This window comes from Lygodium microphyllum, chromosome 20 (genome assembly GCF_053477565.2).
Source record: "Lygodium microphyllum isolate KBCC chromosome 20, Lygodium_microphyllum_v1.1.10, whole genome shotgun sequence".
Taxonomy (NCBI): Eukaryota; Viridiplantae; Streptophyta; class Polypodiopsida; order Schizaeales; family Lygodiaceae; genus Lygodium; species Lygodium microphyllum.
Window position 1 is genome coordinate 45,541,904 of NC_141154.1, and position 72,089 is coordinate 45,613,992.

At 40.8% G+C, this 72,089-nt stretch overlaps 1 pseudogene; it reads left to right on the plus strand.

Moving 5' to 3' along the window:
• The first annotated feature begins 38,136 nt into the window (after window positions 1-38,136).
• Window positions 38,137-39,318, plus strand: LOC148018876 (putative inactive purple acid phosphatase 29 pseudogene; annotated as a pseudogene).
• Window positions 39,319-72,089: the final 32,771 nt, after the last annotated feature.

Here is a 72,089-nt window from a genome sequence, read left to right on the forward strand (position 1 = left end):
TGTGTGACGATGCACTATGCCTACACGTTATGGGATCTCCCTCTGAGGAGAAGGGAAGGTAAACATTGGACTACATATCAGCTACAAATGCATAATTAAGTCTATCCAATATACATTGATGTATTATAGACACTCATGGCCTGCGAGGTCGTGTGGTGGGGTTGTCTGTTGTGTGCATGAGGTCCGCCGGCTAGTGCCATAGCCAATGCCGGCCCATTTTAGGTCCCATCAATAAGGTGTCAAATCAGCTCTAAACAAATCTCTTTCACTAGATAGACTGAATAGATATGCATCAGTAGGTAGTTTGTCTGCAATGCCTTGCCCATCGGCTTCTCCTGTGGGGATGCGAGACATGTGATTGGCCATATAATGATGCTTTTCTTTACACACGACCACAGAGAATTCAAATTCTAAAAGTATAAGTAACCATCGAGTTATGCATCCTGTGGTGCACGGTTTATTAACAAGGTAGAGCAAGGCTTGATGATCAACAAAGAAGATAAAGGGTGTAGCCAAAAGATAATGCTAAAACTTCCTTACATCAAATACCATGGCTAACCCCTCTCTCTCCATTGTTGAATAATTCATTTCCATATACATGAGTTGTCTGCTAGTAAATCTCATAGGATATTCTAAGTTGTGTTCATTAGATTGGCACAACACCGCTCCTACAGCAAATTTAGAAGCGTCAATGTGAACATGAAAAGTGATTGTCCAATCTAGGGCTCATAGAATTGGTGTAGTGGTTAGAGTCTTTTTCAGTTTCTTATACACATGTTGGCATTCCTTGGTCCATTTGAATATGATCAACAGCTTGTATAGAGGTCTAGCAATCAATGCATAGTTCAACACAAACCACCGATAATACCCTGTATGGCCTAGGAAGCATTGAACTCCCTTGTAATCAGTTGGTGGTGGGAGATTGACAATAACCTTGAATTTCAAGAAGTCAGTGGCAATGCCGTTCTTCGACACCACATGCCCTAGGATGCATCCGTGCTTCACCCAGAACTAGCACTTTATGAGGTTCAACGAGAGATGATATAATCGACACTGTTCAAAGACACCTTGGAGTTTGTCTATGTGCTCCTTCCAAGTGGAGTGAACACACAGATCGTCAATGAAAACCTATAACTCCTTCCTAATCATCTCCTTGAATATAGCACACATGAGCCTCTAGAAGGTAGCTGGTGTGTTAGTCAACCCAAAGGGCATGACTATGTAGGCAAAGACTCCCCACTTAGTGGTAAAGGCAGTCTTGTGCCTATCGTCAAGGTGCACTTGCACCTGGTTGTACCCCGAGAAGCCATCCAGGAAGCTGTAGGCCTCTTTACCAACTACTCTTTCGAGCATGTGCTTGGTATATGGCAATGGATAATTATCTCTCTTCGTAGTAGCATTTACCTCATTGTAGTTGACGCACACTCTGATCTTCCCATTCTTCTTTAGTACGATGACTATGGGTGAGATCCAGTCTGTGTGCTCAATCTCGTAGATGAATCCTGATCTCATTAGCTTATCAATTTCCTCCTTGATAGCGTGGGCATGCTTTGGATTCATGGGATACGGTTACTACTTGACTGGCATTGCGTCGGGTGTCATGGGTATATTGTGAGTCACTACACTCGGATCTACCCCTTTGAGTTCCTCCAGGGACCAAGCAAAGACGTCTATATACTCATGCAAGAAACCAATGAGACTTTCTTACTCTACCTTGGTTAGATCATCGGCTATAAAGACATGTCGAGGTGTCTCCCCCTCCTAGGCTAATTTGACCTCCTTGACCCTGCCGGGTTCTTCTATTTGTTTCCTTGCTTGCCTCTGGCATTTGGCCCCTAGCAAGATCACTACCCTATCATCTTTATTGAACTTGGTGAATCTCCTTGGCAGGTCTTATGGTGTTCTTTGCTCCTTTGCCTGCATGTCCTTAGGCTACTTCCTTCTTCCCTCCTTTAATCTACGACGCTTGAGGTGGATAGGTAAGTCCCCCTTGGTGCATCTAGTCTTGGAAGGTCGAGGTATCTCGGGATCACTATCTGAGCTTACTTCTGACTCAAAATCGAACTCTCCATCTTTGTTAGAAGAGGGAGTCTCTCCTGGTGGTTGTAGCTTTGATGATGTATCCATCTTAAGCAATGGCGTGGCACTTGGTATGGCTAGGCCTGCTTGCTCAAAGTCTATTGCACCTATGTGCTCCAACCAGGTGCAATCGCAACCCATGTGCATGACTCCTCTTTTGATTCTAAAGACATTTCCCTTGCATGGTTTGGAGTTTGCATGTATTTGCTCTATCATCCATCCCTCAGTGTCATACTCTATCACCCATTCCTCAGTGTCAATCTCTCCTTCACTCTCGTAACTAAACAAACATCAATCCTCATGTTTGTCATTAGAGCTATCTTCATCCAATTTCTCATCATTTCCCAAGTCTTGATATGTTTCGTCCTTCTCGTCGGTGTGACTAAGGCTCAATTGTACATCAAGTTTAAGTCATGCACTTTGGTCCATTGCCACTTAGGTCCATTTAAGAGATCCTCGAGAGGTTTAAGGTTTGCTGACGGGTTACCAGCTAACTTCTTGGTGAGGTGTTCCACGATCTCATGGAGCTCTTGTCTGTTGTTCGGTACTTGCAATGAGATCGGGTTGGTTCCTCTCTGTGCGCTCCTAGTCATCATGCGGATTGCCACTAAAGGCTCTTCTCGGGTCTTGCCAACTGCTTTAACATTTTGCTCATATTCCTCATTGTCCGAGAATGGCAGGTCGATTGTAGAAAGGAAATACATCTAGTCTCACTTGTCCTCGGGGCAAGGGATATACTTAGTGTGTGGCCCGTAAAATTTCCTATTCTAGTAGTCACCCTTCAGCATAGAGGAGATAGCTTCTAGGTCAACCATCGTAGTCTTCTAGGTGTCCATCTCTACTCTTAGGGCTTCCATTTGATTGCTAGGAAGATCAAACCATTGCCCCAGTCTTCTATGACTCTCACATTGCACATCCAGGATTAGCCTAGTAGGATATCATAGTCCACTCCCTTTGTGACTATAAAATCAACTGAGAATTGGACTCCTACAATTTTTACTAGCCAATTCTTTAACATTCGAATGGCTTCACTTTTGTTCCACTAGCCAAATTGATGTTAAACTTGGCCGTCTTCTTGACTGGTGGGTTACCCTAGGTCTTGACCACTACCTGGCTCAGCACACTGACTCCTGCTCTCGTCTCTACAATTCCTTTCCTTGTGGTGTCACCTAGCAAGATAACATGCATTTTAGTGCCCTCCCAAAAATTATTGACGAGTAAGGATTTTAGCATTGAGTGCAACGTCAGACTCAGTATCTCCGTTTCTACATTGTGTTCATTCAAGTCAACAGGCACCTTGCCCCATTGGTCCTTCAACCCACTGTTTCAGCTCCTACCATAGCAGTCGATGCTGCCTAAGCAGACTCCTAGGCTTAGCATCATAGGGGTGGTTACCAATGAGGTGAGAAGGTTGCTAGCTACTTAACGCACTCTTGTCTCTACGCTTATTGGCCAATGGCCTTGGCTGATTTGTTGGCCTGTAGCTTTTAGGCTTTTTTTACGCGGCATTGTTTGTGGTGCGCTGGCACATCTCTTGATTTTGGTTGTGGAGGTGGCACCGGTGTGCTTATGCTTGAGAGATCATCAATCTCTTCTTCCAATATGGGCTTGAGGTCTTTTAGGTGTTCCTGGGCTTCTTTCATGCACTCCTTCACCTTTTTGATGGCTTCAAGTTGGTGCTTTGGGTTGGGGTACTCCCCAACCCTCGCACTTCCTTTCTCAGTTGTCCTTGGGACTAACGTTTCTGCTTCTGTATCTATCACTTTCTTTCCCACATGCACCATTGTGGCACTCTCTATTTTCACCATTGGTGAGTGAAAATGAGCAATTGGGGACATGATGTTACATGAAGTCAAGTGGAGTGACACATGCAAACATCATTTTTTTGTCGTTCTAACACTTACCTGTAGCGGGAGTCGGGTTTATAGATGAAAATCCCAAGTGCTACCATGCATGTTCAACATGTGGTTGTGATATTTCAGTTTTGAGACACGCGCTTCACATAGGAAGAGAAGAAAATATGTTCTCATTTTTTATTTTGAGTCCCCAAGTGGAATTTTACATGGCGAGGGGCATGTTTGCCATCTAACAACTAAGGGAAGCAAGGAGCAACTTGGAAAAATAGGGAAAAAAACCAAAAACGTGAGTTTTTTTTTTAAAGAAAAAAAAGAGAAGATAAGTGTTTGACACAACACAACAAGTATGAGAGAGAGAGGGAGAGAGGGAGGAAGAAGAAGAATCTTGCAGACTGAAGAAGGGAGAAATCTGAAGCTCAAAAAAAGAAGAACAAATTGTCAAAAGTTTCCATTTCAAGATGAGATCTTGGATCAAGTGACTCATCATGAATTTTACAATATGTGTGATGGATACTCTGGATATTTTCAAATTAGAATAGGAGAAGAAGATCATAAGAAAACAACGTTCATTACCCCATGGGGATGCTTTTGTTATAGAGTGATGCCTTTTGGTCTGATGAATGCATACGCTAGCTTTTCAAGATGGGTTAGTTGGGTATTTGCCCCTTTCATTGGGAAATCCTTGCAGGTATTTATGGGTGATTTTTGTGTGTATAGCTCAAGGGCATTACACTCTCAAAAACTTGATGAAGTTTTCTATAGACTTGATGAGGATGGCGGTCAGCTAAACCCCGATAAATGTAAAATAGCAAGAACTAGAGTGATACTCTTGGGTCATGAAGTGTCTGATAATGGTATTTCACCTGAGCCTAGTAAAGTTGAGGCTTTACTCCTTATGGATTCTCCAAAAACTGTAAAATAACTGATGAGCTTTGTTCAAAAGTTGAGGTATCTATCAAGGTCATTCCATATGCTGGCTGAATATGTATATCCTTTACAAAAAGCAACTCAAAGGGATTCTTTAGTTTGGACACAAGTTGAAGAGAATGCATTCTCATAGATTAAAGAAAAGATAAGCACTTTTCCAGTTCTTATGCCTCCAAAATGGGATGAACCTTTCTTCATTAGTATCAGTGTTGGGAAAAATGCAATGGGAGCCACTTTAATGCAGAAGGGAAAGGGGATGTCTTATATGAGGCATGTGTTTTATATAAGTAGATCCATTGGAGCGACTGAAAAAACTTGGATGGAAGAAGAATTTTTGGTATGGGGGCTAGTATATGCAATTAAAATATGGAAATCGTACTTCATTCAAAAACCATTTGTAGTACTTACTGGTTCCCAGTTGCTTCCACAGGTTTGCGATCTATTGAAAATGCTCCAAGAGTTACTAAGTGGCTATTGGCTTTGCAAGAATTTGAATTTACATGTTTGAAGGAGGATATTGTAAGAGCTTGCTTGGCTGATATCTTGACTTCTAAAGAACCTGTTGAAAGTGTAGCCATTATAAGACGGAAACTGATTTCGCATCTGCAAATTCATGAGGAGATGAAGGATAAAGATGCTACCTTATTTTTTTATGGCAGTTATAGAAGAGCGTTGAAAAAGGGAGGACTAGGTTTTGCATTATGGATGCTGAAAATCAAGAAGTCTTTTCTGGAAGTCAAGAAAGTAAAGAGATACAAAGTAACAATGAAGCTGAATATGCAAGTTTACATGCTGACCTAAAACAATGTATTCAACTGGGATATAAGAAGATAGTTGCAAAAGGAGATGCTATGTTGGTGGTCAGACAAGTTTAAAATGTTTGGAAAGCCAATAAAGATATTTTGAAGGATTGGCTATTTAAGATAAAAGGCCTCATGAGGCAGCTGCAAAAATTTGAAATGTGGCATATTGGTAGGGAGAACAACCGCTGATGTTGCTCGTTGGTGTAAAAGTTCTCATGCTTGCTAGTCATATGCAAAAAGGGTACTAATTCCAGAACTTGCTAAAGCTATTGTTGCCTATGGACTGTTTGAGAAGTTGGGTTTGGATTTTATTGGATTTTTGCCTTGGACCTTTGCCTGGTACAAAAACAGGAAAGTCTTACATCATTACTCCAGTTGATTATATGACCAAATGGCTTGAAGCTAAGGCTACAAGGAATTGCAAGAAAGAGGATGTAACTCAATTCCTCATGGAGGACATATGCTGCAGATTTGGAATACCACTAGAAATAGTGACAAATCAAGGTCCTGGCTTCAAAAATAAGCTGTTGAGAGAATTAATAGGGAAACTAGACTTGAAACACAGACTTGCTACTCCTTATTACCCTCAGTTCAATCGATTGGTGGAAGCATTCAATGGAACCTTACAAAAGTTTCTCTTTAAGATGGTGGAAGATCATCCTAAAGATTGGGACAATTATCTACATCAAGCTTTGTGGGCTTGTAGAACAATGAAGAAGACAAGTACAATATTCACTCCTTTTCAGTTAGTATATGGTCAAGATGCATTATTACCTATGAATGTCATGTTCCCTACGATGGAGTTTGTAAGAAAGCATCAGTTAGATCAAATAGAATTGGGAATTGATCCAAGTCCTGCTAGTAGAACTTTCCTTTTAGTAAGCTCAAAACCAAAATTACCACCACATGCTCTTTTCCAATATGTTGCAGTAATGAGGGTGGATAATCCTAGATATGAGGGCAAGGAGAGCCTTCACCTAATTGAATAGTTTCTAAAAAAAAGGTTAAAGGCATTGGCTGATAAATACAAAAGGTATGCCATTGTCGTAAGCTTGCATACCCTATAGTTGGATAGGCAACAAGCAATGAATTGTTATGAAAAACAGATTGTGAAGAGAAAGGAATGGTCTAATACATAGCTGAGGAAGAAGAATCTTGCAGAGGGAATGCTGGTTATGAGATATGACAGTATTTTGGACTCCACTTTTCAAACCAAGTTTCGAGTTAGATGGGAAGGACCTTTCATCATCAAGTAGAAGTTTGAAAATGGCACTTATTTGCTACAAGATTTAGATGGTATTGTTCACAACAGTAGAATCAATGGGTTCCATCTAAAGAAATATATCTGCAGAATCCTGTAACTCAAGGGGATGTAAGTAATGTACATACTATACATAAAGTAGGTTACTTCCAATTTATTGTTTGGGGAAGATTCAGTTTTCTAAAATTTAGTGTTGATCAGATGGTTGTAAATGATGGACAACATATTCAAAGTGTGCTTTGACACCTACTAAAGGTCTCTGACAAGTTTGGTGTTAATATGAGCAAGAATGCAAAAGTTATGGTCTCTTGAAGGTTGATGTCTAAAGTGGACTGCATGCAGGAATTTAGGATTGCAGACTGTGCATAGTTGTTTCAGGGCAGCTGATTAGGAATTTGGCTCTAAATTGTTCTAGAGAGTTATAGATTGGAAAGAGAGCTACAACTTTCCTTTTTAAAACTTGGCAATCCAAAATTTGGTTAGAAAGTTATGAGCTATTCTATGAAGTGCTCTATGAAGTAAATTTTCAAGAAAAGGAGTTTATCTTTGTCAGATGTTTTCAAAGCTTTTAATAAAGGTTTGTTCACACTTTGTGTTCAAACTAGGGGGTGGCTAATCATGGTGAGTAAAAATGAGCGACCGGGGACATGATGCTGCGTGAAATCAAGTAGGGTAACATATGCAAATATCATTTTTTTGTCATTCTAACATTTACCCGTAGCGGGAGTTGGGTTTATAGATGGAAATCCCAAGAGCTACCATGCATGTTCGACACATGGTTGTGATATTTCAGTTTTGAGACACGCACATCACACAGAAAGAGAAGAAAATATATTCTCATTTTCAATTTTGAGACCCTGAGTGGAATTTTATGTGGTAAGGGGCACGTTTGCCATCTAACAACTAAGGGGAAGCAAGGAACAACTTGGAAAAATAGGGGAAAAAGCAAAAACGTGAGGATTTTTTTAAAAAAATGATTAAAAAAAGAGAAGAGAAGTGTTCGACACAACACAACAAGCATGTGAGAGAGAGAGAGGGTTAGAGGAAGGGAGAAGAAGAATCTTGCAGGCTGAAGAAGGGAGAAATCTGAAGCTCAGAAAAAGAAGAACAAATTGTGAGAAGAAAGAGTCCGTGAAGCTGAAGTTATCAGAGCTGAGGAGCAGGATGGCAAGGCTGCTGAAGTCAATGGGCTGATGCGAGTTCTCAGTTTTCAGATGATGGTAATAAGAGTCTTCTTTTTGTCTTGTTTTCTTCTACTGCTGCACGGGGCAGAGAGTTTACAGATCAGTTTTGATGTATGGATATGAGTGAAAGACAACACAAGGTTGTTCTTCATCCTATTGAGAGTGATGCATGTTAGTTGTTGAGCGAGGCTTCCCGTCAGCAAAGAAGAATGGAAGTGAAGGGTCTCTATATCTGAAACTGGGTATGTAGCAGGAAATATGTATTATGGTCAGGTGTTGAATGCACGGACTTAAGTTACTAAAAATCTGAAACGATTTGCAGCCAAGAAAATAATGGATCAGAGTTTGTAAAGTTCAAAGCTCCCACAAGTCTTCATCAATGCAAGATTGTGCTTTTGGAACAGAGAAGTTGTGTTTGTTGTATAGAGCATGCAGGAATTTAGGAGTGTTTGTTGTATAGAGCATGCAGGAATTTAGGATTGCAGACTGTGCAAAGTTGTTTCAAGGCAGCGGATCAAGGAGTTTGACTCGGGGTTGTTCTAAAGAATTATAGATTGGAAAGAGAGCTACAACTTTCCTTTTTGAAGCTCGACTAGTTAGAAAGTTATGAACTGTTCTATGTAATGCTCCATGAGGTATTTCTGTGCTCTATGAGGAAATAGTAATGGAATGTCCACAGCAATGAAATGCTTATAGCGGCTGAGTTGGCATGAAAATTGGCTATATAAAGCTTTGAGTGCCTATGTATTTGGTTTGTATTTATGTGTGCTCTGAGGAAAGAAGAACAGAGAGGGTCTACAACTGATTTTGTACTACTTGAAGCAATCACGCTTTATGGGGCAGTTTACTACGTAGGGTTGCCATCCCTAAAAATAGAGTTGTGTGAATTTGAAAGGTCGTGTTGTTAGAGTATCTACCATGGTTGTTTCAATATCAGATTCTCTCTAAAAATTGTAATTTTGAGTTTGAAGGTTTAAACTGCTCAAGTTGTTGAGTTGAAGTCTCAGTGAGGAGTGAGTGATCAAGAATTTTTTATCATGTGTTCAACGGTGCCGTCTCATGTGTTTTGTTGAGGTGAGATCCTCAGTCTTTATCCTGTGGTGTTATCTTGGGGGTTGTTAGAGGCCGACTACCCAATTCACCTACTAGTGTGACCTTTGCGTCCAATTTCTTCCTCCTTCTCCTACGGCTCCTCTTTCCTATCGAGGCTACATCTAAGTTGCTAGGCCCTGGCAATTATATGCCAGCATGCTTTGTCTGTGCATGGGTCATGACATGCAATGGGATAGGCGTGGCCTCCCCATCGAGTGTCTCGACACCAAACAACCCTAATGGGGTTGAGGACTCGTTTGTTGAGTTAGAGGAGGGCTTTCATCTTGGGCAAACAACAAAGAGGTGTGTGGTTCCACATTTAGCACATCCTTGATCAACCTTGTTTTGATTTGCTTGCTCCTCCCGTTCAAGGTAGCGCAAAGAGATATGTCCTAGGTGACCACAAATCTAGCATGTGATTAGTTTTTGGGTCTACCCTCCTAAGCCTCTACATCTTCCACTACCTAACGCCATCATTGGTACTCGTCGGTAGTCCATAAGGACTACATTGCCTTCTTCGTCATACTAGACATAAGGGTGTGTGTAAGGCTCTTTGTCATTCGGCTCTTCCACGTAGTGGATTGAAGCATCACTTGGTGGATGCGTCACGTAGGGTCCAAGTGGTCTAGGTATGCCCGTAGGGTTTATCTCCATCCTAGGAATGGCTAGCTTGCATCATTGGGTGTCGAGAGAGCCAATGGGGCTCCCCTTCTAAAAAAGTTTGGTGGCCTATTCGCTAGGTATGGTTGATTATATGGTTGCAAGTATGGGAATCTCCTCGTCAGTTTGCAATGCATGGCATCATGGCCAAACCTACCACAATTGGCATAAGGTCAAGACCAATGATCCTAACACTCAGTTGGCAAGTGGTTTTTGCCACAATATACACATTGGACATGAGGGCACATCGGTCAACTCATTATTTCCTGTAATCCAACTAGCTCCATCCTCATCTCCGCTAGGTCCTAGCTTGAGTCAGTGCCCTTGCCTTTATCCTAAGTACTTGGGTCTGATCTTTCACTTATTGTTGAAGCTCTCTCGAGATTTCTAGAGGTAGTCTCTCCTCGATTCGAGCTCTTGGAATTTCTCTCCTTGAGCTAGTCGTCTACTCTAATGGCCTCTTCAAAGACCCTCGTCAGCATGTCTCACTATAAGCTCAAGTTGCCGACCAAGGCCTTGTAGAGCTCTCCGCTTCGTATTCTATTTAATGAATACTGTGGACATTGCTCTCTTGGTTGGTTTCTCGCCAATAGGGATTCTCTTAAAGAGACTCCTCATGTGGGTCACGTAATCCCAGATATCCTCCTTATCCCTTTGCTTGACATTCATCAACCGCATTAGCAAGTTGTTGGAGTACCCAAGCTCGAAGAATCTCTTAATGAAGAGACTCTTGAGGTTGTTAAAGTCAGTTCGCTCGACAATGTTTAGACTCATGTACCAAGTCCTACCCTTATCTCCTAAGCACAAACCAAAAGCTTGTGAGTGCAAAGTAAGATCGATGAGCTTGTTGGCCTCGCAGACTTGCTCAAACTACTCTATGAAGCTATATGGGTCATCATTAGGCTTATACTTGTCTGATTTGCGACTATCGGGATTTTAGACTAGCTCTTGGAGCCCTAAGTAACTCCTAATCCTGCAAGAAACGAGTTTGCCATTGCAGTGGCACTTCGCTCGACGGAAGCATTGTCTAACAGTCACTTCATAAGAAGCTCACTCAACATAAGATCTCCCTCTAGCGCTCTTTCCCTCTCGACATCCAAACCCGTCCTATTTTTGCTTACTAGCGCTAGCATCTGCTGAATTTCACGCACTTCCATATTCTACCGCAAGCTTTTGGCTTGTTGTTCTTGATTGTAGGTCACTAGGCTTTGCAAAGCTTTGCGCACTAGTCTCCTCTCCTCTCCTAGGTCTGCTATGACATCCTTGGACGTCATGCCATGGTGGTTGTCTAGGCTTATAGGTCGTAATTGGCGACCAACCCCGCTGGATTTTGGTTGGGAGACCTCCTAGATCGAGCTCCTCATCTCGTTCGTGGTTAGTGCTTGTCTCTCTGTCATATCCACGGTCTCTCTCTCCACCAAGTTGTTGATGAGATTGATTAGATCGGGTAGATCCACTCCTCCAATGGTGATTGTTTCTCCTGGATTCCTTGCTACGTCTTCTGCTTAGTCCTACACTTGGGGTTTCAATCACCCGACTATGTCTCCAGATCTCCTCCTATTGGTGGGTTCGTTCTTGGATTATGTTTGGGTGAGTTCCTTATTATTTACAGACACTCCTCAACTTAACTCCCTCGGTGGATGTGTGCATGTGCTCTCTTCCATGCACTGTGTGAAATTAGGCTCTCGGCTTTTTAGTGCATGTTAAGTGATGAAATTGATGTGGGGTGCGAATGCAAAATGCAGGATGCAACTCGCGCTATCCCCCCTTTTTGTTCACAACCTAATATGGCTCTAGGTGTGTTCCCTGCCTACCCATAGTAATTTTCTAGGGTCTCTATTGCTCCCCTCTGCTCGATCAAGGTAATTCTATGGTCTATGAGTTGGTTCTGGGGTCGATTTGTCAGAGGCTAGTAAATTTTCCCTAGTTCTAATCTACCCTGTTGGGTCCGATTCCCGATCCGCCGACACTAGTGCTCTTGGTCTAAATCGGACTATTCAAGTTAGTTAGTCCAACCGGGTTGACTCTCTAAGTCAGATGGTCCGACTGGTCCGATTAGTCTAACTACGACGGGTGCAACCCCGAATGCTGGCGCGATCGATGCTAGACATCCCTAGGGTTTGTCATGCCTAACCTGCAATCCTCCAAAACTACTAATAAGAACACAAGGAAGACCTGGAACTACCTAAACTGCAAGATCGGGCTCGGAATCACCGAACACGCTAGATTCATCCTGTACTTGCAACTCTCTCTCAAGCTCTCTCAAAATGCAACAGTTTGCAAATGAGCTCTTCCTTGACCTCTTAGGTTATAAACCCTTCCCTAGTCGACCTTTCCAATCATTCTCCTAGTGACATAAATCCTGCCAACACTCTTTTTGACATTTTCCTTCTTATTCCACGTCTTTTAGTCGACCCAACTTGCGCTTTTGCGCTTTTTTTTCTTTCTTCTTGTGGTAAGGTTAACAGAGAGAGTTGATTGTGTCAAATGACACAAGTGTTTGAAGGCACTAGATGAGTGTCAATGGATACTATGTTTGTATCTTCTTGGGTCTTCCAAAAACTTCAAGATCTTCCAAATCCAAATATTCCCCTCCTTGATTTGATTTTGGGAACTTCAGATCAAAGTGGCCTTGGCCTAGTTTAAGTGGCAAGGCAGAGAAGATGAAGAAAAAAATTAGCTTGAACAAAAATAGCTATGGCTGCCCTTTGTTAGGGTTTCTGCACCGGTTGTTCTTCTAACTACAACAACTCGATCTAATAACCATTTGAGCTAATATTTGGTGAGAAGATAGCTCATATCCTAGGCTTTGAACGCCCTATGATAAAAGCCGACATTATGGATTGTATGTACGGCATAGACTGTACGACATAGAGGTAGCGTAGAATAGGAAGCGGACTACTCAGACAACAATGATGAAGCAGAGAGATGATAATGTCAGATATTGACATGATGAATGGTTGCACCCTGACATGGGGGAGATATCTCTAGAAGAAGGCTTCAAGAGTTATGGCTTAGATGAGGAGATCAAGAAGCTCTAACAGAGGTATGTGTTGTTTGGCTATGGCAAACACTCAAGGTCAAGATGAAGATAAAGTTGAAAATGAAGACTTGAGCTGGATGTGAGCTAGGCAGGGATGATCAGAGGTGAGAAGAGACCGGAGAGGTAGTGCCATGCTCAGGTGAGCTTTGATACCATGTGAAAATGCATGGATCTAGAGCATGGCTATGGAGGTTGAAAGAGGAAGAGTGAGCTCATGAGGTAACAGACATCAAGACCAAATGTCACACAAATGAATTAGGTTCCAAGATGGAAGCTTGGACTCATAAACACAATCTTGTGTAGTGGATTGACAATGACACAGACACTTTGCTGGAAGTACAAAAGTACTATGACATTGCATTCAAAAAGAGAGCAAGTACAATGCTTTATAGGAATAGACTAGGCTGCACTTTCCACCATTGTACATATGGGATTCTGCATCCTGAGCCCACACTTCTCCATACAAAGAGGCTAATATGAGTGTGATTTCCAATATCTCAATAGACACTAAACCATTTTGGATTATGCTTTGAAATTGCTAGATCAAGTATCCTATTCATCAGGGTGATGGCGACCTATTCTAGCTTTGTATTCTTCACAATTTAGCACTCATCAAGCTTAAGGACAAATTTCAAGACACTATCATATCCATCTGGAGTCACCTCAAATAATTGAATAGAGTATGACTATAAGATCTCTAAATTGTAAAATATATTGTTATATTTGTTATAAATCATTGCCTCCCTTGTTGCTCCATAGTACGTATCTTCAATACGAGCTCCTGGGAGCTATAGAACTTGATCGTTCACTTGTTTTTGCATTCTTTTGAGTGATGCTAGATTTAGCAATATGATCCATACAGCTTAAATTCCTTCATCTTCCATTAAAGAGATTTGTAAATAGCCATGTATCCCCTACTGAATATATCTACTTTATCCAACAAAGCCCACATATTACTTGAGCTAAGTTGGTTCCCTCTCAGGAAGGCTTCAATCACCTGTTGTGTAGGCTATTGATACTTTGGATCCTTCTAGGTTGCTTTGATATCTTCCAAATTAAGAAGCATTTTAATGTATTCAATTGATGCCTCCATGCTTGAAAACCTTTCTTCATTAGGTTGTAGGATATCTCTATATTCAAAATGAAATGTTATGTTATCATATGTTATATTACAAATACTTTATGAGATAAAGGAAGAAGTAACAAAGAGCTTACTTACTTCAATATGTGTATCCTTTTCTTAATGTCGTCGCTTCCTAACTTCATATCTTGAATATTTTGAAATTTCCTACACTGTTTGTGAACCCCCAATATTATTTCTTTAAGGCTAAATTGTTCTCTTTGTTTCTCCAACTCTAAAATGGTCACCTTGTTTTACAATAGTTTGTGCTTGCATTGCTCTAATGTTAGCCCCAAAGAGGCCTTCTCCTTCTCTAACAAATCTCTTTCTAACTTACATACATTGCTAATGGCATCCAAATGTTGTGTGTATCCTAAGAGGCCATTATAACCATTTCCAATGAAGCTTACTAAGGATGTAATATCCTTGAGCAGAGACATGCAATTATGCAAAGGATCTTTTGAATATAATTTCCCATCAGTTTGTAGATCTATATTCCCCTTTCCTTGTAACCTATGTTGAGAAACACGGATCCTTGAGCAAGGTTTAGCAATGGAGAATGGAAGTCAATGACAAGAAGCATGATGACTAAGACTAGACACACTCACTGTTACTCAAATCAATTAGGTTCCAAGATAAATTAGCTTGGACTCATAAGCACAATCTTGAGTAATCATGGAGAAGATTGAAAGCACAAAGTACAATAGCATTCTCATAGAAAAGTGAACCAAGTACATGTCTTTATAGCTTTCCAGCTTCTCCACTATCCTCACTGTGCATATGGGATTCAGGACATCTCTTCCTAGAGCATACATCATTTGTTATTTATCAACACCCCCCTCAAATGATGAGTCTCTACCCTTGCTGGCTTTTGCCCCCCCTAAATGATGACATGGCCCGGGAGACTATTTCTTTGGCAGCCTAGTCAAGTTAAGGTTTTGAAACTTTACATCTTGGTAGGGTTTTTACATCCACTACATGAAACAAGATCCGCTAAGGGGGATCCACTTTGGGAAATTGTTTGTTGTTAGCAACGAAAAGTATCGTCTTCATCTTCTTTTTGCTTCTTTGTCCCTTTTGTTGATGTATGGTACATGCTTTTTTATTTTTCTCCAGTCTTCTTGTAACACGTCATGTTGGCATGTTGTCTTTCAAGTTCATCAATCTGTGAAGCCCACTCTACCTTTATGGTAATCAGCCTTGCCCTAGTCCAATCCACTCTATTTTGTGAGATAGTTGCATAATTCAATATTTCACCCTTGTCAAAGACTTTGTGATTCCTCTTCTTTTGCTTCGCTTTTTGCAAAGACACATTTTGATGAGCTAAGAGTACATCTTGGCCACTAAGAACTGGTTTTTGCATAGATTTGGAATACGCAGACTCTATGGTCTCATGAGATCTCATCCATTTATCAGCACCTTTATTCAGACCATTCTCAAATGCATTGGTAAACCTACTATTCTTGTCATGCCCTTGTTGGGATGCAAGAGTGGTTTGGCTTCTGTGATCATCTTTTGTATTCCATTGTTCTTCTCAGATATAAGGGTGGCTTGGCTTCCATTATCATTTCTAGAAATTGCAACATCCCTTTCAGATGTTACCCTACTTTTCAAGGTTTTCCCCTGGACTACAACAGAAACCATCCCATCAACGTGTGATCCTGCCATACCCTTCCGCCTCGACATTGATTTCAAACCTTTGTGAAAGATGTCCACATTGCATGCTTGCATAGAGGGTGCAGAGTCTATGTCCTCCGCATGTGAAGCAATCACGGTATTTCTCTAAACGATGACTCAAGCCTTCAAGAAAGGAGCTCGAATTTTGTGCTTGTGCAGACATCAAGTTGGCCAATGTGGCAAAATCCGGCTGTCTATGTGGTCCATGACTAGTCTCACCATCTTGAGGATCAGGAATAGAATTACTCTGATCCCGTCATAGCTTACCATTGTGATTGGATGGAAGACTACACCTGCACATTGAGGGGCGGTATGTCCTGTTGCAAGGATATCCATGCCGGCCTATCATGATGCAGAGATGACCATGGATGCTAATAATGAGGCATTCTCCATTAACAATTCTTTCAATATTTACATATTGGCAGGCTGATCTCTGCTTGAAGTAGACAATAGAGCAGCTTGGCCTAACTTGGAGTGCTTGTAAGGGTGGTTTACAATCTGTGTAGAAGGCCATCGAAGGTATGTCTTTACTCTGAAGAGGTCCAAGTCCGAGTCGAGAGTGAGCCCGTGAGAGCATACCTGCCACCTACTCCAAGACTGTTCGATCAGGTAGGTTGTTCTGTTGTAGCCCTTTTTAGCAACGCTCGTTTAGTGAGAATGATGGAAAGAGTACCCCCCATGGCACAGCAAGCATGGCCCATCGGCAATGAATGAGCTCTGACTCCTTGTATCTTTCGTAATTCTCTGGTAGTTCAGCCAATCCCAAAATCTTCAGGAGAAGAGCCGTCTAGCTATGGCGGACATGGTTGTCCGAGCATCCACTCTATATACATGGAGAGCTTAGAGCCATTGGAGGCGTAGAGCAGGCGAGCTCCATTACTATTGCTGCATCCAGAAAAGAAAGACAACTTGCTGGACACTACCACAGGCAGAGAGGAAAATATAGGTGAGTAAAAGACAATCAGAACCCAAAGCAAAGGAGAAAGGAAGAGAGTGTGTGTGTAGCTAAACCAAGCTCACCAGGGCTCTGGAGGATACCATGTTGAGAAACACGGATCCTTGAGCAAGGTTTAGCTATGCAAGATATGGAAGTCAATGATAAGAAGCAAGATGACTGAGACTAGACACACTCACTGTTACTCAAGTGAATTAGGTTCCAAGATAGGTTAGCTTGGACTCATAAACACAATCTTGAGTAATCATGGACAAGACTGAAAGCACAAAGTACAATAGCATTCTCATAGAAAAGTGAACCAAGTACATGTCTTTATAGCTTTCCAACTTCTCCACTATCCTCACTATGCATGTGGGATTCAAGACATCTCTTCCTAGAGCATACATCATTTGTTATTTCTCAACAACCTATATAGTTCTTTGGATGTAGAAGACATGAGATAGGGTTTGTTTTTCTCACTCAATGGCTCATACTCATAATCAAGCTTAACATGGAGGTGATAGGCCTCTCTCATGTATCTCTTTGATGATGATTTGAGCACCGTAATCTCCATTTGTGATGTTGATTCCACCTCAGTCATCTCCATTTGTGATATTGATTCAGCCCAGCTATCCTTATTGATTCCGCCCTAGGCAACTCCACTTGTGATGTTGATTCAGTCCCAAGCATCCCTGTTTATGATGTTTGTGAAGTTGCTTCCAAAAAATGAGAGAGAATACATGGAATGTTTCAAAAGGTAATAGCCAGGCACGACCCAAGGCTTCACATTGTCTTTGATTCATCTTTTGAGATAAAAAGAGACTAAGTTGTTAATCCCAATCAATCTAGATACAAGCTGTCAAGTTCTGAGCATCATGCACTTAATTCCAAGAATTCATTTGTAGACTCTTAATTATGGCTAATTGCTAACTTAAAGGCTATGGGGGACTAATTTGTGTATTTTTTATTTAAAAAAGATAAAGTTTCAAATTTCTTGATTTTTTATCATTTTTAATGATTTTTGAATTACACCTCTCTATGCTGAGGTGGAATTGCTTACAAGGCCCAAACTTGAGTCCAAATCCCTCCTAATGTTGAGTCTATCAACATCAATGTCCTTACCATTGAGGCAACTTGCAAGATCTAGCTCCCTAAGGAATTCACTAGGGTCCTCTCTTTCAAGGCCATGAAACTCAACACAATCAAATATAGACATTTGAGCTATTTTAGGGTGATCACTCAGGCCCAAACCCTAAAAGGATCCTTAGTGGGGGCACCAAAAACGGAGGTGGATTTTCTATCAAGGGTACTAACACCCAACAAGCCACCAAAAGGAAAAGAAAAGAAAAGTATCACAATGTCCCAAGACAACTGTACCACTAAAAACCAACTCTCTTGGATAGACCATGAATGAGTACAACCCCAGCTCAACAAAGTGTCCATCCTCAAAGTGATTTTCTTTCACACAAGCTCCTAATTTTGAGCTCTTCAACATTTACCATTTCTTTTAAATTGGAGAGGTACTCTTAGGTCCTCATTCCCAAAATTCGGCCAATACAACATTAATATAAACTTAGATCAAGTATATCCTAGCACTCTCTAGTAGGTGTAGTCAACCCTCGAGGGGTATTGTCATTTAAGCTTATGTTTAGCCTTCTCTCTTTGGGTCACTATTTGAGGTTAAGCTCAATGCTCTTAACGCTAGACCTAGCTCTCTTCCCTCTTACTTTTGGCAGCTTTGTAAGCTTGGATATTCAGGATAATACCCCCTAAGATTAATTCACTTTGAGGTAGAATAAACTTATAGGTTTACTTCATTATGTCTCATTGTTTTATTGACACATATTTATCGAGCCTTTTTGTTCCATTACATTCCTTATCATAACACAAAGTCAAAGTACTAACCACATCTCTAGCTATCCTAACTTTCCTTCCAAAACTTTTTAGAAATGAATGTGACTTTATACCTCAGATGCTTGACTTTAGTCTTGTCAAGGACACAGTCATTAACTGAACGAGGCCCTAGAATCCTTAAACAAAGATCTAAGAGAAAACACTCGTAAGTTTATATGTTATAGAAATTCACATCCATCGTTATATGACACCCCTTGCTTTAAGGACCTCATGTGTTCAACTATGAAATTTTTAGTAGTGCAAAACTAGGAGGCCTTAAAGTTTTCAAACACCAAAATAGAGTAAATTTGCCTTACATACTCGTACTACTCGATACACATCCTTAATTAATGCTCGAGGGTTATGAAACTAGTATGCCATCGCACAGCTTGTTTGTTTTGCTGCCTCCATGATAATGCACTTTTGAGTTGGACTTCGCCCTTCAACATTTTGTGAGGCCTTGTCAAATAAAGACAACCTTTCCTAGTAACAAATATGGTGATATATGCCGCCCCCCGTGTTTACAGATGTACCAGCGACATACATACCCTACAATTATCATTCACAACCCCCTCTGCATACTTGATCAACCAGAAGGCGTTACAGAAGATGGCGCATGTCTTCTCTTGAATATCACTCTTCTTGCGATCTCCTCTTCACTAGCTCTCCTTAGGTCAGATGAAGTGGAAAGGCAACGATGAGAGTCTCATAACGAGGACTGCTTCAACAACGTCTTTCTCCTAACGAGGACACAGTACTTCGCATGGAGCTTGCAGCTTCATTATTAGCCTCCCATCCTCCTGTAGTACAATCCCCATAGTGCTAGCCAGCAGCTGCTACTTATATTTCAACACCTTGGCCGCCGACCAAGCCCTTCACTATTTCATCAGAACAGGCCACCCCTGAAGAAGCTTGGCGCACTATTTCAGCCACCCGAAGCTGCTACTCTTCTCGTCATCCTACAAATATCCATTTAGCCTTTGGGCTTGCTATGTTAGCTACCCTCCAATCACTATCGTCCGGCTTGGATCAGCATTAAAAAAGATAAAATGAGGAGGACACTGGTGCAGAACTGGTGCCCATGTAGTCATCACTCAAGTAGGCTTCAAGAAACAAACTGCGTAAGCTAGTGCCAAGCACTAGAGAGAGAGTTGCAGATTGGAGCTCCACGTATGCCCCTCTTGGGCTTCATCTCGGCCTGAGAAATGAGATGCAGTCTCCTAATTGATAATTGCATATGACTCTCAGGATAATTAGCTCTCTTACCCCAAAAGTACCCCCGCGGCCGCACCTCCGCCCCTGAGGTTGCATCCTTGATTAGTGTATCTTCCTCTTTTTCTTTCAAAAATAGGATGCCCTCGAAGATTACTCAAGATGTTGAGCCACATGTAGTTGGAAGGGAGATGATAACTCCTGAACCATTCACTCCCCTCAGTCTGATGCAGCTGGTGGGCCCCTTGTTCTTGTCCCAAGAGACCCACTGTCTTCCTCTTTCCTTTTCCACTACCACCTTCTTACTTCTCCTTCATATGATGACGAAATGGTTGCCACATAAGGCTTTAGAGATAAGGCCTTTGTAAGCCCTACTCACCCACTTCACAAAGCAATCACAAGCATTCTTATAATAACTACACATAATTTATACACATATACTAGATGCGAGACATGTACCAATGTTCTTCTACACATAATAATAAACAACTTCTGCCTAATATGTATGCATTCAAATACATCACTTAATTACTCGAGAGCAGATACACCATGCACCCAACATTCTACATGTAATAATAAACAACTTCTACCTAATATGTATGTGTTCAAATACATCACTCAATTACTCGGGAGCGGATACCCCATGCACCTAAGTTTACAATCAATCCAAGCACATCTTCTATGCTATCTAGGCACTTGTCACATGTAATAGGCCCAAATAAAAACATAAAATGAAAATATTACTCTAGATACACCTCCAACATTATGGGCCGTATTCACTTAGATATCCCTAAAGTATAAAACTAGATTGCACTTTTCTCATCCTCTCCCCTCAAGATGATGAATGGATCTACACTCAACCCCACCATTCTCACAACTCTCTTTGAAGGAGAATGAAGCCCATTCCCTTTCTCTAGTGCCCACTAGATCAACTACCTCTCACAACCCTTGTATCCCTACAAAACATGCTCATGCCATTGATGTACTTTGTGTACAAGCATTCATGCTCCACTAAAACAATGCACTTTCGAAGGATATGCCATACACATCGACACACAATGTACACAAAGGAATGGATGAATGCATATGTGGCTTTATGCCTAGCCTAATCTAGTGCTATGTGCTTCATGCATTATGCATACAACAAGGTTCATTTAGTTAACTTATACTCCTTTATCTCTCTTCATCACTCCTTATACAAAGAAGAATTACACTTTGCCCCCACTCTTACTAACACTAATGATGCTAGAGTCAAGGAAATTGAAGAACCCCTTGCACTATTGATGGAGACCTACACAACCCTCATACACTCTCTTCCATCTCAGTCACTATCCCTAGGTTCCTATATTGAGTGACCCAATTCCCTTTTGTGTAGTGCCATAAAGTGCATGCACAGTGACAGTGCTCACTTAGGTGCTCGTGCATCTAATTTTACTCGACATAGCTCTAGTGGGGCTCATGTCATGTAGTGGTTCATAATGGTGTAGATTAGTGTGTACTCCTCCCCTGGCATGGTAGCATCTAAAAGGAAGGGGTTTAAGAAGCCCCAATTCAATGCCAAGAAGACACTTTGAAATCCCCTTGACTAAGTGCATAGTTCAATAATAGCAAATCAAACCTTCATATATACTTGTTGTTGGGCTTCTCTTCAAATTTATCTTCTCAATCCTACACATTATTAGCTCAAAAAACATATAGGTTATGGCATCTCCTCCTCTACAAAATGTAGCAAAACTACTATGCACCTCATATCTCTAGCTATTACATTATTATGAGTTAGAGAAAAGCAACCATTTTATACATAATTTCCACGCTAGGAGAAAAAATCTCTCATCTTTTTCCCCCACATTGGTTTTGGAAAAATTTATCTTCCAAAAGTTAGGTTGTTTTTCTTTCTTTCTTCCTAAAGTTTAATAACACTTCAAACTACTTAAATGACTTAGTGCAACTAGTATGTAGCTACAAGAGAAACATGATTAACCTCTCCACTTCTCTTATATTTACATTCTTTGATAACAACTTTCTTTGCAATCCCCTCATGGGTCAAATGGAAAATAATGCTCCTTAAAAGCTATGTACAACTTAATCCTACTTAGTATACATAGATACTAATGCAATTTCCCTCCTAGTTGGGTAAATAACATGCTACACATCCTAAGATGAAATAAGGGGTTATTAATATAATCTCCTTTCTAGTCTAGTTCTTGGATAGTCAAAATTTTCAACCTCAAATACTTTACTTCTTTAAAATGAGCAACCTTCTTACTTAATGAGCACTTAATGTTTGTATTTATCTCCATTAGGATACTAGGTTCACTCATGCTCAAAATTACTTGTTCTTCTCCTACTAAAGGAGTGCTTAGAATTTTCATTTCATTTACTAATGGGAAATCAAATGTTTCTCCCAACTCTCTAGTATACTCTTCTTTAAGCCTCTCAAGAGCTCTAACCACTCTTATTAGCATACTCTCATCCACATCATCTTGGGGAGCATCAAAGCCCCAATCTTCATGTCCTCAAACTCACCTTTTACTAATGAAATAGGTGCTCTATGCTTTGCATTACTCAAAGAGTTAGCAAATCCCAAGATACTCCTAGAGCCAAAATATTGATTATCTACATCAGAATCATTGGCATTTTACCACACATCATCTTCAAAAACAATTAGAGACACAAGGCAAGACTTATTCTCATTAGTCTTCAATTGATCACAAACCCCATCTACAGAAAAATCTTGAGTCTCTTTCGGGCAACCAACCTCATGTAAAGCAAACTCAACACTAAGGGTATTCCATTGATCCAAGTCCAAAGGTCTATGATGGCCTACCCTTATGACCTCACAACATGCCTCTACACTAGGCATCTCAAACTCATTCCCTTCTCCATATGCTATATCCCCCATGAAAAGTCATCCTCGATGCATGAAGTCTCTAACAAACTCAACCCAACGACTCTTATTCACTAGGTCCCACATTAACTTCACTAATTTGATTGGAACCACTCAAAGGCTGCATCTCAAGTTCAAATGCATTCTCAACTTCAAAAGGCAACCTCAACTCTATAGCTAACTCCCCCTCACCTAAAATTATATCATCATATTCCACCTCTTCTACTGAACTCACTGATGCTTGCATGCTTTTGGTTTGATCCTCTTGATCTACTAGAGATACAATTGCTTCTAAAACTCCTGTTTGTCCTCTCTCGCCCATACAGGAGAAATTATGTATCCCTTGTATCCAACAGAAGTATCCCTTCTGCCCTGCAGAAGTAACTGGTCCAAATCTCATGGCACCACAAACTCAATCCTTTATCTAGAATAGGATCTCCCAACATGCCCAAACGTTGGGGGCCACAGAGGTCTTCAACTCCATTCTAGACCTAGCAAGGGGTGTCCAGAGCTCCAACTGACCCGCAAGCTATCTAAGAGCAAAACATCATTCTTGTGGTTGGCCTTTTCAACCCTCGACCTTCGGCCCATGAATTGAGCAGTGCCCTCTTTGGGTTAATCCGCGGTGCAATCATGGAGGTGATCCACCCGTGCAAAATATTTCATCCCTAATATCATTTTCCAAGAAAACATTCATTTATTCCCATGGTGACTTGTCATCACAGACCCTTGCCATGCATTTACCATAAATCACAAGCACTTGGAATAATCATCCAAATAACAAACCAACAACCAGTTGAATGTAAAAGCATTTTGGATGTTGTTCGATCAACTAACAAAAAAAACAAATTGTATTCTTTCCAAACAATGCAAGAATAGACGATATAACATTTCTATTACATATTTGCTCTTTTTCTTGGGATCTAAGAGTGATACTATGCAAAATGTTTCTTAACACTTCCTTCCTTCGGCTAAGGCACATGTTAAAAGTTCAAATACTATTCATGATGTAAGTTCTATAGGTCACTTACATTGATCGATAACCCAACCCTGAATTGGATTATATATGTATAATCTTTTAATGTCGTTATTTTGACAACTCTACCATTCATAACCCTTGACTAATTCTTCCTTGTAATTTCTCTACTAGCAAATAAGCCATATGCAACTAGGTGCAATTAACTGTCCTTGATATATGCACTTCGCAAGCTCCATCTTGCGAATATGTGAGATGAAATCATCTGTACTTGTGCATCATAGTATGGGCTTAACGTATCTCATACGAGAATCAAGGCAAGCATCTATCAATTTGAAAATACATTACTTATAACCGAAAACGTAGTTGGATTGACAGTGATGCCTTCATCCGAAGCTTTGTTGCTGGTTGTAGGATTGCCATTCGCACTTGACATTCTTTGCTTGGGGGCCATCGTCCGCAAGTAGACTCAAGGGATTAAGAAGGTGGAATGGATTCAAGATGGGAGAGCGTAAGAGAAGATGGTTAAGTCAAGGATCGAGATAGAGGAAATTGTTCAGTCTCTCGGGGTGACTCCTCTCTCTCTCTCTCTCTCTCTCTCTCTCTCTCTCTCTCTCTCTCTCTCTCTCTCTCTCTCTCTCTCTCTCTCTCTCTCTCTCTCTCTCTCTCTCTCTCTCTCTCTCTCACAATCTCTTGGAGGGTATCCTTCTCTCTACCTCTCTCTCGCAGCCTCTCGGGGTCCCCTTATTCTTCCTTGTGCTTCCCCATGCCTCATATTTATAGTGAATTAGAGAAGAGGGCTTGTGACTGAGAAGGGGAGCTCTTTGTGGAGGGCGATCTTGGAAAGATCAGTGATTTGATGCTCAGATCATAAATCTAACAGTTCCATTGGCTTCGAAAGGGGGGGTAAAACCCCAAGACACTTGGTTAGAAAGCTCTTAGTTCACTCTTTCTTCTTTTCTCTGTTCGAAGTGTTGTTTTCTGTCTATGGACTGCGATCGCGGTGCACGCAATTTCGCCAGTCACTTTTCTTTATTCTTTTTTTTATAAAATCTCCAAACTAACTAAAATATCACTTGCCTTTTCTTTTAAATAACATCTAGTCCTAGAAATCTCCATATCTTTTTTTAGGATAATATCTAAAATATCAAAAATATACTAATTTTTCTCAAAATCTAATATTTTTGGGCCATCCAAACTATACACATTAATACTAATGATTAATATAGCTCATAAGTCTCATTCACGTTGTAACTTACATGAAGGGTGGCTACGGTCCTTGTCAATCAGAGAAAAATATCGGATTTACGACTCTCAATTTTTCTAAACAAAATATTTTTAATTAAATAAAAAGTATTAGTTATTAATGTTAGTTAGTTTTTACCTTAGTTAGTCTTTAGTTAGTAATCTTACTAACTTATTAATTAACTAACTAACTTTCAAACTTACCAACTAACTTTTATTGTGTGGAAATATTACATCCTCCTCCCCTTAGAGAAATCGAGATATCCTCATTCCGAGAGAAACCGGGCTATCATTTTGGAACTTGTGGATTATGGGCCCACCACGCTTCCGCTGCTGCGCTACTCTGATCACTCACAGGCATGCGATCTTTTGAAACAACAACATATTGTATTTGATATATCAAAGTCTTGATTACAATAGAAAATTTATTGTAGTTACATCTCATGGATATCTTCTAGGTTTTTCCTAAGCACCTAGTATATTCTAGATCACTGGAGATTGTACAACTCCATTTCTTGTAAGCTCAAGTTCTCTTCGAGTTCTGTTGGGATAATTGATGTAGTTATGTGCAATGTTGTGGCACTCAAAGCATCGGTGTTTAGGGTGCTTTGGACATTCCCTTTTGAAATGGCCTAACTCCCTGCAATAGAAACATCGCAGAACTTTACCACTTGTGGTCACAAGATTATTGGTTGTTCTTGGTAGGATTTTCTTCTTTAGACCAAAGTGTCCTAGGATTCTTTTAGCAGATTGGAGTGGTCCTTTATCTTGGAAACTATATTCCTAGATTGTCCTCTTCTTAGTTCAGGACTGAGCTCCATGAACAATTGGCTTTGCTTGTAATATTAAAGTATACTTCCGAGCTTCGATATTCTAGTAAGACCCAATCCATATTAGTTGAGAAGAAACGACTTAAGAGAAATTCATTGCGCGTTATAACTGTCATTCCTTGCTAGAGTATCTCTAATCATTTGCAAGTTCTAGGCTCAAAATAGATGCAACTCATATTACTCAGGTTAACTGCAATTCCAAGAGTAAAGTTTATTCCAATACAAGTTGTATTTCATGTCAACAAAATTTCTAGAATTTCTAGTCATCCTAAAGAGGTGTTGCCGGTTCTAGGTCTTCATCTTCATCTGATTCCTCTATATATCCATAGACTGCACTTGTGTAGCTTCGTTTTCTTGGAGGCTCAATGTCTTCTAGACTTAGATCAGGGCAGTCTTCTTGGATATGTCCTAGCTCATTACAATGGAAGCATTGACAGTAGGGACATCTTCTACAAATGTGCCCTATGTCTCCACACGTGTGGCATCTCTTACCCAGATCTTGGGAGTCATCTTTGCTACAATTTTCCAATTTAAGTTCTTGGATGATCGGATTCGCTGAGAGTAATGCATCTTGCAAGTCCATTGGACGCATTACTTCAAGACGATGGTTCAGAGGAGTGTTTAGGCCATGGCAAAACTTGGATACTTGCTGCACAATATCCATAGGTGGTGCATATTTTAGTAGGGTTACAAACTTTGAGTAGTAAGCTTCCAAGGTTAATTTTCAGCTGCTTGAGCTTGAAAAATTCATTCATCCTCAAAGTTTGGTAGGTTGGCGGAAGGTATTGTCCGCATACAACATCTTTTAGCTGAGCCCATGTGACAGTGGCTTCGAAAATACCTTGATCCTTGCACCATTGCTTCCATCATAACCGAGCGTGGCCAACTAGCTTAAGTTTGGCTATCATTGCTTGATTGGTAGAAGCAGTTTTCGAAGCAGAGAAATAATCATCCATCGTCTCAATCCTTATCTCCACCTCAGCTGCGACATCTATTCCTTCTCCATCAAACTCGAGTGCCTTAAATTGCTTGAGAATGAATTTCTTCTCTTGCATGTCAGCATTTGTGGGTGCAAGAGGTGCCTAACAATCAAGTCATACCATTTAGGTTATTCAATTTAGGATATGTCTATGAACTATACATTAATCAATCACACGTCATTACGAAGTTTGGCTCTAATACCAACTGTAAGGTGCCCACCCATCGGCTATCCGAGCACGCCTCGTATTCCAATCATCACTGCCCGGTATTCCCATGGAATGTTCCAAGTTTTATCGCCTAGGGTTTCTGAATCCGCCTCACAACCGAACATTCACGGCCGAACCCACTAGGATTGACTTGAAATTTGGGCTCCTAGTGGCCAAGGTTTCCTAACAGCATTCTAGCGTCAGATCCTAGACATCCTACTTTACGCAAAGATACCCAAGCCGAAGCAGATCCATGCCACACTTGGTTCAAAGAGAATGGGAAACGAGAGGGATGCGCCGCTCAACCTCTCTGCCTGTAGGGCATAGTCCCATTCCGATCCCCTAAAACGGCATGAATCGGGTTCTAACCTAACAATACCTAAAGGTTGAATGGTGATAAAATCTTGTGAGAAGCCTCCCAATTTTCTGGGAACACCTTGCCATAGGATAGACCCGTTGGGGGTTCCGCCCACCCGCTTCCCTCAGTAGCTTTAGTTTTCTAATTAGGTCCTATCACATTTATGTGTGACATTTAAAGTCAACTTCATTAATTAAGCTTTTTCCGGAATAGGATTCATTTGCATAACTTATAGCACAAACACCAAAACATAGCAAAGCAATCTATTGCCAAACAAGTTCAAACAAGTTCCTTAACTTATCTTCAAGTTAATCTTTGTCTCCCGCCCATACAGGAGAAATTATGTATCCCTTCTGTCCAACAGAAGTATCCCTTCTGCCCTGTAGAAGTAACTAGTCCAAATCTCATGGCATCACAAACTCAATCCTTTATCTAGAATAGGATCTCCCAACATGCCCAGACGTTGGGGGCCATGGAGGTCTTCAACTCCATTCTAGACCTAGCAAGGGGCGTCCAGAGCTCCAACTGACCCGCAAGCTGTCTAGGAGCGAAACATCGTTCCCGTGGTTGGCCTTTTCACTACTCAACCTTCGGCCCATGAATCGAGCAGTGCCCTCTTTGGGTTAATCCGCGGTGCGATCATGGAGGTGATCCACCCGTGCAAAATATCCTTCCTTAATTAAATCCTTTAAGAATCAAGCACAAACAAGGCATTCAGCCCTAATATCATTTTCCAAGAAAAATTTCATTTATTCCCATGGTGACTTGTCATCACAGACCCTTGCTATGCATTTACCATAAATCACAAGCACTTGGAATAATCATCCAAATAACAAACCAACAACCATTTGAATGTAAAAGCATTTTGGATGTTATTCGATCAACCAACAAAAAAAAACCAATTGTATTCTTTCCAAACAATGCAAGAATAGACGATATAACATTTCCATTGCATATTTGCTCTTTCCCTTAGGATCTAAGAGCGATACTATGCAAAATGTTTCTTAACACTTCCTTCTTTCGGCTAAGGCACATGTTAAGGGTTCAAACACTATTCATGACGTAAGTTCTATAGGTCACTTACATTGATTGATAACCCAACCCTGAGTTGGATTATAGTTATCCAACGGATCTCAAAACATATTAGTTTTAATCCTTATGATTAATTTCTTGTACTAGCTCTTAGTCAAGTCATGAGGCAAACAGGAAATTATTCTCATATATCAAAACATGTTATAGGCATAACGTGTAAATACTTGATAAGATAAGTGTGAGATGGTCTCAAGTAATTAGACTCCAATAGGCCTTGCCTTGAGCTGGAATCTAGTTCTTCTTAATATTTGGGCTCTTAAGCTAAGAACTTTTGAAGTATCTAAACTTTAAACTAGTACTCTCTATTCATGATTCTTAATGTCATATTCTTTTAGCAATTATGCTATTTATAACCCTTGACTATGCTTTAACCTAGCACTTGTATGCACAATCTTTTAATGTCGTTATTTTGACGACTATACCATTCATAACCCTTGGCTAATTCTTCCTTGTAATTGCTCTACTAGCAAATAAGCCATATGCAACTAGGTGCAATTAACTGTCCTTGATATATGCACTTCACAAGTTCCATCTTACGAATATGTGAGATGAAATGATCTGTACTCGTGCATCATACTATGGGCTTAGCGTATCTCATATGAGAATCAATGAAAGCATCTATCAATTTGAAAATACATTGCTTATGACCAGAACCGCAGTTGGATTGATAGTGATGCCTTCGCCCAAAGCTTTGTTGCTGGTTGTAGAATTGCCATCCGCACTTGACATTCTTCGCTTGGAGGCCATCGTTCACAAGTAGGTCAAGGGATTAAGAAGGTGGAATGGATTCAATATGGGAGAGCGTAAGAGAATATGGTTAAGTCGAGGATCGAGATAGAGGGAATTGTTCAGCCTCTCGGGGTGACTCTTCTCTCTCTCTCTCTCTCTCTCTCTCTCTCTCTCTCTCTCTCTCTCTCTCTCTCTCTCTCTCTCTCTCTCTCTCTCTCTCTCTCTCTCTCTCTCTCTCTCTCTCTCTCTCTCTCTCTCTCTCTCTCTCTCTCTCTCTCTCTCGCTCTCTCGAGCTCTCTCACAATCTCTTAGAGGGTATCCTTCTCTCTACCTCTCTCTCGTAGCCTCTTGGGGTCTCCTTATGCTCCCTTGTGCTTCCCCATGCCTTATATTTATAGTGAATTAGAGAAGAGAGCTTGTGGCTGAGAAGGGAGCTCTTTATGGAGGGGGATCTTGGAAAGATCAGTGATCTGATGCTCAGATCATAAATCTGATGGTTCCATTGGCTTAGAAAGGGGGATAAAACTCCAAGACGCTTGATTAGAAAGCTCTTAGTTCACTCCTTCTTTTCTCTGTTCGAAGTGTTGTTTTATGTCTATGGACTGCGATCGAGACGCCCACGATTTTTGCCAGTCACTTTTTTTTATTTTTCTTTTTATAAAATCTCCAAACTAATTAAAACATCACTTGCCTTTTCTTTTAAATAACATCGAGTTCTAGAAATCTCCATATCTTTTTTTAGGATAATATCTAAAATATCTAAAATATACTCGTTCACGTTGTAACTTACGTGAAGGGTGGCTACAGTCCTTGTCAATCCGAGAAAAATATCGGATTTACGGCTCTCAATTTTTCTAAACAAAATATTTTTAATTAAACAAAAAGTATTAATTATTAATGTTTGTTAGTTTTTACCTTAGTTAGTCTTTAGTTAGTAACCTTACTAACTTATTAATTGACTAACTAACTTTTATTGTGTGGAAATATTACAATAAGCTCATGTTTGGAGACTTTTTGCACACTCAAATGGTCAAGTTCACTTAACTCAAAGTGCATAAAAGGATCCTCAAATATATTGTCTAAGCCTAGGGTTTCTTCTAGGTTGGAAATATTGTAATTATTTAGATTTTCAACTAAGCTACGTTCTTTGAGGTTTATGGTCTTTTCCTAACCAAGGTTATCTAACTTTCAATCGATATTGGTCTTAGCATTGTAAGTCTCTAATTCCCCAATCCCTTGTCTTGTCTCTTCTAAGACATATTCATCTACTTGGGAATCTAGTCTCAAGTGTTTTTCAAAACTCTTAGTTACACCATTTGATCTTTCTAAATTATAATCTTCATGCACTATTTTGGATCCTAAAGTTCTAAAGGGTTTCCAAGGATCTCTCTCTCTCTCTCTCTCTCTCTCTCTCTCTCTCTCTCTCTCTCTCTCTCTCTCTCTCTCTCTCTCTCTCTCTCTCTCTCTCTCTCTCTCTCTCTCTCTCTCTCTCTCTCTCTCTCAATCCAACACACCCAACCATGTGGTTGTGCAATGTACTAAAAGTTGATGAAATATATTTTATCCACACTTTGTATATGCAACATTCACTCATTTTATTCCATCCTCTTTAACATTCATGCAATTTTAAAGGCTTAAGTAAAGAAGAAGGAGCAAGGATTCAAGCAAATAAGCAACTGGTAAGGAACTCTTCCATTCTCTCTCACTTCTTTAGATAGTGCTAGATGGACCACAAGCGTAGAGCAAAAATCTCATATTGTAGTGAGATTTGGTGTGCAAGAAAACTAGTATATATTTTGCAAAAATACCCTTTAGGACTCACCCTAGTATGGTTTTGTCCACCTGAGGCCATTTCAAGCCCCATTTTAGCTCTGCAAGATTGCAGATAGCATATTTAGGATATATTGTAATTTTGGCTATATTGGATATTCTCTAGTGCATAGATTATAGATTTGAAATTTTTAAGTTCTAAGGTGTTTATTAAGAAGCAAACACAAGGTGTATCTATAAAAAAGTTATATATTATATGTATTATTGAGCAATCAATGAAAAAGGCTGTCTTGTTTATTTGCAGTGAATATTTTATGAAAGATCATAGAAGACTTACTTGTTGTCTAGTACTTAATTTTATCATAATGGCTAAGAATAGTGGAAATCCTATCATCGAGAAGCTAGACAATAATAATTACCCATCATGGAAGTTCTGTGTGATGAACTTCCTTATGAAAAAGGCCTCTATGAGTTGGTTTCAAGTAAAGAAATAGAAACAAAGCTAAGTAATGTAAGTATAGAAGAATTAAAGGTATGGAAAGAATGGAGTGTAAAAGACAAAAAGGTAATGCATTAGTTTTTTGTAGCCATTGTGCATATCAGAAATGTAAAAACTTCACATATAGCTTGGACAACCTTTGAGAATATATTTTCAATAAATACAAAGGCATGAAAGATTCAACTCAAGTAAGAGTTGAATACCTTGAAGGAAGAGAAGATGTTTGTGAATGAGTATGCTTTAAAGATAATAAGCATTGCAAATACCATAGTAGCTATTTGATGCAATGCCTGATGATGATCATTTGGTTTCTTCTACTTTGGGTGGCCTTAATAATGAGAAGGTTTGGAAATATTTTGTTACTTTTGTGTATGTACATAAGCCGTTTCTAGATTGTAATGAGTTTGTCTCTCTCATGATCACTATAGAGATCAACATGCTAGGTGAATCATCTAAAAGAAGTGGTAAACATGTCTAAGAATTTTACTCATGTTTAGAAAGGAGACATGGTAGATCCTCTTCAAGAGGCCATGGTATGGATCTTACTAGTGGTAACAAGCAAAATAGTTTAAATCAGCAATTTGGTGATATGTAGATTTCAGGAGACTATGGTAATTCTAAAGATAGGGGGATATCTAGAGGAAGAGGTGGATGGAAAAATAGAGATTCTAATAATTCTAGCATTTTCTACCTTTATCGTGAAAAAATAGGTCATACTATAGCCCATTGTTTTGATACGAAGGATAATGCTCGCATTAGCAAGTTGTAACATGGAAATTATACATCGTCTTCAAGACACAATGATGAAAACTATGAGCATTTGTTTATTTTAGAGCATATGATGAATGATACTATAGAAAAGGGGACATGTGATGATGCTTGATTCATGTGCATCTAATCATATGATCATCCATGTTGAATGGTTTGGAGAGATACATAATTTACAAAGACTAGGTTATTAGAGATTAGTCATGTCATCCAATTTCACATATTAGAAAAGTTCATTTATCATTGCATAATGTCAAGTAAAATGTTTGTCATATGTTTTACATGTGCGATCCATCGGAAAGAACAAAGAATTTGATATATGTTGGTCAAATGGTAGAGCAAGGGTAGCACATTGCATTTAATGTGAAGGGTTATTTTGTTCAAGACTTCAATAATAAGTACAAGGTGGTTGCAAAAGGAGATAGAGTTGGCTATATGTTTACTTTAGATGTTGGAATTTTTGCTCTAAATGTTGCTATATATGCTAAACACAAGGGTATAGTTGTAGACAGTGAAGTATAAAACAAATGCATTGGACATGCAAACTTAAAAAGCTGAAATTAATGCAATCAAAATGGTTGATTACGGATTTTTCTTACATTCAAAGTTGCAACCATATCAGTTTGGAAAGCGGAAAAGGGAACAATTTTTGCATGAGAGATGTAAGCAAGAATATATTGATGTGGTACAGATGTTTGAAGGGTAGCCCAGAATATATCTCTTAATGGCAGTAAGTATTTTGTTACTTTTATTTATGATTGATCTAGGAAACTCTTGGTATATTTCATGAAGGAAAAAGAGTAAAGTATTTTAGCACTTCAAAAATTATAAGGCTATTATTGAAATAGAAATAGGCTCGAAAGTTATGCTTAAAGTCAAACGGAGGGGTAGAATACCTCCCTAATGAGTTCAGTGACTTTTTAAGGTCTCATGGGATAAAGCAACGATCTACATGCAATTATATCCCACAAGAAAATGGCATTGTAAAAATAAAAAACAAACATATTATGGAATTTTTATGAGCATTAATGGTGGTTGAAAAGAATATATCCATGTATTTTTTGTCTAAGGTTGTTCATACTATTGTCTACATTATGAATAGGTCTCCCACAGCTATAGTTCATGATATGACTCCTGAATAATATTTTACATGTAGGAAACTTGATGTATCACATTTGAAAGTGCTTGGTTTTATTGCATATGTTTATATCCTTGATAAGTTGAGGAAGAAATTGGAGCTAAAGGCTGAAAAATGTATTTTCATTGGATACTATACTAAGAAGAAAGGGTATCATTGTATAACCCTATTATTAGTGAGTTTTGGGTGAGTAGAAATGTTATTTTTTATGAGATAAGGATGATGTTGGTGATAATAATAGTCATATGCAAACAAAAAAGCAAGAATCATAGACTTTTAGCAGACCAAAGACATCATTTGGTAGCAGATCTATATTTAGTCTCTTTGAAGTAGGAGACTAATGAGTAGTCCCATCTTCAAGTGCATCTACTAGTATATCAAGTAATGACAAAGAGAAGAAGGTGTCAAATGGTAATAATACATATACTAGTCATGTGATTCTTAATGGAGACCCTAGTAGTTCAGAGATTTTGGATAATAAGCATGGTATTTCTTTAGTCATGACACCATGTGTACAGAGAGCACATGGTAATGTGAAGGCTTCATTAAGTGATCCAATGATATGCATATCTAACAAGATGAGATATCATATTAGAAGATTTGGTTTTGAGGATTATGCAACTCACCATTATGCTTAGAGGGTAAACATAGTTCAAGCTATTGACCCCCTTGTTTTAAGGAGGTTATTGGTCATGCTCATTGTTGGGATGCAGCAATGGATGAGGAGATAGCTGCATTAGCAGCTAACATGACTTGAAATCTTGTATCATTGAGACCAAAGGCAAGAAAGCTATTAGTTGTAAGTAGTTTTATAAAATAAAGCTTAATGCAAATCGCTCTATTAGCAAGTAAAAGGCTAGGCTAGATAGAAAAGACTATACACTAATATATAGCATAGATTATGAAGAGATATTGAGTCCAATTTTTAGGATTGCAACTATCAGATGTGTGACTACTTTATAGTAGCCAAATTTTGGAGTTTGCAACAAATAGATGTGAAGAATGCCTATTTGAATGGTGATTTACAAGAAGAGATGTGTATGGAGCAACCAAAAAGTTATGAGGATTTAAAGCACCCCACATATGTAAGTTAAAAAAAGCACTCTATGTGGGGATTGAAACAAGCACCTAGAGTATGGTATTTTTGGGATTGAAAATGGGCTAGACACTGGCTCTAAGGCTCTAGCTAGGCCTTTATGCTCAACCAAAATACCTCATGGCCTCACGGCAAAGAGCGTTTAGAGGCTACTTGCACTAATCTAACTTAAACATGTGTTTGTACTATTTATAGTCCAATGGATCCCTTCCCAACTCCTCACAAGGAGTACCCAAACATAATGGTGCCTAGTACCCCATAGCACATGCACAAAGAGCACCTCTCAAATGACTGTTGTGGCTCCACTACGGCTCTCCTCCCAAGGAGTCCACCTTATAGAACATGTAAGATACCACGTGAGTTCAAAAGAAAGGGTATATTTATTAGGTTGAGTTACAACTTTCTAAAAATAGAAGGGGTTTATAAATGTGCTCAATGTAAATTCACATTATGGGTCTTTTTATTTTTTTTAAATTTAGAGGAACAATTGGGAGGGGAGGAGGGGATGTGTCCCAGAGATTTAGAGAATCAACCTTGGTATGAAAAGTTTATAGATGAAGGCTATGGGCATTAATGATTTATTATCATTTGACTTTATGGACGCCTTTGACCAGCTCCCTCATTTGACTTTATGGACGAGCATGCCTTTGACCGGCTCCCTCATCTCAACCTCTACTTATGCACCACCCTCATCTTTGGTTATATCGAGGTGAGAATCTATAGTGTGCATTCCACCTCTAGCACTAGATGAAGAGAATCATTTCTAAGCTAACAACTATACATTGGTTACCCTCCTCAAAGCCTATGCCAAAGCCAAGTCGTTTATTGCCACACTAGAGGGGGAATTCACCATTTTTGCTTCCTTCATTTCTTCCCTCTCGTTCTCTCCTCCCCCATCCTTGCAGCACTACCTCTATGTTCTTCTTCAACCCTCCAATTTCACTCTTCTAATTTAACTCTGGCTAACCACACAAATATGTGCTTCTTGCGCTTGCCAAGGAGGCATTGCTATCTTATGCTCTAGTACACAAGTTTTCTCAAGCTCTCTCGACTACTAAGATCATCTTCGGTTTTGGCTCACGTCTTGGGAGTTTCTAGGTTGTTCTCATCACAAGCATGGAGGCGGAAGATATGAAAGCTCACAATCTTCAAGACAATCCAAGAAGCACAAAATGAAGACTCCTCTGAAGCTTGAAACCCTTGCGAGGGTCGTTGCAAGGTAGGGCCTACATTTACAATGTTAATAATGTGTTGTTCAAGCATTTCCCTCTCTTTTTATTTTTATTTTTTCTTTGAGCAGAGGAGAAATACCATTCAGAAGCCATCAGAGCATGGCTCTCTTAGCAGTTAGGGCTTTCTGACAGTTAGGTGAAGATGTGATTTTGCCATTGAAGATTGAAGGCAAGCACACCTTAGTGTTAAAAGGACAATTGGTGTCTATAGTTTCTTGTGTAATAGAACACATTCTTTGTGAGGAAGCACTCAATTATTTTCAGTAGATGCAATTGGATAAGGTGTCTCTTAGAGCAACTACATATTCTTAGGGTTTAAAAGCTTGTGCCAACTTGGGAGTGATAGAAAAAGGCCACATGTTTTGTGTGGAGATACTCAAAACAAGGATGGAGAAAGTAATTCTCGTTGATAACACATTGGTAGACATGTATTCTAAATGTTACTCACTTACGGAAGCACATTGGGTTTTTGACCTCTGTGTGTGTATTGTGTATTGTGTTGTGTCACAAACCCACATGTTGGATCTACTAGATAGAAATGAGCATGTCAACATGCTCTCTCTTATGCTCACCACTCTCCCATAGCCTCTCATACCATGAAAGATTTCTCATTGTGTTGATATTGCAAGCCTAGCCTAATCATGAATCTAATTTGTAGTTAAGTAGGGCTCTTAAATCAATCAAAGAAGATAGATGTGGTCAAAACTCATTGAGTTGTCCTTGAAGATGAGCGGATGAGCTCCAAAGCTTCCCACTGATTCTGATAGTTGTCCCTTCTCATACTCAATGCTCCTCAATCCCCATGGGCTCTATGCACAAAAGATAGGACTCCATTGCTAGTTCCTCTAAGCTGAGAACTCTCTCTCTCTCTCTCTCTCTCTCTCTCTCTCTCTCTCTCTCTCTCTCTCTCTCTCTCTCTCTCTCTCTCTCTCTCTCTCTCTCTCTCTCTCTCTCTCTCTCTCTCTCTCTCTCTCTCTCTCTCTCTCTCTCTCTCTCTCTCTCTCTCTCTCTCTCTCTCTCTCTCTCTCTCCATATACATGAATTATATAATAGTAAAAAGCAAAGACGAATAAGCGAACAACTAAGAAGAGAAAAAGCTATCCTTCTTATTTCAATAAGCTCAGAAGACAAATGTCATCACTTCTCACATATTATAAAAGCATAGAGATGCAAAAAGAAGCTAGGAGGGGAGAATTTGCAACCATTGGAATAATTTCTTTGATTGATTTTCCACCTTAAATATAGATTGGGTTTTTCTTTCCAAACATGTGGGCAAGGCCACTTTCTCTTGGGTATCCCAGCTAGACATTCTACTATAATACAATCGTATGATAATTGACATGTTTAACATGTCTAGATTTAATTAAATTGACATGCACATTGTGGCACCTTAGCTTGTGAACAAATTTAATTTACAACTTATGTGGGAGCGAGGTCACACTCTGAAATGATATTACAATGAATGTCCACTGAGGATCCATGATATTCAATTTAATCATCTTGAATTAACTTGGAGCACCTAATGCCTTCATGCTATTTTTAGCTTGATGTGCTTTGAAGTGCCTTTTCAATTTTGGCTTCAATTTTTATCACTTGGATGTGGTCAATGTACTTCCAATCACCTCCTTATCACGTTTTGAGCTTTGCTTTTTTTGTGCTTTTTACTAGTGGTTGCTTTTTAGACCTAAGAGTTTCTTTTAGCTGCTTTTTCACTTCTATAATGTCCCTAGGCACTTTTGGACTTCATATGCACCTTGCCTTTTTAACCTTTCTCTTCTTTTCAAGTGAGTCCAATACTCCAATTTGATCATGTATTGCCCCTCAAAAAAGTATTAAATGTCCCCCTCTTTCTCAATCTATGTTTACTTGACATTGAATGTAATATGAGTAGGTCTCTCTCATGAAATGATTTACTACACCCTACATTAGGAGATCCATGCCTTTCCTTGACTAATTCAAGTTGAATAGATTAACACTTGAAAATTATGGGAGTATTTGGACTTGGCTCTCCAAGATGTGTTAGGGACTTGACCTCGTTTAGGCATACTTGGGCATGCCTAAGTGGCCTTGGGCTACCCATCAGCATTAGTACCTAGTAACATTTGGGTTAACAACTACATTGAGAGTTCAAATGATGGACATGTTCATCATTGTGGGGTAAGCTCTAAGGGGGTGTAGCCTTCCATGGTGGGGTTGCCCCTTCTAGAGTCTATGTGAGCTCAAATTTGCCTATGAAACAAGGTTTGAGCTCCTCACCCATTGAACAGGAGACTAAGGAGTATTGTTTCATTCGGATTGTACCAAGGTCCCTAAAGGTGTAAGCTTTTGTTGAAAAAGGAAGGTCCGTTGTCATGTAGGCTGTGTGAAATTATCTTGAACTATGTTGAAGAAGTTGGTTTTGAGCATTCAGCCAGAACCTCTTGGGTGCTGAAATAGCAAGCCAGTGTGAAAGGCACGCGCCTGCCCTGCACGACACTGTCCTACACGTAGACGAGCCTTCAACATTGTTGCCTTACCTGCCCCCAACCTGTGTACCTTCAATCGCCCGTGCATGGCACTTTTACTACCTGCCATTCCCTGCCTGATCCATGCGCCCTAAAAGTTCTGTGGGCTTAAGGCCTTTGCCTCACCCACCTGCTCTTTTACCCTACTTGTCACCTGTGACTTCGTCAACGTACATGATTTGCACAGAGCTGGGCAGACATTCAGAGAGAGAGAGAGAGAGAGAGAGAGCAGGTTTACCCTGTGCATGTGGCCATTACAAGAGCTCTCGTAGAAGGTGGAACAAGGCAGCAAAGAGAATGCTCAACTGGGTCTCCCTTCTTCACAGTGTAGCCATGCCCTTCTCACTCATGCGAACAACCTGTGGCTACTACCAGAATTCCCTAGGCTGCAGTTCTTGGAAACCATGACCTGGAAGGGATTCTTAACAGGAGACCATTGATGGAGCAAATTGCTCAAATGTGATACAGCTTGACACAATTAGTTAATCGGAGCTCTTTTGTTGTGGATGGTCAGTCTTGCAATAGCAACTTAAGCTCAATTGATGGATTTGGAAATTACCACCTTGAAATTGATGGTGTTGTTGGATCACAAATGGAGAACAAAAGTGTACTTAACCTGTACTTTTTGGATAGTGGAGATTTTTCCACTATTCTTAGCATAGATGGATATGGTTGGATCATGCCCTCTCAATAAGTGTGGTTCTCTCAAACCTCAACAAGATTGGAGGTAGTACCAACCGTTTGTGACTATGCCTGCATGCTTTTATGAGAGAGAGAGAGAGAGAGAGAGAGAGAGAGAGAGAGATCATATACAGGTTGATGAAAAGATTGTTCACATGTTGCATAGAAGAGGTCACCAGTACCTCAGAATAACTCAACTCCAGGATTGGTATACCTCCGCATTCCACTCCCAGAATTTAGTTTGTTTGATGCATCCAACATGACTGGTGTCAAAGGGCATAAGCTCACCCTCTTATCAATTCTAGTTTCTTCACAACCATGGTGGAAGCTACAAATATCAAAGCTGCATTTGTTGGCCATGATCACATCCATGATTTCTATGGGGATTTGATGGGAGTGAAGTTGTGTTATGTAGGCGGTTTCGGGTATCATGCATCTGGGTTGGAAGGCTAGTCAAGGTGAGCTAGAGTGGTTGTAGCATATTTGTAGAAGGATGGAAATAGAGGTTGGGTTGGTGTCAGCAAGATATGCACTTGGAAGCGGTTGGATGATAACCTTGTTGCATATATCTACACCTTAAAGTAAAGAGGGGTTTTGAAATACATGATGAAAGCACTAGAAGAGGATTGGAAAGAAAGCTTTATATGAATATTGCATCGGTAGATTTGTATATGAAATGTGGCTATCTTGGTGAAGCACGCAAGGTATTCGACCAACTACCATTTTGAGATGCAGTTACATGGAATGCTCTTATTGCTGGATATGCTCAACAAAACCTGGATGATGAAATGTTGAACTATTTAAAGGAGATGCAGCTTGAAGGGGTGTCTGCACATATTGTCACTTTTGCAGTCTACTTGAAAGCTTATAGCATGAGAAGAGCATTGGAATTAGGCCAGGTGACACATGCTGAGATCAAGAAATTTGGTTTAGAAAGAGGGTAGCATTTTGGCAGTATGTATGGGAATTGTGGCTCAATTGTTGAAGGATTCATTTTTGACAACTTGAATGTTCAAGATGTGGTATCTTGGAATGAAATGATTAATGCATATGGGAAGAACCATGAGGTTAACATGGCTATGGAATGCTTTGAGAAGATGCAACAGCAGGATGTGAAGCCAAATTCTATTACATTCACTTGTCTCCTTACTGCATGCAGTCATGCCAGCTTGGTCTATAAGGGATAGGAGTATTTCAAGGCAATGACAGAACAATATTGAATCAAACCAAATGCAGATGATGTTGCTTGCATGTTTGAAAGCTTGCACAACCAGAGAAGCCTTCGAAATAGGCAAAAGATTACATGTCTGGATCAGAGAACTAGGGTTAGAAACAGACCTTCATGTGGGCTGTATACTAGTAGATGTATATTGTAAATGTGGTTTGGTTGCAGCAAGTGAGAAAGTGTTTAATGTGCTTCTAGGTCGAGACATACATGTGTGAACACATTGCTTGCACGTTATGCTAAATGTGGGCTTGTTAAGGAAACATAAATTTTTCTGCAACAAATGCAGCTTGAAGGTCTGACCCCAGATCCTATCTCATATTCTTGTAGTTTGAAAGTTTGTGGAAACTTAGAAACCTTGGGTATAGGAAGGACAATGCATCATGAAATAGCCAAAATGGCATTAGAAATAGAGCTTTTTGTGGGTAACGCTCTTGTGTATATGTACGACAAATGCAAACTAATTGCAGAAGCCCAACAAGTGTTTGATAAGTTGCCAATTCAAAATGTCATCTCTTGTATTACACTCCTTACTTGCTATGCTCAACATGGATGTGATGAGAATATACTCCAGTGTTTCAGAGAAATGCAACTAGAAGGTGTGCATATGGATGTAGTTATATTTGTCACATGCTTGAAAGTCTATGGCAATATAGGGAATCTCGAAGTAGGTGTGGAAATAGCTGCAGAAATAACCAAAATGGGACTGGAAAGAGAACAATATTTAGGAACTACACTAGTGGATATGTTTTAGAAATGCTCTTCACTTGCAGAAGATCGTTGCACATTTGATAAGCTGCCTACCAGAAAATGCAATCTCATGGACTACACTGATTTTAGGATATGGTGATCAGGATGAACATGGCCTTGATCAGGAAGTGCTCAACTGCTTTGAAAAGATGTGTTTTGAAGGTGTATCTGCAGATGCTGTCACGCTCATTCTCTGTTTGAAAGCTTGTGGAAACATTGGAGCATTAAAAAAAGGGTGAGAGTTACGTGATCATGCTAAAAAGTCAGGTTCAGAAAAAGACCCTTGTGTGGGGAACATGTTGATAGACATGGCAGATGTGGGTCTGTTGTGCTGAAGGACAGGAAGTCTTTGATGAGCTGGATGGACCAGACATTATAGCTTGGAACACAATGATCAAGACATATGGCGAAAACCATGAAGATTATATGGCTATATAGTGTTTTGAGGGAATGCAAAAGCAGGGTGTAACACCAAATTCTATCACCTTTACTTGTCTTCTTGCTACATGCAGCCAAGGTAGTCTGATTCACAAGGGCCAATAGTATTTCAAGAAGTTTGGAAGAGATTTGTATGTGACCAACAAACTTGTGGACATGTGTTGCAAATGCTAGTCCCTTACAAAAGCACACCTGGTGTTTGACGATTTACCAATTCAAAATGTGGTCATATGGAATGCAATGCTTGCTGTGTATTTAGAACATGGGCCTTGTGAAGAAGAATTGAGATGTTACAAAATGATGCAGCTGTGCTGCAAAGCATACCTATAGATGCCATGGCTCATTACCTTTGTTATGTACTTGAATGCTTGTGGCAGTTTGGGGGCATTAAGAGCAGGCTAGGAAAAACATACTAAGGTTTGGAACTCAGGCTTAGGAAATGATCCTATGATAGGATATGTGTTGGTGGACATGTATGAGAGGTGTGGTTCTGTAGCAAAAGGAGAGAGTTTCCAACAACATGCTAACATGGGATGTTGTATCACGGACTGCTTTGATAAAGGTATTGTTAATCCTAGTTCAAGACGGAGAATAAGAAGTCCAAAGAAGTCCAAGGAAACTCCAAATGCAGACACAAAGGAAGAAGCAGGAAGGGAAACAGCCAAAAGCGCAAGGGCTACCTCAAAAGCTAAGTCAAAAGCAAAAGTGCATTTTTAATTGCAAGGCACCCCCTAAAACTTTTGTAAAAGAGTGTCAGGCTTCCTCCTGTGCAAATTGTAAAGAGTAGATGGGCGTAGATAAAGAGAAAGGACAATTAGAAGGGAATGGAAAATAGGATCTTGCCACAATGGCCAATCATGTAAAAAAGGGGGATGGGTGTCCAAAGGGATAAGGGTTTTGTATATAAACTCAAAAAGTAAATGAGAAGCTTATTTTTTTTGTGTGTGGCTAAAGTGGACTCTTCTTCTTCCCTTCTTTTCTCTTGCTTGCTTGCTTGTGTGTGCTTGAGAGAGGGAGTGTGAGAGTTTGAGAGAGTAAGTGAGGGTAAGGGATCTTGGAGAAGAAGCTCTCCATCATCTCATCTTTTCTTCTTTTCTTTTCTTCTCTTCTCTTCTCTTCTCTCGTCTCTGCGGTTGCGGAGGATGGAGCTTGGAGGTGGAGGATTGAGGATGCTTAAGCTCATCATGAATCATGGAGCTACCAGCTTGCTTGAGGAAGGAGGCTACTCATTCGAGCATCAAGGTAAGCTCACTACACCCCAGTAGGATCGAAGGTGTGTCGGCTAGGTAAGAGAGAGCCATTTGTGCTCGCTTGAAACAATAAGCGGTCCATGGGTCTTGGCAGTTGAGCGTGAGCTCTCTCTACATTTTAGTTCCGTTGCTGGGACAACGGATTCAAGCTTGAGCACTTCCGTGGCTCAAATCAAGTAGCGAAGTAAGGGTTTTATTCTCGAACCGGAGCTTAAGATAGGTAGGAAATTTTGGGGCTTTAATCTTCATAACAAGTATTTTAGTTTTTTTATGATTAGGCAAGTAGGATGAATCATTTTAGTATTTGGGTTTTGATTTTTGTTGCATTTAAAGTAGGATAGGATTGAGAAATCAAAGCAAAAAGCTTTAGGGTGGTTGCTGTAAAATAGGCTCAAATACAGCACAAAATGAGAAAAAATGGGAAAAAAAAGCGCTTAGGTGTGTTAATGTCGCAAGGGGAGTGATCGAGAAGGTCGAAAGCCTTAGTTGGGCAAGGGTTTAAAACCCAGGAGGACAAGAGAGAGCTCATTTGCAACAGTAGCATTGAGAAAGAGAGAGAGAGAGCTTAGAGAGACCAAACCCTTGCGGCGGATTGATCGATTTGTTTCAGAGGTTTTCGAGTACGTCAGGTACATGCAAATCTTGATCTTTGTCCATTGAACTATTCTGGAAGTATCCATGACCTAGGATACTAGAAATTGATTGATTCAAATAAAAATCGTCGCCCCTGCCAACACACGCCGTCGCACTCGGCCTGTTCAAGTTCCAAGCTTGGACGGCCACTATGGACCGAGCCCCAAAACCGGTCCTCAGCCCGCTTACATTTGGCTCACCCGGCCTAACTAGACTCGGTCACCTGAAATTCGGTCCATCCGATTCAGCTTCATCTCACTCGGCCCTCGGCCAGGCCCTCAGCCATTCTTTCCGATCGATTTGGCCTGACTACCACTCCGACCACCATATTCGGTCCATCCGAATTGGATAATCGGGCACACAACCCACCTTGCCACATGGTATTTGAATGGCGGCCTTACGTTTGGCCCTTGAACACTCGGCCCTCAAATTTGGCCCGGATATCATTCGGCCTTAGGCCACTCGGACAAGCCGACTTTGATACTCGGACCCTGTAATTTGCACTAGCTGGGCCGAACCTAAAATTTGTAAGATTTGACATCTGCAAACCCCGATTGACTTGAACTATAGCCATACGAACCCTCGAGAGTGATACAAAGGAATAGAATACCTTTTTGGCGCAAGAAACGAGAGAACCAGCAAATCACAGGCCTAGAAGCAATACCATCCAACATACTAGATGTGCATCGCGCTAAGAGCGCCAAACTGAACCATAGACCCTGAGTTTGACCTTGAGTGAGCAGAAAGACATAGCACAAACCCTAGAGACCAATGATAGCGGCCAACGACTGAGCCTAAAGCCCTATTAGGCAAGATTAGACAAGAGTGCGAGATCTACATCGATCGTTCTGCATTGCACCCCACACTGTTTTCTACAATTAAAAGTGCACCTGAAGAAAAGCTGAAAGCCTGATTTCGCACAGTGCACAGAAAAGAGCACCACACACACTGAGTGAACTTAAGTTGAGGATTGTTTGTAAGTAAGAAAGAACTCAGTCAGACTTAATAAACTAAACGAACCCACCAGTAGGAGAAGACCCTGAAACTTAGACGGTCGAGAACCCCAAGTGGTAGGACCAAGAGGAAGACGCGACACAGGAGCTAGAAGAATCGAAGGTTCGATATCATTGCAGGCGTGAATGTACCCAATTTAATCAACCTTATCGACACCCTAGTGGAACAAGAGATCGCAAATATGGCAGAGCCCAACACAAACTAAAGACGCAATGAAGAGCTCGATCCAGGGGATTTTCCGAATGAAATTCAACAAATGGTAAACAAATACAATTTGCAAACCCGGATAGACCACCATGGTAAACCATTCGAGGATATCATAGCGGACCTTTAAGAGAACAAGAAACTAGCGCAGGAAGCTTTGCAAGGCATGGTGGCATACAATCAGGAACAACAGGCTAGAAGCTTGCAACAAAATGTAGAAATGCGGGAGATCTAGTGACTCTTAGCCTTAGCAAACAGAAATCGAATAGGACTTGACGCAGAGATCCCTAATGATCAATACATCAAAGTACATCTCCAAAGCATGTCCTGGATGGCTAAGCATACTGTGCACACACTCTTGGATGGTTCCATTCATCCGCTCACCCAAACCATTCTGGGGTGGAGTATAGGGAGCGGTTAACTAATGCTTAATACCCCTCTCGTCACATAGTTGCTCAAAGGCACGTGACATATATTCTTCCCCAATGCCAGTCCTAAGGCATTTCAGTCTATGTCTAGTCTAGTTCTCAACCAATGCAAGCCATCTCTAAAATACATCCAAGACATTTGACTTAAGCTTAATGGAATAAGCCCAAACTTTACGCGAAAAATTGTCAATAAACATCAGAAAATACTTTCCACCACCAATAGACTGATAGGGCATGGATCCATAGAGATCCAAATGTGCCAATGCCAAGGGCTCACTCATACGTGTCCTACCAAACTTCTTATGTGTATTCCTACTATGTCTGCCATAAAGACAATGCTCACATGAATCAAAACATGCATAGTCAAGGGATGGTAAGTACTGCAAACCATAAAGATTTTCATTCCCTTCAAAGACATATGGCCCAAATGGGCATGCCAAAGAGATACATGTGGGATGGAACCCATTGACAAAACATGATCAACATAGGATCCATCAACTACAAGAGGATAGAGACTGCCAGCCTTGGCACTTCTAACAAGCACAACTCTGCCACGTGTGATCTTCCAGTAGGCTGAATCCCAAAAAGAGATATGAAACCTAGCATCATCAAGCTGCCCTGCAAACATAGGACTATGCGTAAGCGCATGTACATGACGTACATCCTATAACAAAAAAGTATTGCCATTAGATAACTGCAATCGTATATCCCAATGCCAACAATAGCAAGTGACCTGTCATCACCCAAGCGAACTAAATCAAAGACAGTGCGGTAGGAATGGAACCACTCACAACATGGTGTAACATGAAATGAAGCACCATAATCCAAAATCCAACACTACGCATACATAGAGTGAACCTCGATCAACGGCATAGCATCACAAGAACTAACTACAAGTATGTACTTCCCATCAGAGTCATTAGTCTGCATGACATTTATCTCCTCGATTTTCATACTAGATTTCGCAGGCATAATGCTGCGATCAAAGGACTTTTCCTGTACTTTTTCTTTCCTCTTCTCATTGCGCAACTCATGACACTATGGGCATATATGACTATTATTGTCGCAATGATGACATGTCACATTAACATTTCTCCCACGAGACTTGCTACGTGACTTACCATACAACTTAGACCTAGACTTCTATGAGTCTCTGCCACGTCCATATCCACGGTCATTCTTTCCATTACCATCTTTGCCTCTAACAGTCAAAGCATGCAACACACGAGAGAGATCCAAGTTCTTACGGTTGATCTCTTCATGCAAAAAAGCACTCTCTACATCATGCAAGTTTAAAATAGTAGCATGAGCAAATAAGGTAGTGCGGAATACATCCCATGACTTACTCAGAGTCCCAAGCAAAAACAATGGAGTAACCTCATCATTGAACGTAATGCCCTACAAAGTCAAGTTCTTGAGGATAGCATAGAATTGGCTCAAATTAGCAAACATCGTCATATTCTCCTTCATGCGCAAGTCCATAAGTTGCTTCAGCTAATTCATTTGACTTGCTGGACTTTTCTTGTCATAGAGGTTCTTGATCTTATCCCAAAGCTACCAAGCACTCTACGCTTCCTTAACCACATTGTAATGCACCTATCTAGTGAGAGACAAGATGAGGGTGGACTTGCATAACTCATCAAGCTCCATCCATTTGTCATCAATCATAGTTTCAGGCTCCTCTCCACGTAACCTTAGTGGTTTTATCTGTGATTTTTGCACCAATACCTGCCAAACTTGGCTCTTCCAATAGACATAATTCGTACCATCAAGCTTAATGATGTTGAAGATAACACTATCAGTGAAAGAAGATGCCATACTGTAGTCCAAAAGGGTGCAGAGAGTTCAAAACTACTCACTGTAAACTGTTGTAAACAGCCAAAATACCACTAAAACCAAGGTAAAATGACCACGAAACTGAGAGCTAATAATGTTGTCCACTAAGTACCATCAAAAGTACATAAAATTAGGATGATTCAACATGAAAATTCCATATCGGTCCATACATAAATGCTTGCTGTAATAAATTACAGCTAGGTACAATAAGAGAAAATTGTAGGAAAAATGAATGCACCGAGTCAACCACTAACTGTCAAAGCATAACCAGCATCAAGCGGGCATAAATCAACATGTGACAGTCATATGGACATCCAATAAATACACAAGCATATCAAACGAATACGTGAGTAAGCTGGCACATCCCCCGTGTAATAAGGCAAAGTATACACAATACTGGCAAGACCTGACACAAATAGGTGTATGATCAAGAAGTGCAAAGCCCAAATCAGCCCAAGTACATTTGTGAGGACCAGGCATATCAACCATGCAACATCCAAGTGAAGATCCCAGTCTCAAGTATCCGAATACTCAAGTAGCATAAACCCAAGTGCTCTATGTCTGTCAAGCATATCAAGATGCTCCCACTGGCACAAAATCCGTAAATGTCAAGAAAGAAAGCTTAAACAAAGCATGTAAGAGTGTACCAGTGACAAGTGTCCAAGATCAAGCATTAGTGAGACATCGTGAGCATATAGGCTCCGTAGCATCCATACATAGTATCCATAGATATCAAGTACATAAAAAATGTAACTTTGGCAAGCCAAGAAATAGCCAAAGTAAGCTCCGAGCAATCAAATGTCAAGCCAAATCAAGGCTCAATAGCATCCAACTCTAGACAATGTAATGGGCATGTAGTAGTGGCATAGGCCAAGCATGTCACGACCGGCCAGACATAAGTGAAGTACATGCCATAAGTACATCAAAGAAGGAGATCCAAATGCTATGCAAAGTGAGCTCAAGCTCAACCAATGATCCAAAGCAATATCAAGCTCACAGTTGATCCCTGATGATCAATATATCAAAGTACATCTCCAAAGCATGTCCCGATTCCAAGAGGCATAAGCAAACATGAAGTAATAGGATTCAGCCCACTGTTGTACAACAATGATTTATTGTTCTAAATTGAGATTTTTCAACGCAAAAATCAGTCCAAGATTATGGCAATACATATGTCTTGCATCCCCCAACAATCGGTCATCAATAGGCATCAAACCGCTTAACTAGGAAGCTCCAAACAAGCATAGGTATCAAATGCTAGTGTAGCATTGACATTTAATGTTTGTAAGGTGTTGTAAACTGGTTCAAAACAGTGCTATAGGACCTCAGATTAGTGTTCAAGGCTCGAGAGCCTTCAAATCATGACAAGCATCATTGCCAAGGGGTGCCACATTGAGTAGAGGTATGCCATGGTCATCAGCAAGTAGAAGAGGAGCTATCCAGGGGCTGCAGGAAACAGGTGCAAATTCACGCTAATTTGCTGATGGCTTTTTCTACTCCTGTTGAGACTATACTAGGTGGAAGAGGGCTCAACCTTGAGCCAATGAAGTTCCAGTTCAAGCCTAGGGTAGCCTACAAAGGCTTCAGGCATGATATAGTGGGAACAAGCTCCAATGGTGGGAGCTATGGCTGCCCCTGATCTTGCAAACCATGCTATACCTGTGAATAGCAATGAAACCCTGAACCAAGTGAATGAATACCTTTGTTGGAATGCCCTAAGGATTCCCAAGGGGGCCGGTGTCGTAGCGCATAGTGTTGAAGGTCACCACAGGGGTTTGGCAAGAGAAGAATGTATGGGGGTTCAAGAGCTTAGACTCCAGAGATGGTAGAGATAAGAGAAGGGTTGAAGATTTCAAGCCAAATTCTTGAAGATAAGAGACAGCACGGTGAAGGTAGATTCAAGGAGAGGAGTAGACGGAAGAGAAGGGATTCGAAGAAATTGAAGACGTAGAAGAATACTCAAAACAACAATTAGAAAATGTAAAATAATACTAACAGAGATGAAGCTTGTCAGTTTCTTTCAGCATTATGAGAAGATATAACTCTAATAGACAAAAACGTATATAAAATAATACATTCCTCTCTGTGCTGCTCAGATCGCCAATCTGATGCTTCCATTGGCTCCAAAAAGGGGGTAAACTACTAGTACACCTGGCCAAAATTCCGCCAGATCACTCCTTCATCTCCCTCTTTAGAGTGTTGTTCACTGCCTAAAAACAGCGATCGTGCATCGCGCGATTTCGTCAATCTCTTTTTTTACATAAAATCCTCTCAAATTGACAAAAAGCTACATGCTTTCTTTTACATGTCATCCTAATCTAGAAGTTATCTATAGTTTTATGGATTTTTACAAGATATAATATCTAGAATATCAAAAATTTGCCAAAAACTTGTCAAAAAAAAATCTAATATTTTGGACCATGGACACTAACACTAATGCCTAAAGTGGCATTGGCTCTCTAAATCTAAAAGGAAGCCACACTCTATATTTTTTTACATGGTGTGCGCGTAGTGGCACGACATCCACCCCCTCCTAACTTGCACATCCTCTAGCATGTGCCAAAGTCTTACGGATTTGCAGTGTCAAAAGAAGTATCTTCTGCCATGCCAATGTCTTTATCTTCTGCCTCTTCTTATTCCTCTATGTCTTTATGCTCTTGAATTATATTCAAGTCTTCTAACTCATATGTTGAACTTTCTCTTCATTTGAAGAGCTTCATTCTTTTTCCACACGGGCATCTTTATGCTGGTCCCATCCAATTTAACCAATGAATATGTAGCATTGTGATGAATGACCTTTACCACATATGGGCCAAACCAATACTTTACCATCTTCCTAGAAGCATTGTATTGATTGTCTAAGCTGTTGTTATAGACAAGCAACCAATCATTTTTCTTGAATTGCACTTGGCCGAAGTCAATGTCACTTATCAAATCTTCTTTTGTTCTTTAGTCTTACTGTCTTTAGCTTCTCAATAGCTACTTGAATATCTTCACGCCTTCTTTCTAGTTGCCATATGCGCAAGTCAACAACTCTTCTCTATTGATGCCTTCCTCCCAAGGTAGGAGACTCCATGTGAGAATAGATTCTTCAATTGGCATAATTGGTTGTTGTCCATACATAAGTTCAACTGGCATATAGCCAATCATTGTACTGTGAGTAGTCTCGATCAGCCCATAATGCAAAAGGTAGCATTTTAGGCCATTCTTTGATCTTTCCTCTACAAGACTTTGCTAGAGCTTTGAGAATAGGTTGATGACCTCTCTCACTCTTTCCATTGCCTTCAGGATTGTAGAATGATGTCAAAGCCAACTTGATACCCAATTGAGCAAAGAAGTTGTGTGCCTCATTAGCATCCAATTCTCCTCTATCTGCAGTTACTTTACCCACACAACCATATCTGCAAAACACATCTTCAAGAAAAAAATGACAAACAGCTTGAGTGGTCTTGGTTGTTAAGGCTTTTCCTTCAAATTGATTGGTTAGATCCTCTCTTGCAAGCACTAAATACTGCATATTCCATATTCCTGTAGGCATGGTTACAAGATCAATAATCCATCTATAATGTATAGACAAGGGATAAGTAGGTTGTAACCCATCTCGATGCTTGACCATAGAATACATTTGACACACATAACAGGTTTCAACAAAATGTGCTATGTCCCAATATATGTTTTGCCACCAATATTTTTCTTTGACTTTACTAAAGGTTCCCCATATGCCTCTATGGCCAGCCCATAGGCTTTCATGAAATTCCTTCATTACTTGTTGTTGCAATATTTTATTACCTAAAACTCAAACAAACGCTCCTTTCTTCTTCTTTGCATGCTTCCATAGATGTCCTTCTTTAAGAAAAAAGCCATAAGCTTTCCTCTTGATATGCTTGAACTCCTCATCAGTCCAAGTCTCCTTCTTCTTCATTGTGCTCAAATATTGGCCGATCTTCAGCCAATCTTCTTCATAATCTTCTTCAAGAAAATGAACTATAACTTGAGCAATGCAATGAACATGCTGGCTTCTAGTTGACCACCATGTTGTTTTCAACTTTGGACTAGTATATGCAGTAACTGAAAAGGTATTTTCAGTAGCCATGGAATGAAATTCAACAGGTATAGATTCTTCAACTTCATCTTCTTCTATCAGCTCTTCTTCATTGTCATATCTTGCACGTGATAGCATGTCAGCACAACTGGATTCACCTTTCTTGTTACCTTCAAGATTATCTTGGCTAGCAGTCCATCCTATCCCAATGGGACTTGTATCCACATTAAGGATGATGGGTTGACCATTTGAATAATCAACCCTTTTGAGAGTGGAGGCTGAAATTAACAGCTTCTTTAATTTACACATAGTGAGAGTATGCTAATTACCCCAAGAGAATCTTTGGCCTTTTCTTAAATTGATAAAGATTTTCGACTACATGAGCAAAATGTGGTATCCATATGAGATAGAATACGCATGCACCAAGAAATCTTCTTACTTCTGAAACATTTGTACATTTTTCTTGAATTCTGCTGATGACATCTTTCTTGATTGGCGAAGGTTTGCGTCCATAGGGGCCACATAGATGACCGACCACTAGGACTTCTTCTACTCCAAAAATCGACTTAGCTCCAGAAAGGGTAAGATGTACCTCTTCTAGCCTTGTTAAAATCCTATCATAATCATGAATATGGTTAACTACAAATGTCCTATCACAATGAAAGAGTAAGTTGTGCATAGCATTCATCATATGGGCTACGGAGTTTGTTGCACCTTGTGGTAGAGTGTACATGCAGACCAATCCAAGAGGTGTCTTCATTGTGGTAATGTCTCGACTTTCTAATGAAAGCCATGTGGGAGCTCACGCTCAAGCGCCAAGACCCACGGACCGCTTATTGCTTCAAGTGTTCCAAGCCGAGCACTATTGGCTACCTCTCACATAGCCGACACGCTACCTATCCATGCGTGTAGTGAGCTTACCTCCATGCCGATTGAGTTACCTCCTCTCCCGCGCACTCCGATAGCTCCAAGATCCAAGTGCAAGCTCCATCCTCAAGCTCCACGCTCCAAGCTCCATTGCCGCAAGTAAGACAAGAGAAGAGAAGAAGCGAGGAGAAGATGGAGAGCTTCTCCTCCCTGGTCCCTCACCCTCACACACTCACTCCCTCACATTCCCACACTCCCTCTCTCAAGCACAAGCTCAAGCAAGCAAGAACAGGAAAAAGAAGAAGAAGAGGAGAACCACTTTTGTCCACACACAAGAATGAGCTTCTCATTCACTTTTCAACTTTATATACAAAACCCTAAATCCATTTTGGGCGGTCATCCCCTTATCCCCTTTTTTACATGGCCGGCCATGGCCTAGGCCCTTTTTCCCATTATCCTCTTATCTTTCTAGCTTCCTTTCCACCGCCCGTCTACCTTTACAAATTGCACGGGTGAGAGCCCGGCACTCTTAAAATAAATCATGGAGTGCCCTGTGCTTTTTTTACAAAAGTATTGACTTGCGCTTTTTCTCTGCGCCTTTCTCCTTGATTTAAGACTTTTCTACACTTCTTGTGTTTCCAGATTCTTCTTGGTGCACCTTCATCTTCTGTTTCACTTTTTCCTTGGCCTTGTCTTCTGCTTTAGATTTTTCGACGTTTCCACCTTATTTGTTTGAGGGCTTATTCGTTTGAGGATTAACATTATCCCCCTCCTAGACGAGTGCCAGTCCCATGGCACTCACCGTCGTAAGTAGCGGGATTTGGCATACACCGAAGACGTGGGTGAAAGGGACATCTGTGGTTTGTCATGGAGGAGTTTTGGTGGTGGTGCGGATGAAGGTCGTTGGGGGTACGTTGTTGGTGATAGGGCTGGGAGTTGCACTCATGGGTTGGCACAGGTATTGATGTTCTGAGGATTTTGCAATCAACGATTCTTGGTGGGCTTGCATGATGATAAAGGATAAGAATTCAAGTTGAGTGTTGATGAAGGGCGAACGACACTTTCGTGGGAGTCTTCAATACCTGCAATTGAAAACCTCTCATATGTGGTCTCTCCCTTGGGATAGTGCTACTCGAGTACTACTCTTCTTTATCATGCATAAGATATAGTTCAATTAGTTTGGGAGACAAGTCGAACTCTAAGCAAGCTGAGAGTATTGTTCTGCACTTGAGGACCCAAACTGTCTTTATATTTTGGTGCATATATTATGTGAGTGCTCGTACATACTTAGATATTACGTAGTTAGAAGAATGCGGGCTAGTTCCCCGTAACAATGTGTGAATGAAGCAAAGTTGTCCATGTTGAGGATAAGTACACATGAAGGTGTATAAGACATCCTTTGCATTGTGACAGCACAATGTAGCATAATTGAACACATTGACACCGAACTTTCGATAGCTGGTAGCTACTGGGCTTGCTCAATGAGTACGGTGTACTTTTCATGGCCATTTATGCGGTGCTTACCACGATCGATTGCAATGGTACTACCGCGGATGCAAAAAGGAATCGTGCAATTGGGTCAAGGTAACAAGTCTAACCATAGGCGAGACAAGCTCCCTAGGTATGTCCTACCCTTGATGTGCCCTGAACAATTGTGGGGGACGTGTAGAGGGCTAGGGGACTAGGCACGGAGCCAGCTGACCAAGGTCACTGGGCGTACCTAATTTAAGGACCCCTAGGTGTCGTGCTGTGATTGTGAGTGCTTTTTCTTTCCTTTTCTTTTCTTTTTTTTTATTTTTCTTATTTCCTTTTCATTTCCACACTTTTTTTTAAAAGAATAACATGAGTACAACCATTGCAATACGTTGAGGCCACAACCTTTCAATTGGATCGGGAAATGTTGAGATTCAAAGGCTGTGAAACTGGATATTACATCAATGATTGTGTCCCAACCTCATTGCTAGAGGAACAGTTGTTGAGATGGGGAGATACACTGGAGATTTGCGAAACCTCTTTGTAATGTGTGATATTGGTACAATTGAGGTAAGAGCTACCGTGAGTGCTAGGTGTAGAGTTTGACCCAAAAAGAGAAAGTGGCCCCACTGATCATGCTTCATCATGGCTCCTTGACACTTCGTGAGAGTATATGCAAGTCACATGCATCAATTATAAGAACAGATGCAACACAAAAAGATATTATTTTATCAAAATCCTATGGTGCTAACTACGATGCATATCCTCGGTGCTTGTTAAAGATGTGACATATATTAGTAGTAGGTAAGGGAGGTTTATACAGTTGGGGAGCATGTCCCTTTAACCACTTAAGGACAAAAATTCATGACAAAATGGCATTTGGCAAGCAGCTTATACACATAGGGCCTATTCTATTTGTATGAAGCGTGGTGAATTTGGGTGATCAGACAACTGGGGCTATGCCAGTGGTGGGCTCCTATTAGGCTGGGTGGGGAAGATATCGATGGTGTAGTCCCTGGCCGCAGCTATTTCAAGAATGCCTCTTTTCGGTGCGTACCTCTCTAGAGTAGGCATGTAGCGTTCTGGTGGGGGTGCTAGTGCCTTATGCTCTCCTCCTATGGAGGAGAGCTTCCTTGCATGCCAGCTGCATTGTGTACTCCATTACGGCTATTGTGGGAAAATCTGCAAAATGTGAACCAAGTTTAGGCTTTGAGGCAGGATAGAATTATTTGCATGAAAGGGATTAAACAGTGGATCATCAAGTGCATATAAGGAGGAGTGCGGTGAGGTGAGGCATGCAGTGTTTGTCGTAGAGGGATAGCCCCCATGATTATATTCATCATGCTTCGACTATGGGGCGTATTCCAACTATAGCATATCTTGGCTTATGCTAAGTTGCGTGGACTGGTTGTCATGGAGTGGAGCAGGGCTCGTCCCCAGAAGGATAGACCGAAAAGGGGAAAGGTATATAGAAGGGGACGGCACCCCATCTACACCGTCAGAGATGTTGGTCAGGGCTTCCTATGGTGGTAATGAGGGTTGCATGCCCTCCACTTGGAGGTGGGAATGGTCACACGACTTCTAGACGTGTGGTGAGAGGAGGACCTGAGGAGCTCTAGTCTGTCAAAACCAACTCTTCTCCCTGCGCTTGACTATCATTGCTTGTGTGTGTTGATATTATCTATACATGGTCACAAAACTCATTGTTTATTTATGTACGTATTTACGAATCCATGTCACTTCGTGAGGATAAAAACCAATTGTAGAACTCAGGATTGTATTGGAGTGTGGCACAGGCATCCAGTACTCGTGGCAGCTTACTCAATAACGATAGATATTTTGCAACATCGAGTAGCATGGTACCTTGTCCAAGTCTACTAGCAACATATAACTCCTCCTCAATGAGAACCTTATCAGCTAGAGAGTTCTCTCGGCTAGTTCTAGCTAAGTCCGTACCTTGAATGGTAGTCAGCACTCGAAAGGAAGTTGGCGCCACATAGGTTGGGTCTCTTAGAGACTGTCATAATCTGGGCTCCTATTTTGGCCATTGTAATGTGATTTTCAAACCAACATTTTTCAAATTGACTTCGACTCTCTAATTGTTGCTTTAGTTGCTCTATCTCTAAGAGATTTGGTTGGCAGAGCACATCATTGAATGTCACAGTTAAGCATAGTTTGTCAGCTTCCTCGTTAGAGATGAGTCGCATGCGTTCATGCAGGAGCCTATCATAGTGTTTGTCAAGATGTTCTTGCTCTTCCCAGGATAGGAAAAATAGCAAGTATTCCCCAATCTGCTTCTTGGGGAATGCACCCATGTTCGCAAGGACATAGATACGTGCGAATACTTTGAGTTTAGCATCCAACTCAGTTAAGCATTCTGTGATACTTCTATGTTCAATGAGGGCTTGCTCAGTTACTATCTCATGCAAGGTTCTAGGAGTTTTCCTAGGCTTTAGCATAGCTGGGGGCTCAGGCCTAGATGAGCAAGATTTTTCAACGCTAGGATTGCTTATGCTCTTGGGGTTTCCATGTTTCTCTTACGGCCTAGTTGCTATTGTGTCATGGTTCTCCTTGGATGTGACCGGTATAGTCTTTCACCCAGTTGTGACAGTGTTGGATCCACTTTTGATTGGTAAATGCAAGTTCTGTTGTCAGTGGATTGAGTGTTGCAAGCAATCGTTGATGGTAATGGTTGCTTTGATTTTTCAGAGCACATGGATGTATCTAAGGTTTCACCAATGTTAGGAGATATGGCAGTGGGTTCATTCGTGGGTGGACTCGATGCTTTATTTCTTAACTCTTCGACACTCTTGATCTCAATCTTCTTGGGGTCTACAACCGCTTGCAACTGCCGTTGTTATTTTTGTTGTTTTCTCTTCTCTTTCTTAGGAAATCGAGGTGTATCCCTGGAAGACTCGAGACCTTGAACTAGGTTCGTCATTGATGTGCTTGGTTAGGCCTCAGCATTGTCTTTCTCTAGTGTGTCCTCATGGGACATCATTGCGGCCTGCTGAACAGCCCTACTAGGTTGTGAGGGTACAACTACCTCTCTTTTTGGAGAGTCTAGCTCTTCAACTAATTCCCCTCAGTTTAGCTCCTCAAGCCTAGGCTTTAGGTGCTTTGAAAGTGCTGGAGTTGTCAAGGATGTTGGTTGCGACACCTCCTCCAGAGGTGAATGGCTAAGGACACGTTCCGCAAGGAGCATTGTCACGGCCAAGGGCTATGACTGCTGTGATCCATGATTGGAAGTAGTAGCAGCTAGTTCAGTGGACTGGCTACTATTGTTGGATTGCGGTGTCAAGTCCTTAGGCCAATCTGAAGTGGTCGTGTCTTTTGTTGCCCTTTGAGCATTCACTTGTGTAGATCGAGCTTCAATTGATCTAGTCACATTAGTTTGTGCAGGCATATCCTTGGGCCGAGAGCTATGGGTGGTGTCATGTCCCACCTCTTGGACATCTGGAAGCTTAGATGGAGATAAAGGTTGGGATTGAGCAGCTGCACTTGACATTTGCTGTTGTGCTTCCTATGTAGGGAAAGAGAGTGTAGGAGATCTGGGACTCTTAGGTGGACTTGGCACTGGCTGAAAGATTTGCTCACATCTGTTAGACAATTGTGCCATTTGTTTTGTTGAGCAATCAGCCTTCTTATGAGTAGCGTTGTGCCTGTGGTGCTCATGATCCTCTTGGAAAGTCAAAAGCTCCTTGAGCACTAGTGGTCTTTGTGCACGCTCAATGGTTACATCTGACATCTGCTTATTAAGCATGCTAGGTTGTTCCTTTCTAATACTCATGTTTGGTTTGTTGCCCTGAAACCTAGATTTTCTCTTAGATTTCCTCCTATGCTTCTTTGCTTTTGATGCAATCTGGCCTTCAACTGATAGAGGTGGTTTAGCAGGGGGTTTTGGTACCCAAATCCATCAATTACCTACATAATACCCTTGAGCACATAGCGACGCTTTGGATATCCATCGGGGTGTTGTGCTAGCTCTCCATCGGTGACTTCATTTATAAGGTGGCTTGGGATTCTTTCGTGGTCTTCTATGATGTTTGTAAGTCCAAAGCCTACCCTTGGCATTGTCTCCTAACCTTCTTGTTTCAAGCCTGGCCTCACTCACTGGTTCTCTCTATTCAACATACGCTTATAGCAACTCTTTTAACAAGTCCTTGCTCTCATCACTAGGCTTGCTTGGCATGTTGGAATGTTCCTTGTCTTTCCCTCGAGGTTTGATGAGGTCACCCTTACTAAAGCTTGTGATTATCCTCACACTCGGTAGCGCCAAGTGTATCCTCTGTGCGACATAGTTGACCTCACACTTGGTTGCCCTTTTGAAGGGTTGTCCAAGGAGGGTTTCCTTTCCACAACTAGCATTATTTGGAGGAACATGAAATAGGACAATCAAGCTTTCAGTTTCAATAGTTACAAGGATTTTGCACTTTCCTATGAGTGTTTGTGGATGTCCCTCGTAAGGACTAAGAGTTGCATTAGTCGCTGTGAGCTTTGGTTGGCCTAGTAGGGTCCATGCTTCATAGGTCAAGATATTAAAATCTGCCCCTTCATCGATGAGAGCATTGACAATATGCTCTCTTTTTGCAGTGAGTTTGACCCTAAGATAAGCATGCGGTACTATTCTTCATCTTTTACGTCTTGGCTTATAAATTTAAGCCTTCTGACAAATGCCCTTGATTCCCCAACTACATGACCAGATGTGGATTCTCCACTAATGTCTTGGATCGTCTGTGCAGTGCTATTCAAGGTGCATCTATCGTCAGGACTGTCATATCTAGTCATCCTCGCAGTTGTAGCTTGATGTTGTTGATTTCCGCTTTGACTAGATGCAATCCGAATGCAACACGTGTTTTTGCGGTATGTCCTTTTTGCCCTTGTTAGCTAGATTGGCCCATTGAGGTTCTAGGGTCTCTGATTGTCTTTGTTTGGGAATGGGCTTTTGGTTGCTTCTTTGCAAGTGAGAATCCATGCTTGTGTAGAGTCATTACTACACTAGGATCTAATTTAGAGGACCTGTTACAATGCATGCTTTCTCTCCAATCTACTTGGGGGAGGTGTAGCTTTGCGGGGGTCCGCCGGGGGACGGGGGGGAGGGGCAGTACCCCCCGGCCCGTAGGACCGTTATAGTAAAGGCCATGCGCGATTTGAAGGACTGTTTATAGCCAAGTTTTGAACTACTTGCTCTAGATTCAGCCCAGTGATAGATCTATGATGTGGTTTTGACTCTATATGGTCTCTTGGTCAATTTCAGGGTCTACAGGTTAAAATTTGAAAAAATCCAAATTCGGCCTAGCAAGTCCAAATTGCAGGGGCCGAATGTCCGATTCAGCCTGTCTGAATGGCCGAGGGGGGCCGAATGAGAAAGGGCCGAATGTAACTGGTCCGAATGCTAACTTCAGCCGGTTCGAGTGTGGCTGTTTGAGGGCCGAGTGGGCCGAGGGCTGAGTGGCCGAGTCAGGTGGGCCAAGTATGAAGTGGTCCGAGTGCTTCACTGGGATGGGCCGAGTGAAAGGCATCCGAGTGTAGTTGGCCGAGGGCCGAATACTAAAGGATCGAACGGCCGAGTCAGGTGGACCGAGGGCCGAATAGTAAAGGATCGAACGGCCGAGTCAGGTGGTCCGAGGGCCAATTCTGGGACTCGGCCCAAAATTGTCGTCACTCGGACAGGCTGAGCGCGACGCATTTTTTTGCCAGACTTCCAAGAATTCGTCGCGCCAAGCGATCAAGGCCATCCTATCTGTTGAGCACCTCCAGATTCAAGCTACTTATATAGGGGGATAATGTGTGGAATTACCTGTGTTGGGCAAATAACTCCTAGATGACAAGATTGAAGCAGGTCCACGCAATGAAGCTCTCTCTCTCTTTAGCTCTCCTGAAATCCTGCAATGCAAAATGTGGCCTTTCTTGCCACTCCTGCCCCTTATCACCCTGCCTAGGCCTATACTCACCTTAGTCTTGCTTCCCTTACTAATATTTAACCCAAATTTTCATTTTTTGTCCTTCTTTACCGTGTTTTAGCCTGTTATACAGCAACAAAAAACCCTACTGTGTGCTCCAATGTTTTGCTCCTATCCTTCCTAAATGCAAGAAAAAATCATAAGGGAAATACCTACACTACTCCATCATGCTTTCCCAAGTCCAAAAGCCAAAAACCTACTTGTTAAGGAGATCGAATACCTCTTCAAACTCCATCGCTTCCTACCTACCTACCTTAAGCACCGGTTCGGGGAAAACCCTACTTCAATGCTCGATTCAAAACGCGCAAGCGCTCAATGCTTGAATCCGTTGGTCCCGGCAATGGAACCAAAATGTGGAAGCTCACGCTCAATCACCAAGACCCACGGACCGCTTATTGCTTCAAGTGTTCCAAGACAAGCACTAATGGCTACCTCTTACATAGTCGACACGCTACCTATCCATGAGTGTAGTGAGCTTACCTCCATGCCGATTGAGTTACCTCCTCTCCTGTGCACTCTGATAGCTCCACGATCCAAGTGCAAGCTTCAAGCAAGCTCTACGCTCCAAGCTCCATTACCGCGAGTAAGACAAGAGAAGAGAAGAAGCAAGGAGAAGATGGAGAGCTTCTCCTCCTCGGTCCCCCACCCTCACACACTCACTCCCTCACACTCCCACACTCCCTCTCTCAAGCATAATCTCAAGTAAGCAAGAACAAGAAGAAGAAGAAGAAGAAGAAGAAGAAGAGGAGAACCACTTTAGGCCACACACAAGAATGAGCTTCTCATTCACTTTTCAACTTTATATACAAAACCCTAAATCCCTTTTGGGCGGTCATCCCCTTATCCCCGTTTTTACATGGCCGGCCGTAGCCTAGGCCCTTTTTCCCATTGTCCTCCTATCTTCCTAGCTTTCTTTCCACCGCTACCTTTACAAATTGCATGGGTGAGAGCTCGGCACTCTTAAAATAAATTATGGAGCGCCCTGCGCCTTTTTTACAAGAGTATTGACTTGCGCTTTTTCTCGTACGCCTTTCTTCTTGATTTAGGACTTTTCTACACTTCTTGTGTTTTCTGATTCTTCTTGGCACGCCTTCATCTTTTGTTTCACTTTTGCCTTGGCCCTGTCTTCTGCTTTAGATTTTCTGGCTTTTCCACCTTATTCATTTGATGGCTTATTTGTTTGAGGGTTAACAAGCTGAAATTGATCACATCCTAAATATAGGTCACACATAGAATAAACTACTCTACCTGCAAAAGCTTCAGCAAATTTGTCAACAATTGGACTCGAACCAACATTTTGGATTGTGACACGATTAGCACACTGTAGATCTTGAATGAATCATAAAGATCCATTTTTCTTGAGCATGATAAACCATCGGTTTGAATAAGGTGCTAAAGAAGGTTCTAAAATCTTCATTCTGATCTTCTCATTTAGAAGTTCCAATAATTTGGGCGAATGTGCCCTTGGAATAGGAATAGGCTTGAGGTTCCAAGGCACATGTGGGACCGTAAAAATGACCATAGAAGCCACAATATTTGGATCCACACAATCTATTTCACTTGGCTGAAATGCAAAAGCTTTTCCATGTTTCATTAGCATTTTTATAAAAAGTTTTTTCCAGTCGGCAAAAGAAAAGAATTTTCACCTATTTTGAGCTCTTTTATACTTTCAGATGTGAACTTCTGACCAATGTTGGAAGGATCACAAAGACTTGGCTAATTTGTTGCCCTATCAGCTAGTCCTTCACTTTTAGGAGGCAGTGGGGCTGCCACAGGCTCGACTTTCTTATCCACCTTCTTGTATTTTGTCTCCACTTGTGCTTGAGCCTTGTTGAGTAAACCAATGTCTTCCTACTCAACTAATTCTTGAATTGTTTGATAAAAATCCAATGTACATACTTCTATGGATTGATTTTCAACCTGGTTTTCTGTATGAGCAACTGCATATATTTCAGCCAATGTGTTAGTAGTAATCAGTCCAAAAAAATGCTCGAAATATCTTCATTTTCAACCATCATGTCATAAGTTTTCAGCTCCCTTTTTACATGACATAAGTATTTTCTTTCAGCTTTAGTCATGGCTGGAAGAGACTTATAACAACCCATACTATTGGTTGTACATACATACGGATTTGCTAGAGACACAGTTTCTGTAGCATAAGGAGATTCAATCTTTTTACATGACTCACTGCCATAGCCTCCTTTTATAGCAGTGCAGCCCGAAAACCCTTGAATTCTCAGGCATTAGGAGGCACAAGATAATCACGTAGTTGAGTTCTATTTCTATGATGGTTAACACACACAGTAAGAAATTGGACAACTCATTCATTATCCTTGCTTTGGATTCGAGCATAGGAAGAACCATCATCAAGAGCTTTTGTTTCCAAGCGGGCTTTAGAAATGTAAGGTTGCTCAAGAATGATAGGGTAACAGAGTCTTGAACAAAAAAGTAAAAATTGTCTTTTATGTCTCCAATAGTTACCTGCACATTAGGACATGCAGCATATAACTCTCCATAAGAGTTGTTTGCAGCTCTCATTTTCCAACTTGGATCAACATCTATGGGCCATTCGCCACTTTCATAGAGACTCCTTGCCATGGCGTTTATCTCTAAGCCATGGTCTAAGAGTGCAATACATGGTGTTTCTTTTTCTCTAATTTTGACAAATGTCTCAGTTGTTGCTCTTGCCCAATGTGTACAGGAGTAGTGACTACTTGGAATGAACCGAGCCTCTTCCTCCTCATGCATGTGCTGTAGATGGCCTTCTTTTTGAGAGGTGGGATGCCCAACTGGTTTGGACCAGCTGACCATTACATTTTTAGCTTTCACTTCTCTAATTTTTACATTCGTGCTTTCTTTATCTTCAGAATCAATTGCTGCAATTAATTCTTTAACTGCTTCAAGTTGAATTCCTTGTGAAGTCAGCTTCTCTTCATTCTGCACAAAAACTCGAAGAACTTACAAAAAAGCATGCAATGTTTCTTCAGCTTCATCACCAAAATATTGTCTTTTCCTTTTGATTACATTAATAATTACATCATGAAATTCACGTTTGGCAATTCCAAGAATTTTGCCTAAGCTGAATTCAATTTTGCTTCCTAGAATTCATTCTTCTAGGACTGGTTTGAGATTGGTTGCAGATTCTATGTCAGACTGCAATTTGTAGCATGGCTACTTGCCTTTCTTCTTTCCTTCGGTCTTCTTTGTTTGTGGCGCAACTTCCATCTCTTGATCTGGGGTTATATTTTCAATAAGCTTTGGTTGTTCAGGCGTTCTTCTAATTACCCGTTTCGGAGGGCAAAAAGAAGAAGGCCCTGGTTCATCTTCTCTTCTTCTATTTTCTTCAATCAAAATTTCTTTATGATTGATGTCAGCCAAATGTGCAAAGGTGGAAAAAGAATCTACCGGTTCTTTCTAACTAGTTATTCCTCGAATGCACTAACTAGCGTTAGCCAAATCTTCTTTGGCTGCTTTACCATGTTCCATTTGATCTAGTGCCTGCATCCATACTTTAGATTGCACATTAGCTTTACATGCTTTCAAACTTGATTTAGTTGGCTCAATTTACAACCCATAGGTAGCTACATCAATTGCTGCATAGGCATTCTTTACAACTAAATCTTCTAATCTTTTCTTCATTCCACCACTGCCAAAATTTGGCTCTAGTGGAAGACCAGTTTCAGCTGCATGAATTTTTCTCACAGAAGGCAGAACACTCCCTCTTGTCATGTTGTTGGCTGTCACACCAAATACACCGTGTCTTAAAGCCTTCTCTCTCTTCAACTTTGACATCCATCTTCTCCACCTTGGAACTAATTTTTGTAAGATTCAGATGAAGGTCATGCATGCTTTTACTAAGTTCAGTCATTACATCATTTTTAGAAGGAACAGAAGAAAAAAGAGTTGGTTGATTAGTCAAAGGAATAGGGGATTATGAAGGTGGAACAAGCTCCATCAATGGAGTTGTTGAAGTTGAAGTAGACCCCAATCTTAGCCGTATTTTCTCTCTTCGAGCAATCATGTTAACTGCATTAGTAACATCTATCCATGCAGTCTTGACTCCTGATTCGGAGGTAGCATCTTCTAGGCGATCAGCAAGCTTCTCTTATAGAATGGGATCTGCAGCCTTAAGGAATAATTCAATCTTCTGACCTTCCATACTTTGTTGGTCTTCAGCATCAAGTTGTCCAAATTTACTTTCAAACTCATGATATAAAGTGGTTGTAGCTATGTTGGGTATCTCAACCCAATCAGTGAAACCTTTCTTCGTCATTAGGCCAGAGTCTTCTAAGAAGAATTCTTCGCGTAGGGCCTTTTTGAATGTAGCCCAATCCGCATCTTGCTAAAAAAGACCATGGATTCTTTCTTGAAGACCATGCTTGGCTAGTCTGGAAAAATAGTGACTCCATGCATGCTGCGGTACACCAAAGAAGAGCATTTTCTCAACATACAAGTGAATAAAAACAGAGACATTTTGATCATTAAATTGTTTTAATTCATGCCCAACTTCCTCTAGGGCCTTGATAGATGTGGAATCAATCTTCTCTTCATCTTGCCTTTGTTGTTGTTGTAACATTTGGATTTGATGTTGTTGAGTCTACTGCAGTCTGCACACCAATTGTTGTAGAGTATCTCCTGAAGAATCCCCCACCTTGGAGTTCTCTTACACCAACCTTCACGTTGGGTTCACCAATGTCACAGCGCGTAGGGTTGAAGGTCACCACAGGGGTTTGGCAAGAGAAGAATGTATGGGGGTTCAAGAGCTTAGACTCCGGAGATGGTAGAGATAAGAGAAGGGTTGAAGATTTCAAGCCAAATTCTTGAAGATAAGAGACAGCACGGTGAAGGTAGATTCAAGGAGAGGAGTAGACGGAAGAGAAGGGGTTCGAACAAATTGAAGACGTAGAAAAATACTCAAAAAAACAATTAGAAAATGTAGAATAATACTAACAGAGATGAAGCCTGTCAGTTTCTTTCAGCATTATGAGAAGATATAACTCTAATAGACAAAAACATGTATAAAATAATACCTTCCTCTATGCTGCTCAGATCACCAATTTGATGCTTCAATTGGCTCCAAAAGGGGGATAAAATTCTAGCACACCTGGCCAGAATTCTGCCAGATCACTCCTTCTTCATCTCCTCCTTCACAGTGTTGTTCACTGCCTGAAAACAATGATCGCCCGTCGGGCGATTTCGCCAATCTCTCTTTTTACATAAAATCCTCTCAATTTGGCTAAAAGCTATATGCTTTCTTTTACATGTCATCCTAATCTAGAAGTTGTCTATAGTTTTATGGATTTTTACAAGATATAATATCTAGAATATCAAAATTTGGCTAAAAATTTGTCCAAAAAAAATGTAATATTTTGGATCATGGACACTAACACTAATGCCTAAAGTGGCATTGGCTCTCTAAATCTAAAAGGAAACCACACTCTAGATTTTTTTACATGGTGTGCACATAGCGACACGACATCGAGAAGGTGCTTGAGAAGCCGAGGAGTGACGGGAGCTCGAGAGAGTCAGCTATGGCTGCTGGGAAGGAGACCCAATGAGTGTAGGTAATCAATAGAAAGCTAAAGGAGTCACAAACCAAGTCGAAAAGCTTAAGAAACCATGCTCTGATACTAGTTGAAAGGTGAGAAGGATCGAAGATTTCTTGGAAGAGCTATGGCAGGAGAGCAAGAGCATGAAAGAGAGAGAGACCAAATGGGAACTCCAATAGTCACAATGTGTGACTGGGTCTTTCTTTATTCAAACTATCACTAAAAGAATAAAGAATAAAGTGATGGTGATGGGCGCCCGCCACCCTCAATGTGCAGTGGAGGGTATTGTCAGTGTAGTAATACACGGGTGACTAGGCGGAGGCACCTTTACCCCCAACAATGCGCACATTGCAGACTATCGAGACAACTCCCATACTTACAACCCTACAACTAGCCTTACCTAGGGAATAGGCCATCGAATTTCTTCAAGAGGGGAGCCCCATTGGCTCTCCCGGCACCTAATGACGCTAAACCGGCCATTCCTAGGATCGACATAAATCCCACATGCATACCCTGGGTGGCCAGCTGGACCTTTTGTAATGCATCCACCCAGTGACACTCCAGTCCACAATGTAAAGGAGCCGAATGACGAAGATCCCTATGTGAACCTTACGTCTCATATGACGAAGAGGGTAATCTAATCCTCATGGATTATAGCCCAATTACCGATGATGGTGCCAGGTAGAGGTAGAGGCTTAGGAGGGCAGACCCAAGAGGACTTGTAGTCACCCAGGACACATCTCCTCACGCTGCTCTGAAAGGGAACAAGCCAACCGAGACAAGGCTAATCTTAGATGCACTGAGTGTGGAATCACACATCTCTTTGCTGGATTGCCCTCTAGAGACAAAGACCATCCTCTAGTTTGACAATCATGCCACTAGTCCCATTGGGATTATTCGATGTTGAAACACTTGATGGTGAGGCCACATCCATCTTGTTGCATGGTATGACCTGAGCAGCATAGACAAAGCAGGCTAGCATATCACTGCCAAGGCCTAGCAACTTAGACGCAATCTAAATCAGAAAGAAAAGTCATAGGCAAAGGAAAAAGAAAACCAACGTAAAGGTCATGCTCAAAACCGAGAGTGCCACAACAATGTCTGCTAGAAAGAATGTCACAAATGCATAGGTAGAGACATCTGCTCCAAAGACTGTTGAGAAGGGGAGTGCTAAGGTAGGGGAGTACCCCAACTCGAAGCACCAACTAGAAGCCATAGAAAAAGTGAAGGGGTGGGTGAAAGAAGCCCAGGAACATCTAAATGATGTTGAGCTCATCTTGGAGGATGAGACCATCTCTCAAGTGTAGGTACACCAATTTTGCCTCCATGACCAAAATCGAGAGACCCAACTGTCCCACAAGCAGTGCCACTTAAATGGAGTTTAAATGCTACATGCTAGCAAATCAGCCAAGGCCATTGGCCAAGAAATGCAAAATCAAGAGAAAAATAAGAAGTTAGCAATCTCCTCACAATGCTAGTAACCACTTTAGTGACTCTAAACTTAGGAGACATCCTTAAGTAGTATCCAATGCTATGGTGAGAACTCAAGCAATGGGTGAAAGGATTGATAGAGCAAGCTGCTACTACTGACTTCCACGAGCATGATGTTATGACACAAATATTGAGTTTGACATTGCACTCAGTGCCCAAATCCTTGCATGTTAACGCTTTTTGGGAAGACACCAAAAGGCATGCAGTCTTACTGGTCCTAGCTCTAGGCGATACCACGAGAAAGGGAATCGTAGACATGGGGGAAGGAGTCAATGTGCTTAGCTATGCAGTGCTCCAGGCTTGGGATAGCCTGCCTATCGAGAATGCTAGATTTAATGTCACATTGGCTAACGGAATGAAAGTAAAGCCATTTGGAGTACTAAAGAATTGGCCATTGAATATTGTAGGAGCCCACTTCTTTGTAGACTTCATAGTCATTAAAGGAGTGGACTATGACATCCTATTAGGCCGACCCTAGATGTGCAATGCACAAGTCATAGAAGACTGGGGCAACGGTTTGATCTTCCTAGGAAATTGAACGGAAGCGGTAAGGGTAGAGATGGATACTTGGAAGACTATACCCAGTCGACTTAGATGTCATCTTAACCATGCTGAAGCATGATGCAAAAGATAGAAAATCGTACAGACCACTCATCAAGTATATCCCTTGTCCTGAGATGAGCAAGATTGGATGTATGTGCTAGCCATGATCGATCTTCCATTCTTGGATAATGAGGAGTATGAGCAAGCCGCTAAGGAAATTGGTAAGCCTAATGACACACCCTCAGTACCAGTCTGCAACACGATGGCTAGGAGCTCACATAGACAACCCTACCCTATCATATTCCATGTACCAAACAACAAGCAAGAACTCCTTGAGATCTTAGAGCGTCTGATGACGAACAAGCTAGCCAGCAACCCAGTAGCTAATCTCAAACTACTCAAGGATCTCTTGGATGAACCCAAGTGGCAATGGACCAAGGTTCATGATCTAAACTTGATGTACAATTAGGCCTTAGTCACCAATGAAAAGGAAATACAACGTCAAGACCTAGCTAATGATGAGCAATGAGACGAGGAAGATTCTAACGATGAGTACAAAGATTGATGTTCCTTCAGTGAGACAAGGGTGAAGGAGAGGTTGATACGATAGAGTACGCATGGAAGGATATGTGATTGAGCAAATACGGGCACTCCAAACCTCAAAAGAAGAATACTTTTAGAATCGAGAGAGGAGTCATGTACATGGATTGTGATTGCACATGGTTGGAGCATATAGGAGCAATTGACTATGAGCAAGCAGGCCTAGTTTGCCAACCGAGTGCCGCACCATTATTCATCAAGAGACAGATTGACCCTCTAAGAGCTACAATTGCCAAGAGAGACCCCCTCTTCTAGCGAAGGTGGAGAGTTTGATTTTGAGTTGGAAGTAAGCTGAGATAGTGATCCTGAAAAACCTCGACTACTTAAGACCAGACGTAGCAAAGGAGACTTACCAATCCACCTAAGGCACCGAAGGCTGAAGGAAGAATGAAAGAAATAGCCTAAGGAACCACAAGTTGAAGAGCAAAGAAAGTCGCAAGACCTGCCGAAACAATTCACAAAGTTTAAGAAATGCAATAGGGTGGTGATCTTGCTAGGAGCCAAATGATAAGGGCAAGCGAGTGAACCAATACAAGGGCCAGCCAAAGTCAAGGAGGTTGATCTAGCTAAGGAAGGGGAGATGCCTCGACCTGTCTTTATGGCTGATGACTTGACCAAGGAGGAGGAAGCATGTCTCATTACTCTCTTACAGGAGAATATAGATGTCTTTGCTTGGTCTCTCAATGAGCTAAAAGGGGTAGATCCGAGTGTAGGGACTCACAATATACCCATGATGCATGATGCAATGTCGGTTAAGTAGCGACAGTATCCTATGAATCCCAAGCATGATCACGCTATCAAAGAAGAAATCAATAAACTATTTAGAGTGAGATTCATTTACAAGATTGAGCACATGGATTGGGTCTCACCCATAGTGATCATACTAAAGAAAAACGAAAAGATCAGTACTATAGGAAAGTCAACACTACTACCAAGAGAGACAATTATCCATTGCCATACACATAGCACATCCTCAAAAGATTTTTTGGTAAAGAGGCTTACAGTTTTCTAGATGGATTCTTAGGATACAATCAAGTACAAGTGCATCCTGATGATAGGCACAAGATTGCATTTGCTACTGAGTGGGGGGTCTTTGCCTACATAGTCATGCCCTTTGGGTGGGTTGACGAATGCACCAGCCACATTCCAAAGGTTCACGTGTGCCATATTCAAAGACATGGTTGGGAAAGAGTTAGAAGTGTTCATTGATGATCTGTGTGCTCACTCTAATTGGAAGGAACATCTAGACACACTTCGAGCGGTCTTTGAACAATGTCGATTGTATCATCTCTCGTTGAACCCCTTGAAGTGCCAGTTCTAGGTAAATCATGGATGCATCTTGGGACACGTGGTATCAAAGAAGAGCATTGCCATGGACTCTTCCAAAGTCACGGTTATTGTTGATCTATCACAACCATCTGATTACAAGGGAGTTTAGTGCTTCCTAGGCCATATGGGGTATTATCGGAGATTTGTTTTAAACTATGCATTGATTGATAGACCTCTATGAAAGTTGCTGATAATATTTGAATGGATCGAGGAATGCCATTGCGCATACAAGGAATTGAAGAAGGCTCTAACCGCCCGCAGCACCAATCCTACGAGCCCCTAACTGGACCCCGTAACCTTCCACATTCACATTGACACTTTGAAGTTGCTCTCTCTCTCTCTCTCTCTCTCTCTCTCTCTCTCTCTCTCTCTCTCTCTCTCTCTCTCTCTCTCTCTCTCTCTCTCTCTCTCTCTCTCTCTCTCTCTCTCTCTCTCTCTCTCTCTCTCTCTCTCTCTCTCTCTCTCTCTCTCTCTCTCTCTCTCTCTCTCTCTCTCTCTCTCTCTCTCTCTCTCTCTTTGTAGTATGGAAGCTCACATCAGCTTCTCCACCTTTGTCTACTCAGAGCAACATGCATCAATACTAACTACCATGGAAGTTGGTACCCCTTTTTTCATTCATAAACCTCTCTCTAATTAGCTATTGGGTTTTAAAAAAAAGTGTGAGAAATGGAGCAAGGAAAGGAATCATGGTATGAGAGCTCAACTATCCAGGAAATAGGTTGAGAAAGAACATATGCTCAGCCATGGCTCAGTGTTGGTGCAAGCAAACCAAAGGTCTTACAATAAATGAACAATAGGAAACTCTTGAGAATCTCATGCATCAAAACATTTACCAAGCTAAGAAATTCAGATGTTGAAGCGAGTTGTGTCTCCAACATTTATAACATATTGCCTCAGCTCAAGGTACCCCACTCAATAAGCAAGCTTTTTTTCAAGAGAACCTCTTTGATGATGATCTTGAATAATTGTGATAGAAGAGCATCCATCAATCAATCAAGAATTGCTACTATCTTGGGTGCTTATCGAAGAAATATAGCAATAGCAAGTACTCAATTGGATATGAAAGATGAGGATGAAGTGTTGCTACTGAGTGCTTGTCAGAGACAGTTGCTTCAAAATAGTAGTATCACATGTGAAACTAGAGATTTGGTTTATGCCTTCTGGAGATCGAAGACAAGAGTTTCACCTAACAAAAAGTAAAAAAAGAATTGAGGCAAAATGTATGATCAAATATCCCATACATCTTCTCAAATAAATCTTAGGTTAACCATTATTCTCGTGATCTTTGATTGCCTAGATTTTGATTTTGATTGATGTTCATGTGTGTGTATTCTAGAATAGTGGGAAAGCCTTTTGGACTAGTATCACATCTACTATTATAGATTAATACTCCGTACAATACTAGATTAACAAAACTTGTTCCTTATTATATGTAGGCCACTTGTTCCATATGTCACCAAAAAAACTAGGTATATACTATCCAAGGCATTCTAGTGTACCAATTAGGGTATTAAGATACTTAGCAATTATTCCATATAGTATCAAAAGCTCAAGAACACACCTTGGATTTTCTCTTAAGTAGGACTTTACATGTACCAATTGTCCCCTTTATAGAATCAAACCCTATGTGAAATTCAAATTTGATACTTTTTCATATAGTAGAGGGTTCTATACTGGTGTTGTTAAAAGTTCCTCTTGCTACACTATATAGTACCCAAGCATGAAACTAAGCACCACATTTGAAGACCAAGTGGATAATATAAGTGGTCACATGCAATACCAAAAGTACCAACTTTGGTAACAAAGTGTATGTGCAGTACCAAATTTGGTCCTTTTTTGTGGTTCTATATACCAAGCACACAATATACTCCAAATATAAAGCTAATTTGAATAGCAAGAATGACATACAGTACCAAAAGTACGTTATCAGGTACCAAGGCGAATGTGCAGTACCCAATTTGGTACTTTTTGGAGCTGCACTAGTTCTATAAAGTACCAAACTTGGTACCACACCAGATTTGGTTCTTCATTATACCCTATATAGTACCCAAGAATATGCATCAAATATGAAGCTAAAATGAATAGTAGGATTGACATACAATACCAAATTATTTTTTCTCATACCAAATTGTATACATAGTACCAAATTTGGTGCTTTTTTGTGTTGCACTAGGTCTATACAATATTAAAATTGGTACTGCAATAGATTTGGTCCTTGGCTTGAATTGGAGTTGGTATTTTATAATATCAAATTGGTACTCAGTGTTCGAGTTTAGTACTTTGTACCAGTTTGACAAAAAGAGTAGCAAAATCTACTTCTCTATAAACAACATTGAATTTAGGTGATGTTTTGAATTCATGGGTTTTCATAAAAATATTTAGGCTATTTTATTTTGAAATTTTGAGCCCTAAGTTGGACTATTTTAATGTGATAGATTGAGCTCTACAAAGGTTCAAGAGAACTTATCATATAGAGATGCTATCACTTAGATCCTTTGAGACACTAAAACCATTATTTGTTCAAAAGTTAAAAGAGAAATATACATGCTATTGTGTGTATCATGTCCAGCTGATATGTTTCAAAGATGCCTTTAATCAGATGCACCAAAACAAAGTGCATGCTCCATTTGTTATGCAAGGAGTGGCTCAAGTCAATGTTCTACAAACCAAGCAACATGTCAACACATAAGTATTTTGTGGAAATCCATATTGTGCCCAAAGCCTATCAACAATGAATATCATGCAAAGGAATGCTTGCTTGAAAATTGTCCTGAATGTGGTGTAAGCAAGTTGTTATTTTGCCCAAAGAGATTGCAACAAATAGTAGGCAGGTGATTGTGAAGGTCTTTAATGATGTGGAAATTAGACATGTTAGTGACAATGGAAGTGAGAAGAAGAGAAAGAATCTAGTTGTGAAAAGAATACAAAGTGCTACTTTTGTTCATCTCTTTTCAGATCATCTCAAAAGCTTCAAAAAGCATAACTTTGTCTTTAGGTAGTAGGCCCAATAGTTCAAATATTGCTTGTTTGAGTTTTCTAGTGATGTTGACATGTATGTTGTTACTTTTGTAGATAATTATTCATTTAAAATGCAAAACGAGATTCAATCCATGCATTGGTGGTCAACCTTTGTAACCATATTGGTGCACATCTCTCATGTGAGAAACTCAATAGGTGTTGTTGAGAAGACACTACATTTTTACATATTAGATAACAAGCTCCATGACATGTTTGTTCAATATTGTTTTATGCTTCATGACAAGTGGCTGAAACAACAAGGATAACATCTAGAATATCATTGGGTATGGTCAAATGGCACTACTTCTCAATTTAAGGCATGCAAACCTTTATATTTCATGGCAAGGCATTATCAGCTTTGACAAGCTTGCACATAATGCATGACTTCTCCACCTCAAGACATGGAAAAGAAGAGCATGATGATGTAGGTGCTATCATAAAGAGAACCCTCAGTCATGAGGAGCTAAATGAGATGGTTGGCTTATGAAGTGTGTAGCTAATGTTGTTAATTATCTTAATGCAACATTTCAGCCTACAAGAGAAGTACATATATACAATACTCAGGGAGCTTTTTGGTTGGTTTCAAAGGATGATGTGCAGTGCAATCTATCGTGGGACTATGAATGCATTATAGGCTCCCACTCACTCCATTGTGTTTATGGATACTCAACACACAATACATGTGTTGTGCGATATTGAACAC